Below are 72,089 nucleotides of genomic sequence, written 5' to 3'. Positions count from 1 at the left end.
GGAGTCTGACATCTCAGGCTCTTCCTCCTGCACACTGGGGATGGGGGCTCTCGATGGTCCTGTGGGGGAATCAAGGAAAAAGTTAGAGATGTGATGCCAAGGTTACATGCACATTGCATTTTGCAGATGATCATTAGTCCAAATGATGTAGCTTCAGAATCATTATCAGCGACTCATGCAATGCCAATGAGAGAGATGGAAAACTATTCTGTCACCAGCTTGCGGGGATGCACCTGTCTGTCCTTCCCCAACTTCCGCATCTCTGTCAGCCCCGACAATCTCCAGGACGGCTTCCTCCCAGGGGGTGAGCTGGGCTAATGAGGGTGGCCCTCCTCCTGTCCTGGCTCGCTCTCTCCTGTTGTGAGCTCTCTTTTCCTGCAATGAGGGAGACAAGTGGAGGTCGAGTGAGAATGAAGGAGTGAGTGCAGAGATTGCATAGCATAGATACTTAGAAGGAGGCAAAGATGGAGTGAGGTTGCAAGACCAAGGGCCCTCCCTGTGTGTTGTCAGTTGTGTTCAAAGCATCAGAGTGAGAGGGAGTGTGAGGGCTGCATGGTCGAATAGTTAGGTGAATGTGAGCGTAGAGAGAGAGGGAATGGCTAAGGGTGCATGGATGTGAGTGTCAAGTGGGATGTGGAGGAAGAGATTGCTAAAGCTGAGTACTGGTGAGGAAAGGCAATGGGAATCAGATTGAGGGTGATGGAAACTTCATAATTACTTTTCCAGTGCAAAGAAGGTCATGGAATCTTTTCCTGCACTGCATCCAGGTGCGCCGTGTGAGCCCCAAGGAGTTGACTTCCCCAGCCACCTGTAGCCACACAGCCTTGGTCTGACTGGGATGCCTCTTCCTCCCTGAAGAAGGGAACAGGACCTCCCTGTGGGCCCTAGCACCATCCAGCAATGCCTGGAGTGAAGCCTCATCAAATTTTGGGGCAGCTGTTGCCCTCCCGCTGGCCATTGCTCCTGCAGGCTCCCGTGCCATCTTAATGGTGAAGTTTGGAAGCCTGCAGAAGATGGAAGGTTTGCTGTGGACCTTAAAAGCAGCAGCAATGATGAGGTCATATTCTGCGACTTTCTGACTGGAAATGCTCAAATGCCAAGGGTTCCCACACGTTGGAAATCAATTGGCCAATTGAGTTAAAATTGCATCAATCTCACAGACCCATTTAGATTCGTGTGGGAATCACTAAATTGGGGAACCCGATAATTCCCCGCACCTGAGTTAAAATCGACCCCCAAGTCTCTCATTTCTAGCTGTAGATAAGGAAGAAGTTTATTGATATCAGCAGAAAGGCAAAGGTAGGTGAGCTCCTCACTTTTGTACACATTTCTTATAGGGCCCATCAGGCATGGCACAAATCAAATTTGGAACTCATGCATCCTTTGGGAGGTACAATTTACAGTATTGTACACAACCATTGGCCTTTGGCATGTACCTTCTTACCATACTCTATGCAGGTAGATAAAGTCATAGAAAGGCCAACAGCATTTTGGATTTAGACCCACAGGAAAACCTGCCCTTCAAGTGGACCAGATGCCTGTCAATGCCACGATCATGTGGGCAGCCTGCCAATCAAATTCAAATGAGGCCCGACCATTAAAATGTTCCGGGCCTGGCACTGATGACGTTGGATGGACAGCATGCTTGCCCTGCCCACTGCCCGTCTAAAAACTATTGGCTGATAATATCACCCCTTAAGCGTTTTCAATAGTCACTCCAGAAATTGAAGGTGTTCAGGTTAATTTTTCAGTTCGTTTCAATCTGACTGTGGTTTGTACTTTCCTTTATACAGATTGTTTTTAGTCAGTTACTATGGTAACTTGAAACTAAGGCCTAGAAATTCAGTATAGCCACTTTTGGGGCGGAAAAGTCGGGCGGCCGCTAAAGTTTGCGCCCGGCGCAAAGTCGAGGCCACTTCGCCGATATTCAGTAGCTTCGCCCTAAGAGTTTGCTCAAGCGCTAAAACTGGCATTCCACAACTATCTTTAGGCGCAAAGCCGGCGGTGCTGAGCTAAACCGCCGAGGCCGGGCGCAGCGCAGATGCGGTCATTTCTTGATTGACAGCAGACACCCTGGCGCCGGCCAGCTCTTAAAGGGGAAGGGTCGAGTTCGTCTGCTGCCACGCCCTGGACACTGCAGCCCTCCAGCTAGGCCTAAACACTGCTGCTGAACAGAAATAGCGCCGGGAAAGATGCAGAAGGCCCGTGAACGAGTGCAGCGCTTCTCTGGCCATGATTTGAAGCTGCTGGTTGGGGCTTTGGAGAGGAGACGCAAACACCTGTTCCCGGACAGTGGGAAGAAGCCTGCGACCAGCGTCTACAGGAAAGCCTGGAGGGAGGTCGCCATCAGGGTGACAGCCAACAGCGAGGTCCCCAGGAACTCTATCCAATGCAGAAAAAAGTTCAATGACCTCACGAGGATTGTCAGGGTGAGTAGCCTTTCCAGTGTCCTCCTCATCCTTGCATGTGCACCTCACGTTATGGGCAAAGGGACCTGAAAGCCCTAATGGCCAGCCCTCATCCAGCAGCTATGGGACTGGCATGAACATCAATTGCACATTCTGCACTTGACACACTGGCCAAGCTATTCGACCATGGGAGGCAGTGCACACCAGATCAGGGCTCCACACTGGCCAAGCTATTCGACCATGGGAGGCAGTGCACACCAGATGAGGGCTACACACTGTACTTAGAGGCCGTCCTTTCTCTTGCAGGCCAAGCTGGCCCACAATCAGAAGAGCCGGACTGAGACCGGGGGAGGCGGTCCCCAGATCCAGCAGCTCACTGACCTGGAAGAGCGCGTGGGTCGCCTCATGGGAGCCCGGGAGATTGGCCCCGTTGCCAGTGGAGATGCCGACCCTGTTCTGGGCACCAATGGTAAGGACATCACCTTTTGGACCTCTCTCGTCCCACTTGCGCATCAGATCTACATCCTTTGCCACTGTCCGACCAATGCGCTGAATGCCACCACTCATGCCTCCCTCACTGATGCCCTCTCCTCAATCTAAAGCTACTCTTGTCCCTTCCTGCTTTCAGATGGTGAGGAGGAGGTCCCTGAAGCTACCACTGACAGCCCCTCGGAAGAGGAGGAGGAGGAGGAGGAGGAAGAGGAAGAGGAAGGCGGCCCATCAGGGGAACCCTCACCCGCGCCAGGGGATGCCAATGTAGGGGATACGTCTTCCCTGGAGGAGAGCGTGGGGGAAGTGTCGGAGGGGAGTGTCGCTCCTGGGACCAGTGGCGTGCAGCAACGCAGGGGGTGTGCGGTTGCTCAGCGGCCTTCTTCCCAGAGGGGTGTAGTAGCTGGGCCCAGTGGCATCCAGCAACGCGGGAAGGGTCAGCCAGCTCGGCGGCCTTCTCCCCAGAGGGAGAGTCCGGCCTCCAGTCCGCCGACGGTTGTGGTGATTATTCCTTGTTTAGTAAAAGTATTGTGATTGGTTGTTTGTTAACTGCCTTGGGATATATGTTGTAATCTCATTGGTAGTTGATGTCACATGATGTGTGGTGGCCACCTTAAATTCAGTTCTTTTCCAGCTTTGGTTGGGACTGGATGTGGAAAGATGTGCTGCAGATTTTAAAGTTAATAAAGCCTAGTTTTGGAAGGCAAATCTATTCTTTATTTCAATTTATTAACTTTATGTTAGAATGGAGCGATATCTTCAACCAGAACGATTCAAGGCTGACCCCAATTCTGCTGGAGTGGATGATAAATGGAAACATTGGTATTGTACATTTAAAAACTTTTTGGGCGTGTTGGATCAAGAGTCTCTAAATAAGCTGAATATGCTGATCAACTACATTGCTCCGGATGTATATAAATATATTTTGGACTGTAAAACTTATGAAGTGGCTATTTCTACATTGGAAAAGATTTTTGTTAAACCAAAGAATGAGGTATTTGCACGTCACCTTCTATCTGCCCGTAGGCAGCAGGTGGGAGAATCTTTGGATACTTATTTACAAGCATTTCGGTGCCTTAGTGTTAACTGTAATTATAAGGCCGTGACGGCTGAAGAATATAAGGAAGAATCGGTACAGGATGCTTTTATTAATGGATTACAGTCTAGATGAATTTGTCAGCGGTTGTTAGAAAATAAGACATTGGATCTTAAAAGTGCTTTTGAGCAAGCTTCTACATTGGATGTGGCTCAGAGAAGTTCGGATTCTTATGCTCTTTTTAATCGGTCTGTGACTATGGTTTCGGCAGTTTCGGATGAAAAGGAATTATGTGGACTTAATGGGAGTGGTTTACTAGATTCTGAAACAGTTTCTACTTCGGCGGCTGTTGCCTCTAGGATTCAGAAGTGTTATTTTTGTGGGAATATCCGGCACCCTCGTCTGAAGTGTCCTGCTCGGGAGGCTGTGTGTAGTAAATGCGGCAAGAGAGGTCATTATGCACGCGTGTGCAAATCATCAGGTTCAATTACCTCCTCCTCTCCTGGTGTGGGAGGGCCCTCCTCTACCACCTCCTCCTCTGTGACTATTCAGCCTTTAGATAGGGCATTTATTGCATCAATTTCTGCTGCATTTGCTCATGGCCTAAACAAAGCTATAGTTACGGCTCAAGTTAATGGGTTGGAAGTGAAGGCCCTTATAGATACGGGCAGTACTGAGAGTTTTATAAGTCTTCAGTTTGCGAAGGAGAAGCATTTGAAAATTTCGCCTGTTACATATCAGGTGTGTATGGCTCAGACGACCCTTATTTCACAAATAGCTGGTTGCTGCTTTGTGAAAATGATTCTTCTAGGTGATACGTATACTGATATATGCCTATCTGTTTTGCCTAATCTCTTTGCGGATATTTTGATTGGACATGATATGCTTCAGTTACACGAGTCTCTTAGTCTTTCATTTGGAGGGACTAAGCCACCTTTATCTATTTGTGGATTAACCTCTTTATCCATTTCTCCATTATCACTTTTTTCCAATTTGATGCCGGATTGTAAGACAATTGCTACCAAGTCAAGAAGATATAGTAGTCAGGATAGGGAATTTATTAATTCTGAAGTTCAACGTCTCTTATTGGAAGGAATCATTGAACCTAGTTGTTCGCCTTGGCGAGCACAGGTAGTTGTCACAACTAACGAGAGACACAAGAAACGAATGGTGATAGACTATTCCCAAACTATTAATAGGTATACTCAATTAGATGCGTACCCTTTGCCTAAGATTGATGAGCTTATCAATAAAGTATCTCAGTATAAGGTTTTTAGCACTATTGACTTAAAGAGTGCTTATCATCAGATTCCTATTGTTAAGAAGGATCAACCATATACGGCCTTTGAGGCTGGTGGAAAGCTGTATCAGTTTTGCCGAATACCATTTGGTGTTACTAATGGTGTTGCTTGTTTTCAACGGGCAATGGATGCTTTTATAAGTGATAACTCCCTCTCTGACACCTTTTCATACTTAGATGACATCACAGTGTGTGGCAAATCAAGGGTGGAGCATGATTCTAATTTAAAAAGATTCCTTCAAGCTGCGGAAAAAGTTGGTTTAACTTTTAATAAAGAGAAATGTATCTTTTCGACTACTGAGGTAAATCTATTGGGGTATATTATCTCGGGAAACAAGATTAAACCAGATCCAGAACGTCTGCGACCATTGATTGATTTACCTTGTCCTACTAATTCTAAGGCTTTGCAACGAGTTGTTAGACTGTTTTCTTATTATTCTAATTGGATTGCAAATTTTTCACGGAAGATCCAGCCTCTTATTCGGGTTACGACATATCCTCTATCATGGGAGGCCAGGACATGTTTTGAGAATTTTAAAAAGGATATTTTAGGAGCAGTTGTGCATTCTATTGATGAGCAGGTTCCTTTTGTGATCGAGACGGATGCTTCTGATTTTGCAATTGGGGCTACTCTGAGCCAAAATGGAAGACCTGTGGCCTTTTTCTCACGTACTTTGAACAATAGTGAAAAAAGACATTCTTCAATAGAGAAAGAGGCATACGCAATAGTAGAAGCATTGCGTAAGTGGAGACATTATTTATCGGGGCGACATTTCACGTTGGTAACTGATCAAAAATCTGTGTCCTTTATGTTTGATGTTAAACATTTTGGAAAGATCAAAAATGATAAAATAATGAGATGGAGGATTGAGTTGGCATGTTACCATTTTGACATAGTTTATCGTCCGGGGAAGAATAATGTTGCTGCTGATGCACTGTTGAGGGCTTATTGTTCTGTGATTCACGGAGATACGCTTATTAATCTTCACAATGCCTTATGTCATCCTGGGGTTACGAGGATGATACACTTCGTACGCAGTAAGAATTTGCCCTTTTCACTTGAAGACATCAAGCGGATGACTGCATCATGTTCTATCTGCGCTCGGTGTAAACCGAATTTCTTTAAGCCTCAACGAGCTCATCTTATAAAGGCTACTTCTCCTTTTGAACGTTTGAGCGTCGATTTTAAGGGGCCTCTTCCTTCAACTACTCAAAACCGATATATTTCTACTGTTGTGGATGAGTTTTCAAGGTTCCCTTTTGCTTTTCCTTGTGCAGATGTATCAGCTGCTACAGTTATCAAATGCCTGACTCAACTTTTTGTCATCTTTGGGATGCCTGCGTATATCCATTCGGATCAGGGAAGTTCTTTTATATCTTCCCAGTTGAAGGAATACCTTCAGAGTCGGGGAATTTCTATTAGTAGAACTATCCCGTATAATCCCCAGGGTAATGGACAGTGCGAACAATACAATGGGGTGATCTGGAAGGCAGTTATGTTGGCTTTGACATCCCGGAACCTTAAGAATACACAGTGGGAAATGGTACTGCCTGATGCCCTGCATTCCATTAGATCATTGCTTTCAACGGCTACTAATGTGACCCCCCATGAAAGGCTCTTTAACTATCCGCGGAGATCTACTGCGGGATATTCGGTACCTTCATGGCTTACTATGCAGGGACCTGTGCTGCTTCGACGCCATGTTAGATTGTCAAAATATGATCCTTTCGTGGAGGAGGTGGAGCTGTTGGAGGCAAATTCCCAATATGCTCATATTCGATTCCAAGATGAGAAAGAAAGTACTGTTTCAATTAAAGACTTGGCTCCTTGTGGTGGCCAGCCCTCTTCTGAGGATATTAATAATAGTCATGATTTAGATAATGTGGATGCTGTTACAGATACTACGAATGTCTCCAATCCGATTGCAGATAATTATACTTCTATTAGTCAGCCCTTGATGGATGTTTATGACCGTCCCAGTTTACCTTCTGATGGGATTTCTAATCCAGAAACCGTTGAAAATCGGGATATGGATAGCCTTCCTGCTGAAGATACTTCTGTGCCTTCTGGTGTGGGAGGGCAAGGAATTTCACCAAGGTTAAGAAGGTCGACACGAACAAGATATCCGGTCGACCGATTGAAAATGGACTTTTAAATTGGTAGTAATGTTTTAAAATTGTTGTAATATTATATTATATTGTTTTAGTTGAGAGATACTTAATACTTATGTGCAATGTTATTATTTGTTGTTGTTCGCTTAGTATTGTGTCATGTAAACAGTTTTACTCTTGTTGTGCATAGTTTTAGTTGTAAATAATTAATTATAAATTGTAAAGGTTATTTAGGTTGGAGTATATTTTAAAAGGAGGGGTGAATGTGGTGATTATTCCTTGTTTAGTAAAAGTATTGTGATTGGTTGTTTGTTAACTGCCTTGGTATATATGTTGTCATCTCATTGGTAGTTGATGTCACATGATGTGTGGTGGCCACCTTAAATTCAGTTCTTTTCCAGCTTTGGTTGGGACTGGATGTGGAAAGATGTGCTGCAGATTTTAAAGTTAATAAAGCCTAGTTTTGGAAGGCAAATCTATTCGTTATTTCAACGGTCAACTCCGAGGAGCTGCGCCTCCTCGATCAAATGTCTGTGGACTCGGAGCGCCGGCACACCGAGCTCATGGGGGTTGTGGCATGGATGCCTGAGGCCATCGAGTCCCTGGCTGATAGTGTGGCCGAGTTCGGGGCCTCACAGGCCAGGAGTTTGGAGCTATTCGGGGCAGCACAGGACGCGAGTCATGCCGAATTCGTGGCAGCACAGGCAGCGAGTGGGCAGCTGATCAGTGGTGCCGTGCAGTCACTGGCTGATCTGATGCGGTCACAGACCAGGGCAGCACGGGCACTCACTGCTGCCACACTCGCTGCATCAGCCAGGCATCGCCAGGACACCCACCGCGCTGTAGCAGCACAGCGGTCTGTCGTTCGGCACATGGCAGCGCATGCTGCAGCGCGGGCCCGGGCGAGTGCCAGTGTGTCACTTGACCAGCGGCGGCCTGCCATACGCCAGCTTGCCCCCATTCCTCCAGCCGCCACTGTCACTCCCCCAGTGGAGCTGCCACGAGATGCTGGTCCGACTGATGCTGGCCAGCCACAGCTGCAGCATTCACCAGCCGGCCCCTCGAGGCCCAGACCTCGTCTAGGCCGACCCCCAAGGGCATCTGCCATGACGACATGTGCCCCTCAGGAGCCTTCCCCCAGCCTTGCAGCAGCCACTGGCCACGGTTTGAGGAGGAGCAGCAGGGCGGCCAGGGGCCGCCAAAGGCTGGACAATGTATCGCCCTCGTGGGCCACAAAGTAGAGGGTGTGGACAAATGTTTGTTTATATTGGGATGGTTGTTTTGTTTCTGGGGATGGTTGTCTTGTTTCTGGGGATGGTTGTCTTGTTTCTGGGGATGGTTGTTTTGTTTCTGGGGATGGTTGTCTTGTTTCTGGGGATGGTTGTTTTGTTTCTGGGGATGGTTGTTCTGTTAAGGCCGAGGATGAAGGCCATTTTTGTTCAAATGTTTTGTTATTCCTCCCCAGGTTGTGGGAGTGAGTCATGTGTGTGACTGTTTTTTGGGGGGTCTTGTCTGTTTTTGGGTTTCATGTGGGAAGGGCCCTGAGTTTGTTCAATAAAGCATTTTATTTATTCATATTGTCCATGTTTGATCTTTGAAGTGTTTGTTGCCTTAAGCGGCTGAGGGCTTGCGGAGCGGCTGCATTCATGTTCTTTCATTGGCACAAGCCATGCCCTGACAGGGGACCTAGAAGTGACGTTCAATAAGCCGCCGATGGGCGGCCCTTGGACCTTGTGCCTCCCTCCTGGCCTGGTACTCCTCCTCCTCCTCCTCCTCCTCCTCCTCCTCCTCCTCATGCTCCTCCTGCTCCTCCTCCTGAGGTGGTGCTCCAGCGTGAGGTGGCAGTGCCTGAGTCCTGCGGATAGCCAGGTTGTGCAGCATGCAACAAACGACCACGAACTGGGAGACTCGCTCCGGCGAATACTGCAGAGATCCGCCGGAATGATCCAGGTAGCGGAACCGTTGCTTGAGGACGCCAATTGTTTGTTCTATGATGTTCCAAGTCGCTTGATGGCTCTCGTTGTTGTTAAGTATGTGTATTGTATTGAACAATTAACACAAAGACTTAAACGTATAACTCAAACAGGCCTTTACTGGTTGGAGGTAGGGACTGCACATAGGTCTTTACTTCATGCCCACAGGCGGGAACTGAGGGGGATCAGTACCCACAGTACTATTTATACCCCTATGGCCAGGAGTGGTACTGCGTATCACTACGCCCAACAAGTAGTGCAGTCCTGTCCATAGGTTCAAAGTAGCACACATATTACATACACAACATTCCTCCCTTCCTAGCTTTACAGTCATCTCCCCATTTAACATAACGTAATAACATATATACATATATAACTTCAGGTTTACATAACAGAATAACATAGATACATAGATAACTTCATGTCAAAAACAGATCACAGATTCAGTCTCTGCGGAAAACAGTTCACAGATTCAATCTCTGTGGTGTAGTCGGTTCACGTTGCTAGAGTGACTCATTCAATAGTCCTTCCATGGATTTAACAGTTTGAACTTCCGAACTGAATTGGCTCCGTTCGGAGGGACCACGTGTGTGATCTGGTAGAGGTGATAATGGTTCAGATGGGTCATCTTCTGTTTTTACTTTTCCTTTTCTGCTTCTTGGAGACTCTCTGGGCTCCATTGTCAGCTGCCACAGCTGCCAGCTGCATGCGCAGTTCCTCCTTCTCTTCCTCCTGTTTCCGTCGTAGAGCCAGCTTCTCCCGATGTTCCGTAGACTTTTGGTGCTCCTCCATGATTTCTGCACTTTGGGAGTCGAAGTTACAAGCTGGGCAGGACAGGACATCGTAATATTCGGTGTCGTCCTGAGCTAGACCAGTGAGAGGGTCGTCTATTTCCTCCATACCTAGCTGGACGTTAGCCAGCTCTTGTTCCAAATCCAGACATCTTTCCTGAAGAGACTTCTTCATGTGTACCTCTGCATCCAGCTTTTTCTGGGCTTTCAGCAAGTCGTTTACTAGTGACCTCATTTGTGATTTTAATACTTCAACTTCCTTTGGAGATTGATTGATCGGACTATGCAATCCCTCTACCGGAGCAGCTGTTTCAGCGGTCTGTTGTTCTACGTTGACGTGAGTCAGCGTACTTTTGGCATCCAAGGGCTGCTCTGTTGCAGTCATCTCAGTCTGTGTTGCCACCTCAGCTCTTCCAATAACCTTTGAGAGCTCCGAACCCCTTTCGTTTGAATATTGAAGTTCATGTTCAAGTTTTTCCCATTTCAGAGTCCTGTCCTTCAGCATATGCAGGAGTTGGCTGACCGTTAACTCCTCTGACATCAGACGTTTTGTGTGCTCCTGCTCCATTTTCTCCATCAGCTGCTTCTGTTGTCTTTCCAGATTCTCCAACTCTATATCAAAGAACTCTTTCGTTGCATTCAACTCTTGCTCAAAACGGCGAAGCATTTGTTCTAATTGCTGTTGTAGTTTGAAATGGAGTTGAGTTCGAGCCCGGTGTCCCTCAGAAATGGGCACATCAGTAGACTTGCCACACTCAGAATCCACAGTTAAACTATGTTGTTGTTGCTCAGTGGAATTCTGTGCTGAAACTTTGTCTTTTGCACCTGAGTTGGGCTTACCATCATCCGTTCCAGAGTCTGGGCCGACTATCTTCACCGAGTTCTCACTCGTTATTGTTTGTAGGAAATGCCAGTCCATATTCATTTTCCTAATCCACTCCCGTCCTAGTAGTGGAGGACCTCCTTCAGATATCACATATAAGTCCATTATTTGACTGTCTTCGCCCTTGTGGGCCACTGCAACCTCTATTTTCCCGATGGGGTACACTCTTTGCCCCGTGTATGTTTTCAATATAATCCCCGTATCCTGTAGGGGAATATGTTGGAATAACTTTCCGTAATCTTTCTTATTTATGACCGTCAATGCCGATCCAGTGTCCAATTCCAGTTTTACTTGGACTCCTTCTATCTGAAGAGTGACCCAAATTGTCTGGAGGTCTGCACCCTTACCAGCGTTGAGTACTCTTAAGCTAGCCAGTTCATTACAGCTTAAGCTAGCCAGTTCATTACTGCTAGCGTCTGAATCGGACTCCTGTTCGGTCACCTTGTGTGCCTTTGCGTATTTTCCTTGCGGTGACTTCTTGTTGCTGGTCTTCTTCCCTGACCTGCATACTCTAGCTATATGTCCAAGCCTACCACAAGTTCTACATTCTTGGTTTTTAAACCAACACTGGTTCTGATCATGCGTTGTCTTTCCACAACGATAACATTTGCCAGAACTCACACCCAATTTGTGTGCACTGAGCTCCGGTGACCGTAGCTGCATTACTGCCGTGCCTCTCGCTGCGGCTTCGTGTGCTGCTGCCATAGTGACCGCCTTCTCAAGCATCAGCTCATTCTCCTCGAGCAGTCGCTTTTGTGTATCCTGTTTAAATAAACCACACACAAATTTGTCTCGTAGTGCATCTGTCAATCCCGTTCCAAACTGGCAATATTTCGCTAATTTACGCAATTCCAGCAAATATTCAGCATTGCTTTCATGCTGTAGCTGCCTTCTGTCGTAAAATTTAAATCGTTCCGCTAGCATCAGCGGCGTGGGGTTTAGATGATCTTTCAGGACAGTAACAATCTCATCGAACGTCTTATCCGCCGGTTCATCTGGTGATAACAGGTGTTTCAATTGCCCGTACGTCTTCGCACCCATTAAATTTAATAATGTTAGAGCTTTATCTTGGTCACGAATTTTATTGGCCTTACAATAATTTTTTACTCTTTCAACATATATGGCCCAATCTTCGAGGTCACTATCAAAGGTGCTAATATTCCCGTGTTTAGGCATTGTAGATTTGCAATTTCTCAGATTTTATTTTCTTTACTTGTTATCAAAGATGGCGGCTTCCCGCTCTTGCCGTCGTCCTCCGCCCACAAAATGGCGGTTTTCCCGCGCTTGGCGGTCTTCACCCGTCCCCCGACGCCGTCTCCCTTCAGCCCTCGAGTGCGGCCCTTATCTTCGCCGCGATCGATAGCCCGCGCTGTGCACCGCGACTCTCGCACCTTGAGCTTCTGCAGCCGCCGCGCCTTTCAGTCCGAGTGCGGCTCTTATCTTTGGTCCCGATCGCTGGCCCGGCTGCGCCCCTCACTTCAAAGCGGCCCGGCCCTTATCTGCCGATCGCTATCGCCCTACCTCTCTCTCTTCCCCAGTCCTGTCTTTACTCCGGTTCACAAGCTGATGGAGGCTTCAGGGTCCTAATGCCTGTCTCTTCCAGTCGCTGGAAGCTGTCAGGATTTCTGCTGCCCTTCAGTTTTGAGTGGGGTGTTGAGGATTGAAACCTCTCTTCAACGTCCTGTCTTTGGACGAAGCCGCCTGGAATAACTGCCGCAGGGTAAGAGCCTGACTCGTCGCCAGTGTTAAGTATGTGTATTGTATTGAACAATTAACACAAAGACTTAAACGTATAACTCAAACAGGCCTTTACTGGTTGGAGGTAGGGACTGCACATAGGTCTTTACTTCATGCCCACAGGCGGGAACTGAGGGGGATCAGTACCCACAGTACTATTTATACCCCTATGGCCAGGAGTGGTACTGCGTATCACTACGCCCAACAAGTAGTGCAGTCCTGTCCATAGGTTCAAAGTAGCACACATATTACATACACAACAGTTGTATGCCTCTTCAGCAGGGGTCCTGGGAGCGCGGAGCTGGGTCATGAGCCAGGTACACAAAGGATAGCCTTTGTCCCCGATAAGCCATCCTCTTGGGTGAGGCTGTGCCTGGAAGATATCAGCCACAGTAGTCTGTCGCAGGATAAAGGCATCGTGGCTGCTGCCTGGAAAGCGGGCATTGACAGCTAGGATGCGCTGCCTGTGGTCACACACCAGCTGTACGTTGAGGGAATGGTAGCCCTTCCGGTTGCGGTAATCCTCGGGATGGTCCAGAGGTGCCCGCAAAGCCACATGCGTGCAGTCAATGGCGCCCTGCACCATGGGGAAGTCCGCGATTCTTGCAAATCCCACTGCACGCTGCTGCTGCCTCTCCAGGGTCATGGAGAAGGAGATGAATTGGCGTCTCCTTCTGAAAAGGGCATTGGTGACCTGGTGGATGCAGCAATGGATGGCGAACTGGGATATGTTAGCAATGTCCCCAGCAGCTGATTGGAAGGAGCCGGTGGCATAGAAGTTCAGAGCCACCGTCACCTTCACTTCCACCGACAGAGACGTCCTGCAACTCAGCTGTGGACGCAGATCTCTGTGAAGCAGATGGCAGATCTCTGCAACCACCTCCCTTCTGAATCGCAGCCTCCTAACACATTGCGCGCCAGTCATGTTGAGATACGAGACCTGCTGGCGGTATTGCCTGAGTGGGTAAGGCCCACGTTGCCGACGCCTGTTGCCCCCTCTGCGTCCAGCCAGGGCTGCCCCTCTAACCCAGCGTCTGCGAACCCTTCCGACATAATCCTGAAACTCAGCATTGACACCCCATGCAGCCCCCATAATATGCTGGCAAACAATGAGATATCAGTGAAGGCGAATTGCCAAGCTCTGGCCTGAAGCCAAAAATACCTGTCCTAGTGTTGACCCAAAGCAGTAAGCTCCCTTCCTTGGTTTTTTTCAAAAAATCCGTTGCACAGGAGTGATTGCTGCAAAATGGCAGCCCTTTATAGTGCAGGGTAAGTGCCCTTTAATTTGCGCTCCCCGCGGCCCCCTTCTGCTGTGTACCGTTCCACTCCACAGTCGTTAGGGCCGCCCGGTGCACAATGGGCCGGCGCGACTGAAGTTCCGGTTTGGGGCGCACAAAGGGCGTTGCACGAGGAAATGACGTCATAATCTGCGCGCGCAGCAGGGCGCGCGCAAAGACTTTGCGCCGGCGCTAAATGTCTACTGAAGTTGGGGCGAGGCGCAGATCGCGCTGCGCCCGGGCGCTAAGCGCCTAGCGCTCGAGATCTACTCCTCCTAAGGCGCTAACGGCTGGCGCACGCTACTGAATTTCTAGGCATAAGTATCATAAATATCAGCTCATTTATAAAAATTGCAAAGCATATAATAACCCTTTGCACTCATGGGCTTTTTAATATAAATTTCAACTACTTCAATACTAAACCTCATAGGTGTTTTCTTCTAGGCTATTACACTGGCCTCAGACCTTTTAATATTTCCACACATTTGGAGTATGCTACTTTAAAAACTGGGCATTCTGTTTCTTCCTCTTATTGAACATAAAATATAGATCTGTGCTATAAATAACTCTTCCAGAGGAATGGAATGGTCACAGCAAGGCTAATTTGCTGCATGCGGGGCTTGTGTGCTAATGTATAGAGTTTAAATTGGCCAGAAATTTGGGTCCCCACGGGTGAGTACGCGCTGGGTACTCATGCGTAGGCCCAAGGAAAGTGCCAGTTTCACGCATGCACTGGGCATGCGCGGGAAACCGGAACTTCAGTTCCCTTAAAGGAAGGGGTTCACAGGTCGAATGCATGCGCCGGAGAGGCAGTGCGTATGCCTGGAACTTCCGTTTTTTTTGCAGCTTTCTCCGGGAGGGTAAGTCTCCAGGAGCTCCGCTTGTAAAAAGCAGTTGCAAGGCCTGCTTTTAACAAGGTAAGTGGTGAATTAAGTTAAATTAAAACATTTTTTCCACAGATTTATTATTTTTAAATACTTTAAAGGTAAGTTTATTTTTAGCCCCGTTAGAAACTGTAATTAATTTTTTCAAAAATTTAAATTATTGTTTGAAATAGTTATTTTATGTAATTTATAGTTATTTTAAAAATGTGATGATTTTTTAAAATTTATTTGAAGTTTTAGTGATGTTTTGGGGCTGAATTGTATGCATAGATTTGACAGCTCTTCCTGTCAAATCTATGAATACAGATTCCCTGCTACCATTGGCTCTCCATGGCCCACATGATCCCAAGGGATGCTTCGAACTAACAACAGAAAATACTGGAAATACTCAGCAGGCCAGGCAGCATCCGTGGAGAGAGAAGCAGAGTTAACGTTTCAGGTCTGGGACCCTTCATCAGAACTGGAAAAAGATGGAGATGTAATAGATATTAAGCAGGTGCAGAGACAGGGGGGTGCGGTTAGGAGGGGAGGAAGCAATTGAAAGAACACCCTGTACTTTTGTAAGAGGCAGGAAAGATAAAATGTTGCAAATGGGAATGGCAAAAATCATACTGCATGAAAAATGGGGGGCAGGGATAATTATCTGAAAATGTTGAACTCAATGTTGAGTCCGGCAGGCTGCAAAGTGCCCAATCGAAAGATGAGGTGCTGTTCCTCGAGCTTACGTTGAGCTTCATTGGAACAAAGTAATAGGCCGAGGACAGAGAGATCAGAGTGGGAGTGAAGCGGTGAATTAAAGTGACAGGCGACCGGAAGCTCAGGGTCACCCTTACGGACTGAACGGAGGTGTTCCGCAAAGCGGTCGCCCAGTCTGCGTTTAGTCTCCCCAATGTAGAGGAGACCGCATCGTGAGCAGCAAATACAGTATATTAAATTGCAAGAAGTACAAGTAAATCGCTGTTTCACCTGGAAGGGGTGTTTGGGGCCCTGGACAGTGGGAAGGGAGGAGGTAAAAGGGCATGTGTTGCATCTCCTACGCGTGCACGGGAAGGTGCCAGGTGAAGGAGAAGGGCTGTTGGGGGTGATTGAGGAGTGGACCAGGGTGTCGCGGAGGGAGCGATCCCTTCGGAATGCTGAAAGGGGAGGTGAGGGGAAGATGTGTTTGGAGTTGGGATCAAGTTGGAGGTGGCGGAAATGGTGGAGGATGATCCGTTGAATGTGGAGGCTGGTGGGGTGAAAGGTCAGGACAAGGGGAACCCTATTGTGGTTCTGGGAGGGAGGGGAAGGGGTGAGAGCAGAAGCACGGGAAATAGAGTGGACACGGTCAAGGGCCGTGTCAACCACGGTAGAGGGGAATCCTCGGTTGAGGAAAAAGGAAGACATGTCGGAAGCACTAGTATGGAAGGTGGCTTCCATACTAGTGAGAACAGACGTGGCAGAGACGGAGAAACTGGGAGAATGGAATAGAGTCCTTACAGGAAGCGGGGTGGGAGGAAGTGTAGTCCAGGTAGCTGTGGGAGTCGGTGGGGTATTGTGGATGTTTGTTGAAAGCCGATCGCCAGAAATGGAGATGGAGAAGTCAAGGAAGGGAAGGGACGAGTCGGAGATGGACCATGTGAAGGTGAGGGAAGGGTGGAAATTGGAAGTAAAGTGAATGAACTTATCTAGTTCAGGGCGAGAGCAGGAAACGGCACCAATACAGTCATCGATGTACTGGAAAAAGAGGTGAGGGAGGGGACCTGAGTAGGACTGGAACAAAGAATGTTCCACATATCCCATGAACAGGCAGGCATAGCTAGGGTCCATGCGGTCCCATAGCAACACCTTTAATTTGGAGGAAGTGAGTGGCGTCAAAGGAGAAGTTGTTCAATGTGAGAACAAGTTTAGCCAGGCGGAGGAGGGTGGTGGTGGATGGGGACTGGTTGGGCCTCTGTTCAAGGAAGAAACAGAGCGCCTGAAGGCCGTCCTGGTGGGGGATGGAGGTGTCGAGGGATTGGACGTCCATAGTGAAAAGGAGACGGTTGGGGCCAGCAAACTGGAAACTGTTAAAGTGACGGAGGGCATCGGAAGAGTTGCGAATGTAGGTGGGAAGAGACTGGACAAAGGGAGAAAAAACAGAGTCGAGATAGGAAGAGATAAGTTCCGTGGGGCAAGAACAGGCTGAAACGATGGGTCTACCAGGGCAGTCCTGTTTGTGGATCTTGGGAAGGAGGTAGAAGCAGGCTGTGCAGAGTTGGGGGACTATGAGGTTGGCGGCCATGGAGGGAAGATCCCCAGAGGAGATGAGGTCAGTGACACACTTGGAAACAATGGCTTGATGTTTGCTAGTGGGGTCATGGTCCAGGCGGAGGTAGGAGGAGGTGTTGGAGAGTTGGCGTAAGGACTCTATTCCATTCTCCCAGTTTCTCCGTCTCCGCCGCGTCTGTTCTGACTATGCCACCTTCCATACTAGTGCTTCCGACATGTCTTCCTTTTTCCTCAACCGAGGATTCCCCTCTACCGTTGTTGACACAGCCCGTGACCGTGTCCGTTCTATTTCCCGCACTTCTGCTCTCACCCCTTCCCCTCCCTCCCAGAACCACGATAGGGTTCCCCTGGTCCTCACCTTTCACCCCACCAGTCTCCACATTCAACGGATCATCATCCGCCATTTCCGCCACCTCCAACATGATCCCACCACCAAACACATCTTCCCCTCACCTCCCCTTTCAGCATTCCGAAGGGGCCGCTCCCTCCACAACACCCTGGTCCACTCCTCAATCAACCCCAACAGCCCTTCTCCTTCACCTGGCACCTTCCCGTGCAAGCGTAGGAGATGCAACACATGCCCTTTTACCTCCTCCCTTCCCACTGTCCAGGGCCCCAAACACCACTTCCAGGTGAAACAGCGATTTACTTGTACTTCTTGCAATTTAATATACTGTATTCGCTGCTCACGATGCGGTCTCCCCTACATTGGGGAGACCATACGCAGTTTGGGTGACCACTTTGCGGAACACCTCCATTCAGTCCGTAAGGGTGACCCTGAGCTTCCGGTCGCCTGTCACATTAATTCACCGCTTCACTCCCACTCTGATCTCTCTGTCCTCGGCCTATTACTTTGTTCCAATGAAGCTCAACGTAAGCTCGAGGAACAGCACCTCATTTTTCGATTGGGCACTTTGCAGCCTGCCGGACTCAACATTGAGTTCAACAATTTCAGATAATTATCCCTGCCCCCCATTTTTCATGCAGTATGATTTTTGCCATTCCCATTTGCAACATTTTATCTTTCCTGCCTCTTACAAAAGTACAGGGTGTTCTTTAAATTCCTTCCTCCCCTCCTAACCGCCCCCCCCCCCGTCTCTGCACCTGCTTAATATCTATTACATCTCCAGCTTTTTCCAGTTCTGATGAAGGGTCCCAGACCTGAAACGTTAACTCTGTTTCTCTCTTCACAGATGCTGCCTGGCCTGCTGAGTATTTCCAGCATTTTCTGTTGTTAATTCAGATTTCCAGCATCCGCAGTATTTTGCTATTATAGACGCTTCTAACTAACTGCGCCCCTGGGATACGCAAGTACTGTGCGCCGGCAGTTGGAGGATGCCCAGGATCGGAATCCCATGCGGGCCCACAGCTCAACGGCCGGCGCGGTAGGTAAGTGCAGGTTGGGGGCTTGCACCCGCGGGAAGCCCCTGACCCGAATTTCTGGGCCAATATGTTTTTAGCTCCCTTCATCCTCACTGTATTGAAATCAAGACACTTTAGGGCTAATTTTCCAAGTATTCCCCAACGGTGGGAAACGTAGCTCACCAGCAGCACATATTGGAAAGTCAGAGCCAAGGTTCGCCGCCAGCGTGTACTTAGAAAGTTCCTTCATTGTACTGTCGCCTAGTCAAACTCATCCTTTCCTATATAACATCAGAAAACGCTGGAAAAACTCAGCAGGCCAGGCAGCATCTGTGGAGAGAGAAACAGAGTTAACGTTTCAGGTCGATGACCTTTCCTCAGAACTCTGATGAAAGGTCTTCGACCTGAAACATTAACTCTGTTTCTCTCTCCAAGGATGCTGCCTGGCCTGCTGAGTTTTTCCAGTGTTTTCTGTTGTTATTTTGGATTTCCAGCATCCGCAGTATTTTGCTATCGTCATCCTTTCCTATAATCTCTTGGAAACTATGGAACTTCTTACCTACTCAGTCCTCCCTTCCTTCTGGACTCTGCAGGCTTTTCAAACTTGCCACCGAAGCACTGCTTCTTGACTTACTTCATCCTCTCTCCTACTCAACCTTGGTGGTGTCCTGCGCAATAGGCCTCAGCCCCTCATGTAAGTGGAAGGGAGGAAGGACAGACAATCGACTTGCATTTATATAGCACCTTATCATATCTCTTAGAAACACGCCTTCAGCTTTCTAGGGGGTGATTTTATCAATGGGGACGTGATGGAGGTGGAAAAGCTGCTTGTCAGGTTTTAGTTACGCCTCCATCAACGTCTGGCCAACCCACGCTATTTTCCTCTGATTGGCCTTGTTAAGCCCACCCAGCGGGCTTAGCCAGCCAATTAAGGGAAAGCTGGTGACAGAGAACACCAGCATATGACGTTTCATCCATCAAAGATTTTTGACAGATAATTTGTCATCACTTTGTGAAGCTGTCAAACACTGACAATCTCTGTTCTTTGGTTAGTCCTTTACTCAAGACTCACTTAGAAAGCTTTCCTGAGCAGAAAGCAGAAGGCTGCTGCATTTAAGAATGCTGCGGCCATTCTGCTTTCTCTGCCGGTGAGATGAGGCAGCTCCGCAGCCTAAAGGGATGAAGCCTGGTGGAAGAAGTAAAGGTAAGTAATCCTATTAAAACACTTTAGAGTCACCTCACACACTTACCTCTCCACACTTGCACTCATCACTCACTTACACACTGGATATTTCGGCCCCTCCGACCCCTGCAGACCCATGGCTCGCCTCGCTGACCCTGGCGAGGCTCGGAGCCATCGGGAAGCCCACACTTGGGGCTCAAAATAGGGATTACCCAAAAAACTGCCTGTTAACTACCTGTTAACAGGCAGTTAATTGGCACTAATCCCCTTCCTGCCTCAAGGAGATGGGACCCGGCGCGGGTCGGGTACCCGCCTCCTGGGAAGATGGCACGGAGGCGGGTTGGGGGCAGGATGGGTACCCACTCCCAGATTCTGCCATTTTTCTGGCAGTCCCGCCTCCATATCCGCCTCCACAGTGCTGGGAAAATCATCCCCTCGGATCCATGATCTGGAATTTCCTCACTAAATTCTTCTGCCTCCTCACCTTCGCCTTCTCCCCAAATTAAAAAGAAGTGTTTGCCGACAATAAATTTAGGTTCCTTTTCTTTACTACAGATCGCATCCTTAAACCTTTCTTCCCTGCCCCCTCTATCCTCACCTCTAACAAGGGTGAGCAGCTCATGGATTTATTCATCACAAAGATACAGACTATCTTTTCAGCTGCTTTTGCTGCTATCACCCCTTCCCTTTGCCCAATAAGCCAAACTTTCTCTCTCATTTCTACTCCCCACCCTCTCCAAGCTCAGCCATGAGACCCACCTCCTGCTCTCTTGATCTCATTCCCACTAAACTCCTGATCACCTAAATTCTGGTTGCACATGTTAACTGATGTTGCCAATGGTTCCCTCTCCTCAGGCACTGTTCCCCTCCCTTCCAAAACTGCTGTCATCAACACCCCTCAAAATACACACCATGAGCCCATCTGCCTTGTTAACTACCACCCCAAATCCAATCCTCCTGTTCTCACCTCATAGATTTATGGCCAACTCTCCTGAAACTCCCTGTTTGAAATCCTCCAATCTGACTTCCGCATCTCCCACAGCACCAAAACAGCTTTAATCAGTCATTAATAACATGCTTTGTGCCCGTGATTGATTATCCCTGCTTGACCTCTCTGCAGCCTGTGACATGGCCAATTACACCAACCACCTCCAATGTCTCTCCTCTGTGTCCAGCTCCATGGAAAGCCCTTGCTTGGTTCTATTGTTACTATCCAATCATCTTCTCTTCTCTTCTTAGGCAGTCCCTCGGAACCAAGGATGACTTGCTTCCACATTAAAAATGAGTTTGCAGGTGACTGATGAGTCCAATGTGGGACCTACAGTCTCTGTCACAGGTGGGGCAGATGGTGGTTGAAGGGGCGGGTGGGTGGGGTGCTTGGGTTGACGTGCGCTCCTTGCGCTGCCTGCGCTTGGCTTCCGCTTGCTCCCGGCGAAGAGACTCGAGGTGTTCAGTGCCTTCCCGGATGCTTCTCCTCCACTTTGTGCAGTCTTGGGCCAGGGATTCCCAGGTGTCAGTGGGGATGTTACACCTTTTCAAGGAGGCTTTGAGGGTGTCCTTGAAGCGTTTCCTCTGCCCACTGTCCAATCATAGGTAGATCAATTCATGCAATATCTTCTCCTCCCACCCCGCACGTCACCTCCAGAGTCCCCCAAGGACCCTGAGCTTAGCTTGCAACCCCATATGTGTTCTATTATAAAGACCACATACTTCCAGCTCTGCAACATGGTTAACCTCTACCCCTACCACAACCCATCTGCTACTGAATCCCTCATTCATACCACTGAAACCTCCAAACTTGATTATTCCGATGGTCCCATAACCAGCCTCAGATCCTCTATACTCTCTAACCTTCAGTTCATCCAAGATTCTGCTGTATGTGCAATGTCCTACACCGAGTCCGAATCTCCCATCACCCCTACATTGACTGACCTACATTGGGTTCCAGGCCCCTAAGGACTCAAATTTAAAATTCTCATCCTTGTGTTGAAATCCCTCCATGGCCTCCCTCTCCCTATCTCTGCATCTCCTCCAGTACTGCTATTCTCCCCATCACATATACTCTATTTGCAGTGCTCCTTCCCATGATTTCTGTCCATGCCTTCAGCCACCAAGTCTTCATGTGGTAGAATTCCCTCCCTAAAGCCCTCAGCCTCTCCATCTCCCTTTCCTCCAACTATTTGCCCTCTTTGACCAAACTTTGGGTCGCCCCTTCTAATCTCTGCTTCTTTGAAGGTTCAAGATTGGATAGGTGCATGAAGGAAATGGGGTTGAAAGAACATGAGAACAGGGTGGTTAACTATTTGATCGCGGGAGGGTAAACACCAGCATGGGTTGATTGGGCCGAAGGACTTGTTTCCATATTGTAATTTCTATGTAACTAGAGGGCTGGATTTTCCAAGCCACGAGGATGCGGGTATGGAGGCGGGACAGCCGGTAAATTAGCAAAAAGTGGGGCGGAAGGCAAACCTTCCCCCATCCCGCCTCCGTGCCCTTTTGCCAGGAGGTGGGAAGATGTACTACTTCGGGTCCCATCTCCTGGAGGTGGGAAAGGCATTTAATTCTTTTAACTGCCTGTTAACAGGTAGTTAACAGGCAGAAAAAAAGATTAGTGCTGTTTTACCTTCACAGGTGAAGGCTTCCCGACCTCGGAGAACCCCGGTGGGTTGGAGGAGACGTGAAGAAGGTCAGTGGCGGTCGGAGGCACCTAGAAGTAAGATGTAGAGGTAAGTGATGGGTGCAAGTGTGGAGTGATAAGTATGAAAGGTGAGTGATAAGTTTAAGAAAAGGTTCACTTACCTTGTTTTCTTCCTACAGCCTTCAGCCACACTGGATCGGGAGAGCCAACATCCTCCTTGTCGATTTCACAGACTGGCTATTGGAACCTCGAACCAACAGCCATGTGAAATCAACAAAGTTGAAAGGTTTGATGAGCCCTGAACACAAGGTCTCATCAAACTAAAGAGAATGTCAGTGTTTGACAGCTCCACAGCTTGGTAGACAGGGCAAATATATAAGGGCAAGGCTGGATGGCATCTATTTTAATGCAAGGAGTCTTGCAAATAAGGTGGATGAACTGAAGGTGTTGATAAACACATGGGAGTATGATATTGTTGCTATCACGGAGACGTGGTTGAGGGAAGGGCAAGACTGGCAGCTCAATATTCCAGGGTACAGAATCTTCAGGCGAGACAGAGGGGGAGGTATAAGAGGAGGGGGTGTCGCAATATTAATTAAGGAGTCAATTACTGCAGTAAGGAGGGATGATATATTAGCAGGGTCCTCTAATGAGGCCATATGGGTGGAGCTTAAAAACAAAAAGGGGGCAAGCACTTTGCTGGGAGTGTACTATAGGCCTCCAAACAGTCAGGGGGAGATAGAGGAACAGATATGTAGGCAAATCTCAGAGAAATGTGCAAATAATAGGGTAATAATAATGGGGGATTTCAACTTCCCCAATATTAACTGGGATAGTCAGAGTGTGAAAGGCTCAGAGGGTGTAGAATTCTTAAAGTGCATCCAGGAGAGCTTTTTGAGCCAGCATGTAGAAAGTCCTACAAGAGAGGGGGCGGTACTGGACCTAATTCTAGGGAATGTGGCCGGCCAAGTGGAAAAAGTGCTAGTAGGTGAGCACTTTGGTGATAGTGACCATAATATGGTAAGATTTAAGGTGGCCATGGAAAAGGACAGGGATGGGCCGGAAATAAAGGTTCTAAATTGGGGGAAGGCCGATTTTAATAGGATAAGGCAGGATCTGGCCAAAATGGACTGGGATCAGCTACTTGTAGGAAAATCCGCATCGGAGCAATGGGAGGCTTTCAGAAGGGAGATTGAGATCATACAATGGCAACATGTTCCCGTAAAGGTCAAGGGTGGTTCCAAAAACCACAGGGAACCTTGGATGTCAGGGGATATACGAGAATGGATTAGGAAAAAAAGGAGGGCTTTTGGTAGATACAAAAGGCTAAAGACGGAGGAAGCCCTAGAGGAGTACAAAAAGTGCAGGGGGATACTTAAAAAAGAAATTAGGAGATCAAGGAGGGGCCATGAAATAACACTGGCGAGCAAAATAAAGGAAAATCCGAAGATGTTTTGTAAGTATATTAAGGGTAAGAGGATAACTAGGGAAAAAATAGGGCCCATTAGGGACAAAAGTGGCAATCTGTGTGTGGAGCCGGAAGATGTAGGAGGGGTTCTAAATGAATTTTTTGCATCTGTTTTCACTATGGAGAAGGACGATGTAGACATAGAAATAGGGCGGGGGGACTGTGATATGCTCGAACATATTAACATCGAGAGGGAGGAGGTATTGGCGGTTTTAGCTGGCCTAAAAATGGATAAATCCCCAGGCCCGGATGAAATGTATCCCAGGCTGCTGTGTGAGGCGAAGGAGGAGATTGCGGGGGCTCTAACACATATATTCAGGACCTCTCTGGCCACAGGGGATGTGCCAGAGGACTGGAGAACCGCTAATGTAGTACCATTATTCAAGAAGGGTAGTAGGGAAAAACCGGGGAACTACAGGCCAGTGAGCCTAACATCAGTGGTAGGAAAATTATTGGAAAAAATCCTGAGGGACAAAATTTGTCTCCACTTGGAGAGGCAAGGATTAATCAGGGATAGTCAACATGGCTTTGTCAAGGGAAGATCATGTCTGACTAATTTGATTGAATTTTTTGAGGGGGTGACTAGGTGTGTGGATGAGGGTAACGCAGTGGATGTGGTATACATGGATTTCAGTAAGGCCTTCGATAAAGTCCCGCACAGGAGACTGGTCAAGAAGGTAAGAGCCCATGGAATACAGGGTGCCTTGGCACATTGGATACAAAACTGGCTTAGTGGCAGAAGGCAGAGGGTGATGGTCGAAGGTTGTTTTTGTGACTGGAAGCCTGTGGCCAGTGGGGTACCACAGGGATCGGTGCTGGGTCCCTTGCTGTTTGTGGTCTACATTAATGACTTGGATATGAATGTAAAGGGTATGATCAGTAAGTTCGCGGATGATACAAAAATTGGTAGGGTGGTAAATAGCGAGGAGGGTAGCCTCAGTCTGCAGGACGATATAGATGGGTTGGTCAGATGGGCGGAACAGTGGCAAATGGAATTTAACCCGGAAAAGTGCGAGGTGATGCACTTTGGGGGGACTAACAAGGCAAAGGAATACACAATGAATGGAAAGACCCTAGGCAAGACGGAGGGTCAGAGGGATCTGGGTGTGCAAGTACACAGATCCCTGAAGGCGGCGGAACAGGTGGATAAGGTGGTAAAAAAGGCATATGGGATACTTGCCTTCATTAGCCGAGGCATTGAATATAAGAGCAAGGAGGTTATGATGGAGCTGTATAAAACACTGGTTAGGCCACAGCTGGAATACTGTGTGCAGTTCTGGTCGCCACACTACAGGAAGGATGTGATCGCGTTAGAGAGGGTGCAGAGGAGGTTCACCAGGATGTTACCAGGGCTGGAGCGCTTCAGCTATGAAGAGAGACTGGGCAGATTGGGTTTGTTTTCCTTGGAGCTGAGGAGGCTGAGGGGGGACATGATTGAGGTGTACAAAATTATGAGGGGCATAGATAGGATGGATGCTGAGGAGCTTTTTCCCTTAGTAGAGGGGTCAATAACTAGGGGGCATAGATTCAAGGTAAAGGGCGGGAGGTTTAGAGGGGATTTGAGAAAGAACTTTTTCACCCAGAGGGTGGTTGGAGTCTGGAACTCACTGCCTGAAAGGGTTGTGGAGGCAGAAACCCTCACAACATTTAAGAAGCATTTGGATGTGCACTTGAAATGCCATAGCATACAAGGCTACGGGCCAAATGCTGGAATATGGGATTAGATTAGACAGGGCTTGATGGCCGGCGCGGACACGATGGGCCGAAGGGCCTCTATCCGTGCTGTATTACTCTATGACTCTATGACTCTATTTCTTCTTTCAAGAAGTCTTGACAGATAGCACGTCTGATGTTGACGTACTCTGTCACTGACTTCCTCCCTAATTGGCCGGCTGAGCCCACAGGGCGGGCTTAACAAGGTCAATCAGGGGAAAATCCCTCTGGTTGGTCAGGCGAGGATGGAGGCGGGACATTGACATGACAAGCAGCAGTCCCGCCTCCAACTCGCCTCCATTCACAAAATCCAGCCCTATGTATTTCTATGTATTTGGCTTTTTTTTCAATATTAAAGGTACTATATAAATGCAAGCTATTGATGATGATTTGAAAGCTTCAACAATGGATGCAGTGAGGAACTTCCACTTGAGATCAGCGGATAAAGTGAGGGCATGAATGGCAATAGATGGAGATGAGTGAAGACTTGCATTCGCATAAAGGGAAACTTTGGTCCACGGAAATGTAAGTAGGCTTTTTCTTCCCTGTAATCAAAGCAGATACGCTGAGCTCTGCAACTGTCAACAAAGAACAATGCCATTTTCCTTTAAACAGAAATGAAAAGAGCAGTTCAGAATAATGAGCACAGGGACTCAACAATCCTCACAGGCATGGAAGTAACAAAATCCTCTCACTTGTAGCCAACTTGTGGTACAACAAGATAAGGGTCCTTAAGCAACTGTTCATTATACGAAACAGCAAGTAATGCTAATCAGATAAAGGACTTAAAAATAAAATTGTGCAGCCACATACTGAATGCTCAATCATTTCTTTTTTGCCATAGAAATCTGAAATGTACAAACAAATATGTGCTGGAGCTAAATCCCATTTTCAGCCTGAACAGAATGTCAGCATTCATTTGCACATTATAATGGGTTAATCTACCCAAGCAACAGTTTATTCATGAAGCCAGCCCTGCTTAACCATAGAGTTAATTGAACATATTAATGCGTTAATCGGATTAATAGTGTTCTGTCAGCTGAAACACGTTGCTACACAGGGACATCTGATTGACAAGGTGAGATATTATTACTTTCTGTCACTCCCACGGGAGCAGGCCTCCAGTGAGATAATTCATTAAGGATCAATAATGTCAAACGTAGTTCTGTGGCTTATTTTCATAACTCCACAATTTGATTAAGCTGATTTTAAACAGCAAAAATATAACAGCTATCAGGAAATTTTCATCTCATCAGTTTAGAATGGAATCAAATTAAGGCCAATCGCTGAGGTAAGAGTCAGTATCAAGCTGAAAGAAGAGACTTGCACAAATGAAAGGAAAATTGGAAATCCAGTGGACTGGTAGAGCTATAAAAAGGAACCGAGTTACAAATAAAGCAGTAAGAGCATAAAAAAAGGAATCTGAAAAAAACTTGCAAGGAATATCAAAGCTAAGCAAATGTTTTTATAATATATTAAGAGAAAGAGAGTGGTAAAGGAATGTGGGCCCACTAAAGACCAATGTAAGATAGATTATAATGGACAATAAGGAAATGGCAGACAACAACAACAACTTGCATTTATATAGTGCTTTTAATGTAATAAAACGTCCCAAGGTGGTTTGCAAACAAAATTTGACACCGAGTCACATAAGGAGATATTAGGGCAGATGACCAAAAGCTTGGTCAAAGACCGTCTTATAGGAGGGAAGAGAGGTAGAGAGGCAGAGAGTTTTAGGAAGTGAATTCCAGAGCTTAAGGCCTCAGCAGCTGAAGACACGGCAACCAACGGTGGAATGATTAAAATCTTGTTACATGAGTTCTTTGTATCTGTTTTCAGAGTGAAGAAAGAGGTTAAATACCAGTGGTGCAGGGGAACTTAAAAATAAGGGGAACATAATATCAGCAAAAAATGTTAATGAAGAAAATAATGGGACTTAAGATAAACAAAACTCCAGGACCTGATGGCTTCCACCATCAGTAACATAGGATTAGGTCTACTGCTCATTTTAAGATAAACACCTGCACTGAGTCTTGACAAAAGTGTTTTCACCCAAAACGTTGACTCTATTTTCTCTCCACAGATGTTGCCTGGCCTGCTGAGTTTTTCCAGCATTTTCTGTTGTTATTTCAGATTTCCAGCATCTGCAGTATTTTGTTATCGTACCTGCACAGATTGATTGGGCCGAAAGACTTGCTTCCGTGTTGTAATTTCTATGTAATTCTATACTGAAGAGTATGAACAACATATGTTGACATTTATCCAAATAGGTATCAGGACAGTGCTATAGAAAGAATGTAGCTAAGGCTCGGTACATAACAGACATTAGCAAATTTAACTACGCCATGTATATTAATGCTGTAATGTACCTCCTTTGATGATTGCAGAAATAGTTAGCAGTAATCAATTTTAACCCTGTGCGTGTTGTGATCAGCAAGAAAGAAATAATCCAATAAATAGTTTGTCACTTGCGGTGTTTTGATGAAGTGTCCTATTCAGTTCAGTCACTCACTTAAAAAAGGTGGATTAACCTATTTAATTTGTCACTAGACATGGAAAGAAATACATCCATCGCAAGAATGAGAGCGAATTTAGAAACCGAAACATTAATCTATCAGATGCTAATAACTGAAACAGGCAGTTCTGCAGTACTCCAAGACAATGTTGATAATTGACCAGCCAGCCTGGCTCACTTATTGAGGGCTGGGATCTTTTTCATTCAACTCCAGAAAGTCCTTTACGCCAATTCCTTAATGGTTATGATGGTCCTAGTTGAAAAGCACTAGGACATTTACCAATGTTCTGTGCTGGTAGGCTGAATTAGTTTCGCTGATTAAATTCTCTGTATGGACATGGGGGACACTAAGCCTTGTCTCTGTGTCTAAGCTCTAAGAACTTGCATTTATATAATGCCTTTCATGACATCTTAAAGCGCTTCACAGCCAATGAAGTACTTTTGAAGTGTAGTCACTGTTGCAATGTAGGGAAACACCGCAGTCAACTCGCCCACAAATAGCAAAAAGGAATTTCCTGGGACATTTTGGTGTAACTATGGTGTAAGATTTGTAGAAATCAGGGTGGTCCAAAATGTATATGGTTATGCAGATGAAACTGTGATGTGAGTAATGCTGTGTTTACAGGATGGTATTAGAACTGGAAACAAAAAGTTTCTTCAGACTAGTATTAGAATAACTGGATAGATGCTTAGAATCTGCTTATGTTTTGGTTCCCTGCGGATGTTATAACATTTTTCACTGTGATGGTCACATATGACCTTGTTTCCAGGCTAGCTGTCTGCTGTTTATATGCTAGGAAGGTTGTTTTATGTATCTTTAATAATTTGACCAACCAAGGCCCAATGTTATATTTCTTCCATTACTGCTAATAACCATATTATAATGCTAAGTTAGGATTTTGAATTGTTTACAAAACTGCTTTAAAATGCATAAGTTAACCAGTTTATGAGAATAAGATAGAAGATATCTTTGGGAATTTAATGATTCATTCCATGATACAATAGCCTGATAATGAAATAGTTAGTTATGCACAGCTAAAGCTGCATGAACAGCATGAATATAAATAACTGATAACAAGCAGTTACGAACATCTGATGGCTGAGAATGGCATGTCTGACTCCAAATTAGGGAGGATAGGGACAAGAGAGATAAGAGAAATTCCGATAGGTAAGCCTTCAAAAAGTATAAACAATAAGACCTGTGTAATGATTGTGAAGACACCTCCTGTAGGGGAGGGCTTTCATCCAAGAATCAAGACAAAGAACTTGATACCCCATTAGGTAATGAGGTTTTAGGGAAACCTCTATAGGTTAAATGGTCTTGTCAATAATTTGGCCTCAGGCCCAACCCTAAAAAGAGAATTAAAATAACACCCTGAGGGATTGCCCACACAAACGGTGGAGGGGAGAGCCAAGCAGAATTTAGGCTGGTTGAATGCTCTTTTGAGAGTGATCCCATGCTCACCAACTCGGAGGTTCCAGACGAGAGAGAAAGAGAGGCCGGAAGCCAGAGAACTGTTCGCGCACACCAGCCGTCTGTCCGATCGGGACTGGTACCAGCTGCTTGTCACGGTCGTATGTTTTGTTGCTGTATAACTAGCATGTTATATTCCGTCTTAAACTCTGATTAAACACAATATAGCCACCATATTGGTTTGCAGTCAGTCCTGATTATTTGAAAGACTAGAGATAAGCAATAATTGGCCTAATCTCTACAGATTGGAGTTGTGCCATTTTGTTCCTGAGAAAATTCCCATGGATCTGATTTATACTTTAAAAAAAAAAATATTGCCACATGTGAATTTCCATGATCATTTACACTGCTCCCGAGTTACTCCACCGAAACTTACTTGGATCATTCATATAGCTCTGCCCCCTTGTGCAAAACATCAGAGAACACAAGTTTCCCACATTTATGTCAGTTCTGAATGGATGTAAATTTATGCTCCAGAACTTTAGTTCCAGCAGGATCCAAAGTACTTCTTGTGTTTTATGGTGACTTTTTAAGCATTTTTTTATTTGTCCATACTGAGACCTGCACTGTACTTTGAATGCATTTTTATGGCCTCACAATCTGTTAAATTAGAAAGAGAAAAAGCTTCTACAATTAATTTTCTTAAATATGCTGTACTCAATGCTGTACTTAATTTTAATATAATCAATAAGATAAAGGTCGATTTAGAGAAGGAAGATGGAAGATGATGTTCTGCGCTTTCCTTGGACTCCATTGTTTACATTGAGTTCCATCTACTTTACCTTGCAGTCTTTGCTATTGTGATTCACAGGAAATTTGTGCGTAAGTTACCATCGGCAAGATCAACATAAGAACCCGCATAAATGCGATCCAGGAAATTCTGGGCCAATGATCGGATGACGTGCATTTTTCCTGATGTTTGTTGAGGGATAAGTGTTGGACACAGAAGAACTCTCCTTCTCTTCATCAGATAGTGCCCTGGGACCTTTTACATCCATTTGAGAAGGCTGGTAGGGCTTGGGTTTAATAGCTCACCTGAAAGCCAGTACCTGTAACAGCAGGATAGCAAAATACTGCAGATGCTGGAAATCCGAAATAACAACAGAAAATGCTGGAAAAACTCAGCAGGTCAGGCAACATCCGTGGAGAGAAATTTGAGTTGACGTTTCGGGTCGAAACCCTTCGCATTCCCTCAGTACTGCACTGTTGTGTCGACCTAGATGATGTGCTCAATCACTGGGGTGGAGCTATAACGCACAACCTTCTGACTCAGAGACAAGCGTACTACCCCAGAGTTAAGACTGACACCTAGCTCTGGATAGTGAAAGGTGTCCCTATGAGAAGATAAGTGTGCTGCCCAAATCAGGCAAATCAAAACTATAACAGTGTGGATTTCTCAGTAACTTGGTTGGAGATTCTCAAACATGGTGCTACGTTTCATAGAAACATAGAAACAGAAGATAGGAGCAGGAGTAGGCCATTTGGCCCCTCGAGCCTGCTCCGCCATTCAATGAGATCATGGTTGATCATCCAAATTCAATACCCTGTCCCTGCTTTCTCCCCATATCCCTTGATCCCTTTAGTCTCAAAAAATATATCCAACTCCTTCCCGCCCTGTGCATATCCTGTGCTTGTCTGACCAAAAAAGAAATCGATTAGAAAATGTGGAGAAATCTATCACAAATCATGGATGATCTATCATAAAACAGGAAGAGGACCTATCACAAGCATGGAATTAATCTATTGCACAATACAGAGAACATCCATTACAAAAAATGGAATGGATGTATCAAGGTGAGGGAATATCTACTGTAGGGGGTGGCGTGTGCCCAGTCAGCTTTGCCCCTGACTGTCCCTGAGCGGTTCGAATCGCTCCCACACCCCTGGGTTCTAGACACCGGACTTAGGTACAGGCGGCGATACAGAAATAGAGTAGACAATTGGTTTGGTACAAGAAAACTGTAATTTTATTAAAAGGCACAACAATATTACAATACTGGAAAAATCACTAGAATAATTACAGGCATATAAAGTTACGCTTAGTTGGGAATGGGGAACACATGGCACAACAAGGGAACAATCACGTTAATAATCCCCCTACCCTTGTCCCACCCCCAATACCTAACTAGATTGAGCTAAGAGGGGCCAGGGATTTATGTTCACCAATGGGGTTTCCTTGACAGTTTGAAACCTGTCGATTAAGCCGGTTGTGATTTTTTGGGGTTCGCTCTTTGTGTCCTTTGTGTCCTTTGGGGCCTGCCGTCATCACGTGGTCCCAGGGCACGGCAGTGGAGTCATCCGAGTAAAGTACCCTTTTTCCTCAGTTTGCAGAGTAAAGTCTTTATTGGGTACTTTACCTTGCAGAATGGTTGTTCTTCTGGTGGTGGTCGTTGGATTTCGTTGCGGCTGGGCTCGGTTGGTGGCCTTCGGGGTTGGCTCAGTCGTGTAAGGCTGCGGTTGCAGCCTAATTGTCCTCAGTTGTTACCTTGATCTTGCTATTTGGCTCTATTCTTCAACGTACCCCGATGGCTGGCCCTCTTCTGCCGTGCTGAGCCTCGATCTTGCTGTTTGGCTCTATTCTTCAACGTACCCCGATGGCTGGCCCTCTTCTGCCATGTTGACCGTGTGCATGTCCTGAGCTACCGTTGGGCCTATAATTATACAGGTTCTCCATTCCCTTATCTGCGCGCCAAATCAGGTCAGTTCTTTGTTTAATTTTTGGCGGGCTCGTCTAAAGTGTTTACAGTCATTCACCTTAACGGCTTTTGGGGCGGTTGTCTCCTTGTTTTAACGGCCTCAATATCCTGGCTGTTTGTCATTTATGAACGTTTAATTGTCTTTTCCTGGCTTGGTGGCTCCTTTGAGCGGTTACCGATTATGTATGCAAAAAGTTAATGGCCTCAAGATTACGTCTATCCTGAGTTAACTGTTTCGAGATGAAAGATGCATATTCTGTGTTTACCTAGCTGTCTGGCTTTAGAAAAATGACAAAGTCTTCCACACAGATCCATGCATGTTAGGTTTCGTTTCAGGATTTGAATGGGCCTGCCTTTTGCAGGGCCTTGCTTTCTAAAATCCTGTGGGCCTCGGTCACGAGGTTTCAGAAGCCATTTTCTTTCGGGTACCCTTTTTTAATAACTTGTCCAAACAGGGTCCCTTTATCCATAACTTTTGGGGAATGTGGGAATTTTGAGAACCCTACACTACCACAAGAAAAGGAGCGGATTAATCCCTAAACTTGGAGTGGACTTTAAAAACATTGACTAACTATGTATAAGTACACTGCACCTTCACCATTACACCAGCAGAATGTATTTTCCGTAATCTCCTTCAGCCTTCTGAAACACACCCTTGTACATTTGTCAGCAAACCATTATCCCCGTTTCTAGATATTCTAGATGTCCCTGGTTGGGATAGGAATTGCTAGTCATAGTGATGGTCAGGATATGGTATAAGGATCTGCAGAAAACCTTAAATAATATCAGTAATTATTATCTCCACATCATTAACATTATATATTTTTTTTAAAAAGCTATGGTTTCTAATTTAGCAGTTTGCAGAAAGCCCAGTCATAAATCAGATAGTTTGAGCCAAAAGCAGCAGCCGTAAATTCACAATGCACATTTTCCCAGTGGTTGCAGCAGTAAATGTGGGGGTGGGGAATGAGCTGGAAGAATTTATTAATGATTGAAACTGTTGGTACAACTGTGATATCTTGAGCCGCAACATATATATACACAACAGTACAACATGGCTTCCGGTAAGAACTGTACTGCATATGGCTTTATTATTAAATTCATCAGTAGTCCACCAGGTGGCTCTATTACACTTCTTCCTCCTTATTGAAAAAGTTAATCATAGCAAATGATCATTGTACACGACTTGCATGATATACACAATTCTTGGTGTACATTTCTCAAATGGAACACATTTTATTTTCCAAATTCTACACTAGAATTCTGTAACACAAACAAAAGATATGAACTTATTTTCCACATTTACAGATTAAATTTAACCACTAGTTTTCTGTTTCAAAGAGGATGCCTTATTTCTTGCAGAACTTTCAGATCTTGTTGTAGGACTTTGACTCATTCTAGGCTGAGCCTGCGGATAATTTTTCTCCAAGGGCTGACTTGATCTACATTTGGACTCTCTACACTTTCAGACTGTTCATCTGCCTGACTCGGGCTCAGACTTAAATTCTGACTTTGTCTTAGACTTGTTTCTGGTACGTCTGATGTAGGATTTGCTACCGGTACTCTACTTGTAACAAGACTGTCTGACTCATCAGAATAAATTGAATCATCCCAGCTTTCAACTCCTTCCATAGCTATAAGTAAGATATGATCAATGTGAACAAACCTAACCTTTCCATGATCAAACATCTTGACCAAATATGTACAAGGGCCACATATCTTCACTGCTCTTCCTGGTAACCACTTTAACCATTTATGGTGATGGTTCTTCACTTTCACCTTCTGGTTCAACTTCACACTTCTCTCTCTAACTCTACCTTTATCATGACTCTCTTTCTGACTTGATTGTTTCTCTTCTACGGGCTGTGCCATGTTTGGCTATAACAACGAGAACCTGGTTCGTGGCTGTCATTTGAGAAACAACTCTGTGGTTTTCTACCAGTAGTGGTATGAGAATTATTCTGATAAGTAATCAGGAAATTTGCCAGTTTGTGCTCCAACCACAACTGATTTTTCTCTGGATTTGGATCCAACATTTGCTTGATGAGGGCATGTTTGACAATTTGTACTGTGCGCTCTGCTGCAACACTTGAAGAAGGGTGATACGGTGGAACTTTGGTATGTTTCACATCGTTTCTGCTCATGAACTGTGTGAACTCTTCTGAACAAAACTGCAGCCCATTATCAGACACAATTTCTTCTGGGAGGCCATCTGAAGAAAGCAATCTGGTTGCTGAGAGAACATTTGCAAAAATTAGGCTGCTGCAGTTGTAAGCTGTGAAGGCTGCCAACTGTCCTTCACAAATAAGTAACAGACCTTGAGAGTTCTGTAGAAACAAACTATTGAACTGCGGAGCCATTGCAAAAAAGGAACATCCTTAGACAATGAAGTAACCGACCTTGAGGCCCACAGACTAACTGACAAAACAGATCAGGAAGAGAGAGAGAGAGAAAACAACTGTTGGCCATTATTCACACAGTTTGGGACATGAATGCTGTGGACGGGTTGTCAAGTTTTGTGGTGTAAAAAGTGCTTCCAAAAGACACTCGGGGTTGCTGCAGTAAGTCGGGCAACTTGGCCAGTTGCCAGTTACAGAGGTACTAGTCACTGCCAAACCAATCACTCATGGGTGTTAGTAGGTATGTGTTTTACTTATAATCGCTTGAATTTAAAATAGATGAAGAATCATGCATGCTTACCTGTAATGAACAGTGCGAACTTGCTTGTAACCTCTTGTTGATTTTTAAGTAAAAGAATAGTTTTTCCCTGGAACCCTTGTGTTTTGTGTTGTCTGTTCCACAGGTCTGAACTTTGGAAACTGTTGGACGGATTAAAGGACCGGGGGAATTTAAACATCTTGGTTCCTGGTTCCTGCGACATCTACTTGGATGACGATACCTCACGAATCGCTGTTAGATAGCTTCGTGCTGCTGATGACGTGAATCTCCAGATACTTCTCATCCTGCTGCTTCTCTTCAACGGTATGTAGTGTCTGGCGATTTCTACTTCTAGCATTGCCAGTCGGTTTACTCTTGTGCCGGCACGCCTTTGCAAGATGCCCAATTTTCTTGCAGTAGAAACACTCTGCCTTCATGTATGGACAGCTTTGAGCGATGTGTTGTCCCTGGCACCGATAGCACGACTTCAATGCACTGTTACCTTGGCCAGTTGCTGAGGCCTTGGGGCCCAACTGCCTTTTACGTTTAGCCTGCAGCCGATTCACCTTGGTTGTCTTGACGACTGGAAATGGCGCAGAAAGCTCGGGAGTATTGGTCGGCCATATCAATCGACATAGCTGTCTGACAAGCCAAGTCAAAAGTCAAGTTAGTGGTTGTCAACAATTTACTTCTAATAAAGAAAGAAAATACTGCAGATGCTGGAAATCTGAAATAAAAGCAGAAAATGCTGGAGAAACTCAGCAGGTAGCACCTGTGAAGAGAGAAACAGAGTTAACGTTTCAGGGCGATGACCTGGACAGTTCTGATGAAAGGTCATCGACCTGAAATGCTAACTCAGTTTCTCTCTTCACAGATGCTGCCTGACCTGCTGAGTCTCTCCAGCATTTTCTGTTTTTACTTCTGATACGTTCATTTTTCAACCCACAAACAAAGCAGTCACGCAAAGCTAGGTCCTGAAAGTTTCTGAAATGACAGTGAATGGATAGCTTTTTTAAAGCTACAACGTACTCACTGATACCCTCATTATTTAATTGATCACGTGTTCCAAAACGATAACATTCAGCAATTTCCAGGGGCTCAGGACTGTGGTGCTGTTCTAACTTGGTTAGGATCTTCTTTAGTGGTGTGTCCTTCAGCTTGGTGGGAACAAGCAAATTTTTCAGGGTTTCATACACCTCGGGGCCTGTTTCAGTCACAAAAAATAGCCCGTTTCATTTCTAAAACCGCCCGGTTATAGTTTACATCATCGGGGACTTCAACGATACTATTCGCAGTGAAAAACATTTCTAGCTGCTCCACATACGCTCCGAAAGTCTCTTGGTCACGATGGAACTCACCCAAGCACCCTATTATTCCCATAGACGTGGCCATCTGGACTCTGGCAACGTCGATAGTTCAGTCACATGTGCTCAAAATTTGCATTGGATTTTTAAGTTTTCCTGAAAAATGAAGAACCCCTAACAGTCCCTCCGTCGATTGGCAAGATTATCCTCCAATAAAAATTTCAGCTAGGGAATCCACAATCGCATCCTCATCACCAATTCTGTGATATCTTGAGACACAGCATATATATAAAACAGCACAACATGGCTTCCGGTAAGAGCTGTACTGCACATGGCTTTATTATTATATACATCAGTAGTCCACCAGGTGGCTCTAATACAACAACGTTCTGAAATATAGGATTAAAGAGAAAGAATTAGTGCTTCACTAATGTGATTACAATGTGGGACAATGTTTTATGTTTTGATTAATGCTTTTCCTGCATGCTTGAGTGCATTCTATGATGATTTGAAATGCGCATAAAAGCAGATTTTTACAATTTGATGCTTGGTATGATTTTTTGGGGCATTTTTTATTCAACAGGTTTGAACTTGCAGATGATACAAAGCTAGAGGTGACGCAGCAGTTATTTCAGAAGAGATAAGCAAAATGAATCAAGTGAAATATGTAAGTGGAGAGACCAATGTCAGATGATGTTCAGTGTGGATAGGTGTAAAGTGTTGTACATTGGAAGAAAAAATAGATGTAGCTAATATAAAGTGGAAAGAGATCAAGAGGTCTCAATAGTGGCCATGATTTCCCCTACCTCGGCGGGTCCATGGCAGGCGATGTCGGTGGCGGGTCCTGATCCTGCTGCTGGCTCCAGCCCGCTGTGTAGAATAATTTTACCTTGATTGGGCTTGTAAGCCTGCCCAGCGCACTTGCCGGATAATTGAAGGAAGCGGGTCTGATGACATCATTTCATGATGCTTCATCAGCCGGTTTCCTTAAAGGGACTATGTGCAAAATTTATTTTGACAGTTGTGCTGTCAGTGTTCTACAGCATTGAGGTGCTACAAACACTGACAAACACTGCACAGAGGTGCACGGCTGCACCCAGGCTCTCCATGACACCTTCCATATGCTTATGGAGGGAGTCACAGCACAAAGGGAGGTTCTCTTCCCTTCCAATGGGGGGAAGAGACCTCCCCAGGAGACCAACGCAGCCTGGTTGCACATTGCACAGGAGGGAGCAAGCAGGGATGTCATCAGGAGGACCAGGCTGCAGTGGTGCAATCCTTTTAATGATCTCAGTAGATCACAAAATGTTACTGCAAAGCCACTCGCAACTTTATCCTGCTGTGCCACTCATCACATCCCCATCACTCTGCCTTCCTTACCCTACTCCTGCACATCCTTACTCACACCAACTTAACTTGTACCTCCACCCATCCCTCTCTATCTACATTATCACTTCCCCATCTCACAAACCACCCCTCACACTCACACTCATCCTAGCTCAAACATACCAACTAACAACACACAAGGATAGGCACTTGGGTGTTTTCGCCAATGTTCGTGTAAAGTTTCTGTTAATGTGCTGTCAAACATTGAAACCTTTATTTTCAACACTTTGCGTTCTTGGACAGATCTGTGTGCACCTTTGGAAATGACTTAATGAGTTGCAGTGAATGATGAGACATAACGGTACCCCCTGCAATGATGATGCGTGTGAAAGGAATGGCTTATGCATTGTAGGAATGCTTCATGGTGTTGGTGTGGGATGGTGCCAACCTGGCACATCATATGGCAGCCAGGGTGTACAGCATCAAGTGAAGTAAATCTGGTCATGGTGAGGCCATCCCTGGTGTCCCGGGCAGTAATGTGGTTGGTGCTGATGCTGTCTGTCCTGTGCCACATCAGTTGATTGTGTAGAAGGTTGGTGTTGTTGTTGGTGCTGCTAGTGTGCCTGATGCTGTTGGAGTTGCGGCTGATCGTGGTGGGATTCTGAGGACTAAAGTGAGATAGTTTCAAGGGCACTGATGCTAATGTAATAGATGTAAGAAGTCACACAACACCAGGTTATAGTCCAACAGCTTTATTTGAAATCACAAGCTTTCGGAGTGCTGCTCCTTCGTCAGGTGAAGTGGTCAGGTCAGGTGATGTAATAGATGGCAGGTGAACTTGAGATGACAGAAGCGATCTGTCAATGGCGAGAGAGGTTCTTCCAACGAGGTGACACTGGATAGAAAGTTTACTCCAAACACTTGCAACCTGCATAAAGCTCAATCTGTGTTCCAAATTCAGTAAGCAACAGCTTCTGAGCTTGGAAAGTGAACAGCTGTGAGATGGGAGCTTTTGTGTAGCACATTTGCAGCTGTCAAGTAATGAGATGATTCCCTGTTCATACAACTCCCGACCTCCTTACCTGATGTGATCCCTGAGCAGCGTGGCCATTGTAAAATGGTAAGTTGAGCTCAAAATACTTTTTAATGGGCTGTTAACAATGTCATAATGACTTTAATTGCCTCCCCCGCCGCAGTGTATCTGGTCTGTACAGCCCTGACAGACCCAACACCTGGGAAAGTCGCGTGGCGACAGATTGACAGCAGGGTCCGGATCTGCCGTCAAAACAAAATTTCCCAGCCAACCCACCAATGAACGCGCGCGCTGACCCCCCCCAAAATTTGCCACTGTGTTTAACATGTCCAGCCACTAAGCAGCAGAATTAACAAAGCAAATAGAATGCTGACTTATATAGCCAAATCAGTAGACCAACAAACCTGTACAGTGCACTAGCAGACCACATCTTGAGCACAGGAAGTAATTCTTCATACAAAGAATGATCAGCACATGGAATGACTTCCAAAGAGGGAAATTAAGGCAAAAACCATGAAATAATTTACGTAGCAATTGTATGCGTGGACTGTATGGATAGTGTATGGAATTCCTCATCTCCATCTATCTTTTGATCTTGCAACTGCCAAGCATAGCAGAGAGCTCCCTTAATTAGGATGTCTAATATTCCAGAATCTTTGACATAATGTATATTTGAATGGTTCCTTCACTAAGTAGAAAACTGTATACAATTTCTATTTTGTACTATCCCATCAGCTACCTTCTGCTTTTCTTTACGTAATGTTCAGTACTTGTCCTGATGCAGGATAATGTGCTGAAAATCAATCGCTTTCCAAGTGTTTGCACACAACATCAGTAGCAAGTATTCCTAGGTCAGTGATGGGTTTGAATTAAAACCAGTATATATTGTAGAACCACTTCTGAGTTTTACAATACGCTAGAGCTCCTTGTGCTCTGGAATCTGTCCTGTTTACATTGTGGGATGGATTTCAGAATACAAGCTGTAATGACATGCCAGTTTGAGTATGTAATTTAAAGATGATCCCTTGACGCATAATCAGTGTTTTACCAACAGTGCCATAGGGTAACAAGTTAGATCCTACTGGACAAGTCAGGTCGTCTGCAAGATGGAGTTTCTAAAGTAGCAGAAGCTGCTTAATGCCTTAAATCTGAAAGGATCTAGTTGTAATTCATTTCTGATTGACTTTGAATTTAGTGACACAAATGTATATTTTCAACATACACACACTAGATCACATTTTATTTTCATTCATTAGCAATGGCCCAATAAGTTTGTAAAGCACCACAAAGGAGGTGCTTCAGAGATTGTGACCTCTGCAAAGCAAAATACCCCACCTTCAAATCCGGTATCAGTATATGAGGTATTAACTGTTTTTCCTTGACCTTTTTTTAAAACAGGACCACTTTTAGTTAAACAGTAATATGTGTTTTTTCTCCTGTGTCAAACTGTTCATAGAATCATAGAAATTTACAGCACAGAAGGAGGCCATTTGGCCTCTTGTCTGTGCCGGCCGACAAAGAGCTATCCACCCTAATCCCACTTTCCAGCACTTGGTCCGTAGCCTTGTAGGTTATGGCATTTCAAGTGCATATCCAAGTACTTTTTAAATGTGATGAGGATCTTTGCCTCTACCACCCTTTCAGGCAGTGAGTTCCAGACCCCCCCCCCCCCACGCTCTGGGTGAAAAAGTTCTCCTCAAATCCCCTCTAAACCTCTGACCAATTACTTTAAATCTATGCCCCCTGGTTATTGACCCTTCTGCTAAGAGAAATAGGTCCTTCCTATCCACTCTCTCTAGGCCCCTCATAACTTTATACACCTCAATTAGATCTCCCCTCCGCCTCCTCTGTTCCAAAGAAAACAACCCCAGCCTATCCAATCTTTCCTCATAGCTAATATTCCCCAGCCCAGGCAACATCCTCGTAAATCTCCTCTGCACCCGCTCTAGTGCAATCACATCCTTCCTGTAATGTGGTGACCAGAGCTGCATGCAGTAATCTAGCTGTGGCCTAACTAGTGTTTTATACAATTCCAGCATAACCTCCCTGCTCTTATATTCTATGCCTCGGCTAATAAAGGCAAGTATCCCTTATGCTTTCTTAACCACCTTATCTACCTGTCCTGCTGCCTTCAGGGATCTGTGGACATGCACTCCAAGGTCCCTCTGATCTTCTTCACTTCTCAGTGTCTTACCATTTATAGTGTATTCCCTTGCCTTGTTAGCCCTCCCCAAATGCATTACCTCACACTTCTCCAGATTGAATTCCATTTGCCACTATTCTGTCCACCTGACCAGTCCATTGATACCTTCCTGCAGACTGCAGCTTTCTTCTTCATTATCAACTACACAGCCAATTTTTGTATCATCTGCAAACTTCTTAATCATACTTCCTGCATACAAGTCCAAATCATTGATATATACCACAAAAAGCAAAGGACTCAGTACTGAGCCCTGCGGAACCCCACTGGAAACAAACAGCCTTCCAGTCACAAAAACACCCTTTGACTATTACCCTTTGTTTCCTACCTCTGAGCCAATTTTGGATCCAACTTGCCACTTTGCCTTGAATCCCATGGGCTTTTACTTTTGTGACCATGCGAGACCTTATCAAATGCCTTGCTAATATCCATATAGACTACATCAAATGCACTACCCTCATCGACCCTCCTTGTTACCTCCTCAAAAAATTCAATCAAGCTTGTCAGACACAACTTTCCCTTAACAAATCCATGCTGACTGTCCCTAATTAATCCGTGTCTTTCTAAATGAAGATTTATCCTGTCCCTCAGAATTTTTCCCAATAATTTTCCCACCACCGAGGTTAGGCTGACTGGCCTGTAATTACTCGGTCTATCCCTTTCTCCCTTTTTAAACAGCGGTACTACGTTAGCAGTCCTCCAGTCCTCTGGCACCACACCTGTAGCCAGAGAGGATTGGAAAATGATGGTCAGAGCCTCTGCTATTTCCTCTCTTACTTCACTTAATAGTCTGGGATACATTTCATCCGGGCCTGGGGATTTATCCACTTTCAAAGATGCTAAACCCCTTAGTACTTCCTCTTTCACTATGTTTATTTAATCTAATATTTCACACTCCTCCTCCCTGATTACAATGTCTGCATCGTCCCTCTCTTTTGTGAAAACACGCAAATTATTCATTAAGAACCATACCCATGTCTTCCGCTTCCACATACAGGTTACCTTTATGGTCCCTAATAGGCACTACTCTTACTTTAGTTATCCTCTTGCTCTTTGTATTTATAAAACATATTTGGGTTTTCCTTGATTTTACTTGCCGATATTCTTTCATGTCCTCTCTTTGCTTTCCTAATTTCCTTTTTAATTTCACCTCTGCACTTTTGATACTCCTCTCGGCTTTCTGCAGTATTGAGCCCTCGGTATCTGTCATAAGCTTCCCTTTTTTTCTTCATCCTACCCTATATGCCCCTTGACATCCAGGGAGCTCTAGATTTGTTATTCCCCCCCTTCTTCTGTAAGGGAACACATTTGCTCTGAACCCTCACTATCTCCTTTTTGAATGCCTCCCACTGCCCTGACACTGATTTGCCTTCAAGTTTCTGTCTCCAGTCCACTTTGGCTAAATCACCTCTCAGCTTAGTAAAATTAGCTTTTCCCAAATTGAGAACTTTTATTCCTGGTCTATCCTTGTCTTTTTCCATAGCTACCCTAAATCTAACTGAATTATAATCACTACCACCAATATGCTCTCCCACTGATACCCTTTCCACCTGCCCAGCTTCATTCCCTAAAACTAGGTCCAGAACCGTCCCCTCTCTTGTTGGGCTTGCTACATACAGGCTAAAAAAGTTCTCTTGAATGCATTTTAAGAATTATGCTCCCTCTATGCCTTTCACACTAATTTTATCCCAGTTAATACTGTATTAGGGAAGTTCAAATCCCCTACTATTACTGCCCTATTTTTGCATGTCTCAGAAATTTGCCTACGTATTTGCTCTCCTATCTCCCTCTGACTGTTTGCGGGTCTATAGTACACTCCCAGCAGTGTGATTAGCCCTTTTTTGTTTTTCAGTTCAACCCATATGGCCTCATTTGATGATCCATTTAAGATATCCTCCCTCCTCACAGCTGTAATTGATTCTTTAATCAATATTGCGACCCCCCTCCTTTTTTTTATCCCCCTCTCTACCTCGTCTGAAAACCCTGTAACCAGGAATGTTGAGCTGCCCTTCTTTCAGCCATGTCTCAGTAATAGCTATAATATCATACTCCCATGTCCCTATTTGTGCCCACAGCTCATCTGCTTTATTCCCTAGACTCCTTGCGTTGAAGTATATACCATTTAGCACTGCCAAACTCCCATGTTGTCTTATTTTCTAGCCTTTGTTTCATCTGCCTACCAAACTTGCTTACTAATTTTCTGCCTTCCATTTCTGGCTTTGCTTCTCTCCTTTCTGAATCCACTCTCAGGTTCCCATCCCTCTGCCAAGCTAGTTTAAGCCCTCCCCAACAGCACTAGCAAACCCCGCCGTGAGAAACTTGGCTCTGGTCCTGTTGAGGTGCAACATGTCTGGCTTCCTCCCCCAGAAATGATCCCAATGACTCAGGAATCTAAAGCCCTCCCTCCTGCACCATCTCTCCAGCCACGCATTCATCTGCTCTATCCTCGTGTTTCTGTACTCACTAGCACGTGGCACCGGGAGTAATCCGGAGATTACTACCTTTGAGGTTTATACTGAAAGGTGGATTAAACATAGAAACATAGAAAAATAGGAGCAGGAGTAGGCCACTCGGCCCTTCGACGCTGCTCCGCCATTCAATATGATCATGGCTGAGCCTTTATCTCAATACCATATTCCCGCTCTCTCCCCATACTCCTTGATGCATTTTGTGTCTAGAAATCTATCTATCTCTTTCTTAAATATATTCAGTGACTTGGCATTCTCAGCCTTCTGTGGTAGAGAATTCCACAGGTTCACCACCCTCTGAGTGAAGAAATTTCTCCTCATCTCAGTCCTAAATGTCCTACCCCATATCCTGAGATTGTGACCCCTCGTTCTAGGCCCCCCAGCCAAGGGAAACATCCTCCCTGCAGCGAGTCTGTCTAGCCCTGTCAGAATTTTATACGTTTCAATGAGATCCCCTCTCATTCTTCTAAACTCTAGTGAATACAGACCTAGTTGACCCAATCTCTCCTCATAGGACAGTCCTGCCTTCCCAGGAATCAGTCTGGTGAACCTTCGCTGCACTCCCTCTATGGCAAGTATATCCTTTCTTAGGTAAGGAGACCAAAACTGCACACAGGCTCCAGGTGTGGTCTCACCAAGGCCGTGTACAACTGTAGTAAGACATCCTTGCTCCTGTACTCAAGTCCTCTTGCAGTGAAGGCCAACATACCATTTGCTTTCCTAACTGCTGCTGCACCTGCATGTTTGCTTTCAGTGACTGGTGTACAAGGACACCCAGGTCCCTTTGTACATCAGCATTTCTCAATCTAGCACCATTTAAATAATACTCTACCTTTCTGTTTTTCCTACCAAAGTGGATAACTTCACATTTATCCACGTTATACTGCATCTGCCATGTATTTGCCCACTCACTTAACTTGTTTAAATCGCCTTGAAGCCTCTTTGCATCCTCCTCACAACTCACAATCCCACCTAGTTTTGGTCATCAGCAAACTTGTAAATATTACATTTGGTTCCCACATTCAAATCATTGATATATATTGTGAATAGCTGGGGCCCAAGCACTGATCCCTGCGGTACCCCACTAGTCACCGCCTGCCACCCTGAAAAAGACCCATTTATTCCTACTCTCTGTTTCCTGTCTGCAATTGATGACTGTCATGGGTGCGATTCACGATTGCATACTTGCTCCAAAGTCACAAACATGACTTTAATGCTACTGAGGATATGTGAATCTTATAAATGCATAGTTAGTGTAAATTCTTATTGCATGGAATTACATAGAATCTACAGCACAGAAACAGGCCATTCAGCCCAACTGGTCTATGTTGATGTTTATACTCCACATTAGCCGACCCCCCACCGCAAAACATGCATTCCAAGAAGGTTTGGCCTGGTAGAAAGGGGACAATTATTTCCAATCAGGTGTCACCATTCTGAAGTGCTGTGTGGAAATTCTTTCATTATGTTTCACTGCTTCAAGCTTCCAGCTTTTGGCTGGGTTTCAGTAGCTTTTCCTGATTCAGGTGTTATTTTAATACTTTCCTACTATGCCATATCATTCTTATGTGATAAGGTGCTGTATTCTAATCATTAATCTCAGACGGTTTCTTCTCTTGATCACTGGTGAGCTTGCTGGAAAGTTGGGATTGGTGATGTTGGTTGAGGATAGGATTGGGTCAAATCACTTGCCATCACAGTGTCGATTCATTCGGGAGGAATGGCCACCTGGATGTGTTGCAGAGGGTAGTCAATCCCCAGGGAACCATAAAGGCAGAATGAGTCACTGCCTTTAGAAGAGGATGTTTGAAAACTATAAAAAAAATAATGATATCATAGGGATCATCAAAATCTAATCTATTAAAGTTTTTATACAGTAGCCGAACAGTAGAGGAACTGCCAGCTATCAAATTGTCTTTTTCTTTTTGTGTTTTAGTTGATATCAATTTAATAACTGAACATTGATCTGGTCCCTTTCATTTGAATGGAGGGGTATGTGGCCTTTACTAGTTAATTGTTCAATGACTTAGATTGATGGTGTAATTTAAACAGTGATGTTAAGCATTTAATCACAGATAAGTCACAGATATTTTTATTGTTTATCCAGATACAACAATATTATTACCACCTTCTAGTTTTGTCATCGTCCTAATCCTCCTTTGTCTCAGCCGCAGTAGACTGCAGTAATCATTTTGCGCTCCGTACCATCTCTCTTTTTAAAGCCTTTGGGGGAAAAATTCAGTTGGTTGCGCCTCCCGTTAGTGCCTTAAGAGGGCGCTAACAGGGCGCAAACCAACTAGTGCCCGGGCGCGGCACTGCCCACGCCTCCCGCAAAATTCAGCGGGAGATTAGTGGTGGCGCTAACCGGTAGCGCCCTGCGGCGCTGCGCCACTGGCGATGACGTCATTGGCGTGCGCAGCGCCCCGCTCATGCCCCAGCCACGATCTTCGGGAGCGCCCCCTGAATTACCGCCGGACGCTATGTCTGATGGGGTCAGGGGGGTGTACCTGCAGCCGGGGAGGCGCAATTTAAAGGCGAGGTGCGGGGCAGCCCTTTTTGTTGCTGGCCGCCTGCCAGCACCTGCCTGCGCTCCCATCCCAGACCTCCTGAAACGTCCCCCCCCCCCCCGCGGAGCGCTGGCTGTGCTCCAAGAGCCCGACACTTCTCTTGAGTGCTGGGCTCTTTTGCCTGCACTCCCAATCCCCAGGGGCCCAGCTGGGCCCCAGGTCGCCCTGCAAAAGGCCCCTCCCCTTTAAGAAGGGTAGGAAGGCCTGCAATACCGCAGCGCGACGTGCCACACCGTGTGGCGCTGCAGCACATAACGCCGCAATATTGACTCACAGCGCCCCAAGAGGGATGCAGGGCGCTTCCAGTAGTGCCCCGCTTCCCCCTTGGGGCGCAACCACTCAAGTTCCAGCACGGGGGTGCTAATTTTTCTGGGGTGCTAAGCACCCCGGCGAAGTTGCGCTATTCAATTTTTAGCCCTTTATATTATAGCTTCAGCTATGAAGAGAGACTGGACAGGCTGGGGTTGTTTTCCTTCGGGCAGAGAAGGCAGAGAGGGGACCTGATTGAGCTGTGCAAAATTATGAGGGGTTTAGATAGGGTAGATAGAAAGGAACTTTCCCCTTAGTAGAGGGGTCAATAACCAGGGGGCATAGTTTCAAGGTAAGGGGCAGGAGGTTTAGAGGGGATTTGAGGAGAAACTTTTTCATCCAGAGGGTGGTTGGAATCTGGAACTCACTGCCTGAAAGGATGGTAGAGGCAGGAACCCTCACAACATTCAAGAAGCATTTAGATGAGCAGTTGAAATGCCTTAGCATACAAGGCTACGGACCAAGTGCTGGAAAATGGGATTAGAATAGACAGGGCTTGATGGCCAGCGCGGACACGATGGGCCGAAGGGCCTCTTTCTGTGCTGTATAACTCTATAATAAAAGACCCCTGGCACAAAACTCTTAATTGGTCATTGCTTGGCCCTCAACCTATCACTCATATTCAGACAGTTATGTTAATAACTGTTAAAAGTAGAGATAACAGTGCACTTATTGTAAGAGATATATTATTTTGTACTTCTGTGTTTTTTGTGTGTGTGAATATCTGTACTCGTAAAATTGAGGGATTTTAATGCTGGGGATTGAAACATTTTCCTTTTTCATGTAATTAGTGTAAGCAAGGGTAAGGGTAGCTAGTTGAAGATTTCTGGCATCTGCAGTATTTTGTTTTTTTGTTACACTATATCTATTTAAGTGTTAACATTGTTAGATCCGTGATTCTGAGAGTATGATGTTTTTCAATAACCACACGGATGCTGTAACTTAACAATCAACAGGTATTTACTGGAGTAGGGTCATCTCAAGACTGGGGGTACAGAGGCATGCGCAAGGCTTATATACAGGTGTGGTCACTGCCGGTACTACAGTATACAGGAGCTGTAAAAGTAGTTCTCACTTAAAGGTACATACACTACAATTCCTCCCCTTTTAGATTAGTAGTACCCATAATATTCAAATAACAATTAACACTTTAACATGTACATTAAACAACAATAGTCCATTTATAGATTCAGTCTTTGGGGCGGCTTCCTGATCCTTTCGGGATAGCGCCTTTCCTGAGGTTCTTGTTCTTGGTGCGGAGGCGATTCTGGCCCCTATTCATCGATTAGTTCATCGGTTTCCACTGCTACTGGTTCTGAGGTAAATGCTACCGGTATGTCGGGTTCATCCCCAGGTACTCGAGACATGGGGTTGACTCGTTCCTGTGACGTTAAGATCTGATCGACGTGGCATCTCATAATGTTCTCCCCGACATCCACTATGTACATTAATGGCCCCTGCCTTGTGCATATCGTTCCGGGTTGCCATTTCTCTGCTCGGTAGTCACGGGCCAAGACTGGTTGTCCTACATTGAAGCTCCTTGTCGGCTTCTCATTGATGTGCTGGAATTGTTTATCCTCAACATTTCTTCGCACATTTGGTCTGAGCAAGTCCAGACGAGATCTCAACCTTCGGTTAAAGAACATCATGGCCGGGGTCTGGTTGGTAACTGCATGTGTCGCGTTTCACCCATTGCCATGGAGAGGAGGGCCACTCCCATGGGTGTAGAGGGGCATGTGGTGGTGCATTTTGGACCTTCTGGCATCCTGAGCAGCTCTTGGTTAGGTCTTCGATTTGTTGATCGATTCCCGGCCACCACACATAAGCCCTAGCAAGGCTTTTCATTTTCACTCCCCCCAGATGACCTTCATGTAGCTCATTTAGCACTCTCGCCCTTAACTTGGGTGGAATCACCACTCTGGAACCACACATCACTGTCCCCTGGCATACTGACAGCTGTTCTCTTCTGGATGAGAATGCTGGCAACAGTGAGTCGCCATGTGTTGGCCATCCCCTCACCGTCAAATCATATACCTGAGACAGCGTCGGATCATTGCGGGTCTCCTTCTCTATATCCGCGTTCGTTACTGGCAATCGTTCAATTATTGACAAATAAAATATCTTGATAGGGTCCACTGCTGGTGCTTCCTCCACAGTAGGCAGTGGCAGGCGCGATAGCCCATCAGCGTTTCCATGCTGTTTCGTGCCTTTATATTCTATTTCATATTGATTCGCCCCTAGAAACAGGGACCATCTTTGTAACCGTTGTGCAGTCATCACTGGAACGCCCTTCTTAGGATTAAAGATGGAGACAAGTGGTTGGTGGTCAGTCAGCAAGGTGAACTTCTGCCAATGCAGATAGTGGTTGAATTTTATTACTCCCCATACTAGGCTGAGGGCCTCCCTGTCAATCTGGGCGTAGTTGCGCTCGGCTGAGGTTAGTGACCGAGACGCAAAGGCTACTGGCCTCTCCAACCCGTCTGGGAATTTGTGCGGCAGCACCGCTCCAATACCATAGGGTGATGCATCACATGCCAAACGAATTGGTAGTGCTGGGTTGAAATGGGCCAACACCTCTTTAGATGTGATCAATTCTTTACACTTCTGGAAAGCTCGTCTATGTTCGTCATTCCACTTCCATGGTACCCCTGTTTGCAGTAGGGTGTTCAGTGGGTGTAATACCGTGGAGAAATTTGGTAAAAACTTATGGTAGTAATTTACCAGCCCGAGGAACGACCTCAGTTGTGACACATTTTCCGGTGCTGGAGCCTTGACTACTGCCTCAATCTTTTCAGGGGACTTATGTAACCCCTCTTCATCGATGACGTGGCCACAATACGAGATCTGTTTCTGGAAAAACTCGCACTTGTGGCGATTAGCTCGTAGCCCATACTCCTTTAATCTGGTGAGCACCTTCTCCAAGTTGGCGAGGTGATCACTGTCATTTTCGCTCATGACCAGGATGTCATCCAAATAACACTGGGTCCCTGGAATCCCTTGCAGGACTTGATCCATTGCCCTTTGCCAAATAGCCGGAGCTGATGCTACCCCGAACACCAGCCGGCTGTATTGATAGAAACCTTTATGAGTGTTAATCGTAAGGTATTGTTTCAAGGCTTCTTCTACCTCCATTTGCAAGTACGCCTGGGCTAGATCAATTTTGGTGAAGCGTTTACCTCCAGATAGCGAGGCGAAAATATCCTCAATTCGTGGAAGCGGATATTATACCGTGTGAAGGACTGGGTTCACTATCACCTTAAAATCCCCACAGATGTGGACCTTCTTTGGTTCCCCAGGCATATTACTCAACGACCTCTTCATTACAGGAACGATGGGTGTAGCCCACTCACTCCAGTCTACTTTGGACAGTACTCCTGAACGTTCCAACCCTTCCAGCTCTGCTTTGACAGCTGGTCTGATCGCATAAGGCACTGGTCTGGCCTTAAGAAACTTTGGGCTTGCATTTTCCTCTATTTTAATCGTTGCTGTTATGCCTCTTAGTGTTCCGAGTACCTCCTGGAACACTTCTTTTGCGTCAGTTAGCATTTTTGACAGTCGTTCAGGTGTGACGTCGTCATCCTTTTTGGCTTCAACCTTCAGTGCCTGTATGGAATGCCAATCTAATTGTATCTTCTGGATCCATTCACGTCCTAGCAGTGGTCGTCCTCCATCTGGCAATGCATATATATCCATTTTAGGTATTTCCTGGCCTTTATATATCACTTTCACCCTCATTTTTCCTTTGGGGTAGACTTTTTGCCCCGTGTACATCTTCAAGACAATCTCTGTAGCTTTCAAGGGTATATGTGAAAATAGCCGCTTGTAATCCCTTTGGTTTATGACTGTTAGGGCTGATCCTGTGTCCAATTCCATTTTCACTTGGACTCCGTCTATCTTGAGTGTGACCCAGATAATCTGGTGATCCTCCATTTTGGTTACCTTATGTAGTTTCAGACAACCCAGCTCCTTGCTTCCGGAGTCTGTGTCACTTTTCTGTTCATCTGAACTACTGTCCATCACCTTGTGTACCTTTTTGCACTTCTCCTGTGGAGATTTCTTACTGTTGGTTTTCTTCCCAGACCTGCAGACTCTTGCTATGTGTCCTGCTTTTCCACACTGCCTGCACACTTGGTCCTTGAACCAACAATCCTTCTGGTCATGTGTTGTTCTGTCGCAGCGATAGCACTTCCCTGTTCCATAGGACATTTCATTGGTGCCATATTCTTGCGGTCTCCGTTGTATCTCTGCAGCGCGCGGCTGCTTTGTGTGATACTGCCATACTGAAAGCCTTGTCCAGCGTAAGATCCTTTTCTGATAGAAGCCGTTTCTGGGTTCCTTCACTTTGCAGCCCACACACAAACTTGTCCCTTAACGTATCTGCTAGTCCCACTCCAAACTGGCAGCGTTCCGATAGCTTGTGCAGTTCCGTTAGGTACTCAGCATTGTTTTCGTCTTTGTGTTGGTTCCTTTTATGGAACTTAAATCGTTCTGCTATCAGCAGCGGTGTGGGGTTTAAGTGGTCCTGTAGGATTTCTACTATGCTTTCGAAATTCTTGTTCACAGGCTTCTCTGGGGTTATTAGGTTTCGCAGTAACCCATAAGTTTTTGCACCCATGGAATTTAACAAAACCAGTGCTTTCCTAGCATCTGGCACTTCATTCGCCCTGCAGTACACCTCAATACGTTTCACATATGTCGCCCAATCTTCGACTTCATTGTCGAACGTAGAGATACTGCCACTCTTCGGCATCCCTGGGTGTGATTTAACTGTCAAAAATGGCGTCTCCCACGCTTCCCCTTCTTCTCCGCTGGCACAAAATGGCGTCTCCCGCACTTTCCTTCCTTCCCGCGCTCGCCCTTCTTCTCCGCTGCGGCTTCTAAAAATGGCGTCTCCCGCGCTCTTCCTTCTTCTCCGCAGCTCAATGGCGTCTCCCGCGCTCTCCCTTCTTCTCCCCGCGGACACTGTTCAGCCCTTGAGCCCTGGCTGTGCTCTGCGCGTTCTTTTTTGTTTTTTTTTGTGCGCCTTTCCCGTTTCCGCCGCTCGGTCCTGAACCCGGCTGTTGCTTTATCCTCTCTCCATTTTGTTTTTCCTCGACGCCGCTCGGTTTTCAACCCCCGGCTGCGCCCTGTGCGTTTCACCCTCTGTCTTACCCCGTCGACGCTGCTCGGCTTTCTCTCCGCCGTCGGTCAGCTCCAGCCGCCGCTGTCCGGGAAGGGTCTGCGCTGTACCTGTCATCAGTCTGTTGCTGATCGTCATGGCTGGGGAACCAAGCCCGGCTCTCCACAGCCTCCCCTGCGATGTTCACTCTCTGCCGGATGACTGGGCGGTTGCTCGTGGTCGACGCCCGTGTTTCTGGCCTCGACTTTCTTCCACCGCCCTCCCGGAGCGAATCCTCGAAGGGAAATGCAGAGTTGCAGGTAGATTTGAATCAACACTCGTCGCCACTGTTAGATCCGTGATTCTGAGAGTATGATGTTTTTCAATAACCACACGAATGCTGTAACTTAACAATCAACAGGTATTTACTGGAGTAGGGTAATCTCAAGACTGGGGGTACAGAGGCATGCGCAAGACTTATATACAGGTGTGGTCACTGCCGGTACTACAGTATACAGGAGCTGTAAAAGTAGTTCTCTCTTAAAGGTACATATACTACAAACATTGTTAACATATTAACTACCTGACCATTAAGAAAACCACAGGCCAGACTTTGCTGAAAAGATAAAGGCCTAGAAATTCAGTATAGCCACTTTTGGGGCGGTAAAGTCGGGCGGGTGCTAAAGTTTGCGCCCGGCGCAAAGTCGATGGCACTTCGCCGATATTCAGTAGCTTCGCCCTAAGAGGTTGCTTGAGCGCTAAAACTGGCGTTGCACGCCTATCTTTTTGCGCTAAGCCGGCGGTGCAGAGGGATAGTGCCGAGGCCAGGCGCAGCGCAGGTGCGGTCATTTCTTGATTGACAGCAGACACCGTGGCGCCGGCCAGCTCTTAAAGGGGGAAGGGTCGACTTGCTCTGCTGTAACGGCCTGCACACTGCAGCCTTCCAGCTAGGCCTGAACACTGCTGGTGATCAGAAGGAGCCATGGCAACGGTACAGAAGGCCCGTGAGCGTGCCCTGCGCTTCTCAGCCCATGACTTGAAGGTGATGGTGAGGGCCTTGGAGAAGAGACAGCACATCTTGTTCCCGGACACTGGCAGGAAGCCTCCAACCAGCGTCTATAGGAAAGCCTGGAGGGAGGTCGCCCGCTGGGTGTCGGCCACCGGCGATGCCCCCAGGGACAATGTCCAATGCCGGAAGAAGTTTAATGACCTGACCAGGATTGTCAGGGTGAGCACCCTTTCCAGTCTCCTCCTCATCCTTGCATGTACACCTGACATGATGGGCAAAGGGACCTGAAAGCCCTAATGGCCAGCCCTCAGCCAGCAGCTATGGGACAGTCATGAACATCAATTGCACATTCTGCACTTTACACCATGGGAGGCAGTGCACACCACATCAGGGCTACACACTGGCCAAGCTATTCAACCATGGGAGGCAGCGCACACCACATCAGGGCTACACACTGGCCAAGCTATTCCACCATGGGAGGCAGCGCACACCACATCAGGGCTACACACTGGCCAAGCTATTCCACCATGGGAGGCAGCGCACACCACATCAGGGCTACACACTGGCCAAGCTATTCCACCATGGGAGGCAGTGCACACCACATCAGGGCTACACACCGTACTTACAGGCCGTCCTTTCTCTTGCAGGCAAAACTTGCCAACAACCGAAGGCACCAGGAGCAGACCGGGGGAGGCCGCCCCCAGATCCAGGAGCTCACTCCCCTGGAGGAGCGCGTGAGTCGCCTCATGGGACCCCGGGTGATTGGGCCCGTTGCCTGTGGAGATGCCGACCCTCTTCTGGGCCACAATGGTATGGACATCACCTTTTGGACCTCTCTCGTCGCACTTGCGCATCCGATCTACCTCCTTTGCCATTGTCCGACCAATGCGCTGAATGCCACCAGTCATGCCTCCCTCGCTGACGCCCTCTCCTCACTCTAAAGCTACTCTTGTGCCTTCCTGCTTTCAGCTGGTGATGAGGAGCTCCCTGAAGCTGCCAGTGACAGCCCCTCCGAGGAGGAGGAGGAGGAGGAACAGGAAGGCGGACCATCAGGGCAGCAGTCAGGTGCGGCTGCAGATGCCGAAGTAGTGGACACGTCTTCCCTGGAGGAGAGCCTGGAGGAAGTGTCGGCGGGGAGTGGAGCTGCTGGGACCAGTGGCGTCCAGCAACCCAGGAGGGCCCAACTGGTGGCCTCTGAGGGCCCGAACTCGGTCACACTCCGAGAGAGGGATTCGATAGCCTCAGGCAACCGTGCCACTGCCGCCATGAGCTCCGTGTGCCGGCGCTCCAAGTCCGCGGACAAGTCCTCGAGGCGTTCCATCTCCTCGGCGAAGACCATCTCCGGACTGGAGGCCGGACTCTCCCTCTGGGGAGAAGGCCGCCGAACTGGCCGACCCTTCCTGCGTTGCTGGATGCCGCTGGGCTCAGCAATTGGACTCCCCTCCGACGCATCCCCCCTCTGGGGAGAAGGCCGCCGAGCTATCACCCCCCTCCCGCATTTCTGCAGGCCGCAGGTCCCATGAGCTCCCCTCCCCTTCGACACTTCCTCCACGCTCCCCTCCAGGGAAGACGTGTCCCCTACATTGGCCTGGGTGGCCGCGGCTGAGGGTTCCCCTGATGGGCCGCCTTCCTCTTGCTCCTCCTCCTGCTCCTCTTCTGAGGGGCTGTCACTGGCAAGTTCAGGGACCTCCTCCTCACCATCTGAAAGCAGGAAGGCACAAGAGTAGCTTTAGAGTGAGGAGAGGGCGTCAGCAAGGGATGCATGAGTGGTGGCATTCAGCGCATTGGTCGGACAGTGGCAAAGGATGTAGATCTGATGCGCAAGTGGGACGAGAGAGGTCCAAAAGGTGATGTCCTTACCATTGCTGGCCAGAACAGGGTCGGCATCTCCACATGCAACGGGCCCAATCACCCGGCCACCCATGATGCACTCCACGTGATGTTGCAGCTCGGTGAGTGGCTGGATATGGGGTCGGCCTCCCCCGGTCGCAGTCCGGCTCTTCCTATTATTCGCCAGCTTGGCCTGCAAGAGAAAGGACGGCCTCTAAGTACAGTGTGTCGCCCTGATCTTGTGTGCACTGCCTCCCATGGTGGAATAGCCTGGCCAGTGTGTCGCCCTGATCTTGTGTGCACTGCCTCCCATGGTGGAATAGCCTGACCAGTGTGTCGCCCTGATCTTGTGTGCACTGCCTCCCATGGTGGAATAGTTTGGCCAGTGTGTTAAGTGCAGAATGTGCAATTGATGCTCATGCCTGTCCCATCGCTGCTGGATGAGGGCTGGCCATTAGGGCTTTCAGGTCCCTTTGCCCATAATGTGAGGTGCACATGCAAGGATGAGGAGGTCACTGGAAAGGGTACTCACCCTGACAATGCGAGTGAGGTCTTTAAACTTTTTGCGGCATTGGACACCGCTCCTGGGGACCTCGCTGTTGGCTGACAGCTTGCTGGCGACATGCCTCCAGGCTCTCCTGTAGACGCGGAACGGCGCCTTCTTGCCATTGTCCGGGTACAAAACATGGCGTCTCTTCTCCACAGCACCAACCAGCACACTCAGATCACGCTCTGAGAAGCGCTGCGCACGTTCACGGGCCTTCTGCATGGCTTCAGGCGCTATTTGGGTCCAGCAGCAGTGTTCAGGCCTAGCTGGAGGGCTCCACTATCCAGGGCGTGGCAGCAGACACAGTCGACCCTTCCCCCTTAAGAGCTGGCCGGCGCCAGGGTGTCTGCTGTCAATCACGAGATGGCCGCACCTGCGCTGCGCCCGGCCTCGGCGCTATCGATCAGCACCTCCGGCTTAGCGCCCAAAGAGAGGCGTCCAGCACCAGTTTTAGCGCTCGAGCGAACTCTTAGGGCGAAGCTAATGAATATCGGAGAAGCGGCCTCGATTTGGCGGCGGGTGCAAACTTTAGCGGCCGCCCCACTTTACCGCTCCAAAAGTGGCTACAATGAATTTCTAGGCCACATTGTTATTAATGTGCAAATTATCCAGCAATTTGTGATGGGGAAGAGATATCCCATGAATTACCAATCACCAGAGGTTGCGGTACAATTTCCGTCGTTAGCTTCACGAATACCGCATTTCGCTCTTAACCTCCCTGTGAATTTCATGATGTTGCTGCATTTGCACATTAATTGCCCATTAAACTCACCACAGGAAGTTAAGTCTAGTAACTAACAGCTTAAGCACCCTTTTAATGATGTGACAATTGTTAAAGGTTGCCAATCAACCTCTCTGGCCCAAAAAGTAAACAATTATAAGTGTGGAGTCTCATTCCTTCAGGTATTGAGTTGTTGTTGGAGATTTAAAAAATTTCACGTTTTAAAATTTCAAGTTTTTTTCTTACTTTTCCTTTCTATCTCTTTTTTTCTCTCTCTTAATCCATTCTTTCTTTCCCTCTCTTTATTTTTCTTTCTGCACCTGATTTGACATTGAATTCACCCACTCTAATTCACCCTCCTTCTCAGTCCCTCCTGTTTATTTCTCAATCTTTAAATCTCATTATTTAAGGAAATTCACTGTTGGCCCCATTGTTCACCAAGGTTCCAGGCGCCCTGTTGCCCTCACTGTGCCATTATCAGCCTGCACTTCCAGCAACTTAAAGAGCAAAACATTTTTGAGCTGAACGGTGCAGGAAAAAAATCTAACCAACTGGGCAAGCCACGAGATGCCCTGCTCCAGCAAATTCAGACCCATTATTTGATCAGCAAAAGGGTCTACTTTAACGTCAGAATAATGACAGGCATGTAATTGAGGAACAACCTAAGATCCAGTTTCTAAAATTAGTTATATATTCCAAAACAAATCAGTAATCACACTGTGATAGCTGGTTTAAATAAATGAAAAGAAGAAAAGTAAAGGAATGCGTAGTGTAGAGGACAAGTATATTGGCCTTTCATTAGGTGAATTTGGTTTCAATGAGCTTAGGCTAATGGTGGGGGATCACCAGCAGAAGTCCCCTACTCTGCTTCTAATATTGCAATGGGATCTTCTACATCTACCTGAGTAGGCAGTTGTGGCCTTTGTTTAACTTCTTATCTGAAAGACAACACCGATGGTACTGCACTGAATTATTAGCCTAGATCATGTGCTCAAGTTCTCTGGAGTAGGGCTTGAACTCATGACCTTCTAACTCAAGGCAAGAATCTTACCACTGAGCCAAGGCTGACAAAGTGCTATAATGTTTACATTTAAGACATTAGAATGGTCCTCTTTCCCACCCCTACCTCTCTATCCATCTGTCCTCCCTGAAGGTGGTGATTCATGTTGGGACACTGTTCTACAGCTGCCAGCAGTCTTCCAGTGCCTCATCCAAATGACCGTTTCTCACGTGTAAGCCTGGACAGTGAGTATCAGTAAGCAGGTTTGATTGCACAACCCGTAACAGCCGAGCTCAAACCAGTACTTGTTTGATGTCCACACAGGCACAATTTCAACAGGGGTCACTGGAATGTTATTCAGAGTTGAGCCCCAGCTGATTTGATTGTGTCTAGCCTGGAATTGAATACAGTGCTCCAACACTGCTCCAGCTGAAATGGGCTAAATCAACACAGCTCAGAAGTCAAACCTCCTGGTCTGTATGGCTCAGTACTATCACAAATAGCATATTTACCTACTGATCCAATTGAGGAGCAAAACTAATGTTCAATATCATTGATGATGATAATGTCAGTCACTTAGCTATGCACAGACACAGAACCAGCCCAAGATTAGCTTCTAAAGAGGACAAAGACATTAAGCCTAGACATTGGGAAGATGATTATTCTACTTCACTCTCATGCACACACTCTAGTCTTTGCACTGCCAATAGATGTGTACACGGTCGTGCAGTGCCTGTAGAAAGAAAACAAGATAAGGTAGACCCAAAGTAGGTGATCTTCACACAAGTAATTACCACATATCTAATACCAGTATTAACATTGAACAAATGCTAAATGAGATTTTCAGTTGTGAAAAATGTATCCAGGGCACCTCCCATCTAAACGTATGTGATAAAAATGATAACATCCGGGAAGTTATGTCATCACTTCCTGTGAACTATGAACTATGAACTGTGTACATACCTCACTTCCTGTCATATGTCACTTCCTGTTGGACTGGTATAAATACTGGTCTGTTCAGTATTGTAAGAGGCTTCTACCAGAGGCATGGTAAAGACCTCTCTTGTGTATATAGTGTGTTTATAAGTTACTTAAAGCTTACTTTAAAGTTACTTGATGGTAAGTCTCCTTTTTCTTACATCAATTTAAGTAACTTAGTATTTACACTGACAAATACTAGACCTTCAGACAAACTCGGAAGTTAAGGATCCAGGGAATCACCCATCATGGAGAAAATCCTTAGACCTATTCGTCTGGACTTGGACCCGAATACACCAGCAGCTGGCAGGGTATGGAAGCATTGGTATCGTACTTTTGAGAATTTTCTGGATGAATGTAAAGTGGATGCTCCTGCTAAATTGAAGATACTTGTCAATTATGTGACCCCAAAAGTGTTCGAATATGTTGATGACTGGGATAGTTACGAAGAGGTGATTCGGGCACTTAAGAAACTGTATGCAAAGACCCCAAATGAGGTCTATGCTAGACATCTACTGGCCACAGCCCGACAAGGGCCAGGGGAATCAATTGACGAATTCCTGCAAGAACTTCGCAGGCTCAGCGTAGATTGTAACTTTCAGGCAGCCTCAGCTGAGCTGTACCGCCAAGAAATGATTCGTGATGCTTTCATCTGCGGGATTGCCTCTCCATTTATACGCCAGCGTCTACTAGAAAGTAAAACACTTGAGCTACAAAAAGCTTTTGACCTAGCTTGTTCACTGGATTTGGCAAAGAGAAATGCAGACCTCTATCAGCTGCCCAGATCTCGATCTGCTGCTGTAGCTGCAACCAGACAATTCAAGCGATCTCAGGTGAACCCTATCATGGGGGAATCTAATTCTGATAATTCTGATGAAGAAGAGGAGGACGACCCCACTTTAGCAGCCTCTTGGCAATCTAGGAAGGAATGCTTCTTTTGTGGAGATGCTTTTCACCCTAGGAAAACCTGCCCTGCTCGCAATGCAATCTGCAGTTATTGCGGGAAAAAAGGACACTTTGCTAAAGTTTGCCTATCAAGGGCCTCTACGAGGGCCAATCCAGCTAAGGCCTACCGAACTGCCCCAATTAGGGCCTATCAAGATGCTCCAGCTAGGACCTATCAAGCTTCCTCTCGAGCTCTCTCCCGAAGAAGCACACCGAGAGTTTTAGCCACTCTCTGTGCAACGACACCAATTACAGCTGCTTGCCCACAGAACCTGTCTCAGGCAGCCACAAAAATTTCAATTAAAGGGCATACCTTAGATGCCTTAATTGACTCAGGAAGTACTGATAGTTTCATTAAGGAACAGATTGTTGCGAAATTGAAACTACATGTCTTCCCATCGGACCAGGCAATTGCGATGGCCCAGTCATCACTTAATACCAGAATCTCCGGCTTTTGTGTTGCTGATATGACACTTCATGGTCGTATGTATCCCTCCACCCGACTTTCGGTGCTCAAGGACTTATGTAGTGATCTCCTCTTAGGGCTGGACTTCCAAAAACAGCATAAGAAACTCACCATTGAGTTTGGTGGATCCAAACCCGGACTTACTATTTCTAATATACCATCTAAATTACCATTTTGTGCATTATCAGCAGCTTCACTTGATGAACCCTCATTATTTGCCAGTATTCCGCCTCAATGCCAACCGATAATAACGAAATCGCGGCGCTTTAATCAGGAAGACCAATCTTTTATTGCGGCTGAAATCTCTCGACTTCTAGCAGAGGATATCATTGAACCATGTTCGTCGCCCTGGCGGGCTCAAGTCGTCATTGTCAAGAACCCTCTAAAACCTCACAAACAGTGACTATGCATCGATTATTCGCAAACCATCAATCAATATACCGACTTGGACGCCTACCCATTGCCACGCATTGATGATATGGTTAATAAACTGGCCGAATACAAAGTGTTCTCAACTTACGATTTAAAAAGTGCCTATCATCAGTTACCCTTGAAGGTCTCAGATAAGCAGTACACAGCCTTTGAGGCTAATGGACGGCTGTACCAATTTCGTCGTCTCCCATTCGGGGTTACTAATGGAGTGGCTGTCTTTCAACGGGCAATGGATGGCCTGGTTAAGCAGGAAAACCTAAGGGACACTTTTCCCTATCTTGATAACATTACCATTGCAGGTCACGATCAACAGGAACACGACTCCAACCTCCAAAAATTTCGGGATGCCCTCCATCGCCGTAATTTGACCCTGAATGAATCCAAATCTGTTGAGTCGCAACCGACCATCAACATCCTTGGCTACTGCGTAGGCAATGGTATCATTAAGCCAGACCCAGAAAGACTTCGCCCGCTCCAAGAGCTCCCGTCACCTAAGAATCCGGCTTCTTTACGTCGGGCTCTCGGTCTGTTTGCATACTACGCTAAATGGATTCCTCATTTTTCGGACAAAATCCAACCCTTGCTGCATGCTAGATCATTTCCACTGGGAACAGCGGCTGTTGCAGCCTTTAACCTTCTCAAAAAACAGTTGGAGAAAGCGGCTCTTCACTCCATTGATGAGAATCTCCCTTTCGTGGTTGAATGTGATGCCTCGGAGGTGGCGATCTCAGCTACTCTGAATCAGGAAGGTCGTCCTGTAGCATTTATGTCCAGGACCTTACAAGGTGCCGAGCTACATTATCCTCCGGTTGAGAAAGAAGCCACAGCCATCATAGAGGCAGTACGGAAGTGGAACCATTTTCTAGCTCGCCAGCACTTTACATTGATCACGGACCAACGATCAGTCGCCTTCATGCTCGATAATCGAAAACGAACCAAAATTAAGAATAATAAAATACAACTTTGGAGGATGGAACTGGCCTCTTTTGGTTATACCATTCTCTATCGGCCTGGCAAGGAGAATGTGGCCCCGGACACCCTCCCACGGGCATTCTGCTCCACTATGTCATCCTCCACTCTCATGGATGTCCACAATGGTTTGTGTCATCCTGGCGTTACGCGCATGCTACATTTCGTACGATCACGGAATCTCCCTTTTTCCACTGGAGATGTAAAGAAAATATGCTCAGAATGCCGGCTTTGTGCGGAATTAAAACCTTAGTTCTTCCGCCCCTCAGATGGTATACTCATACATGCAACCCAACCGATGCAACGACTTAGCATCGATTTTAAGGGCCCAGTGCCCTCTTCAACTCGGAACACATATTTGCTCACCATGATCGACGAATATTCACGTTTTCCGTTTGCCTTCCCCTGCTCCAATATGCTGGCGTCCACAGTAATCTGCTGCCTTGAGCAGGTATTTTCTCTCTGTGGCATGCCGGCTTATATTCACTCAGATCGGGGTCCATCCTTTATGTCAAGGGAACTCAAGGACTACCTCTCAGAACGGGGAATTGCTACAAGCAAAACAACACCATACCATCCCATCGGAAATGGGCAGGTAGAGAGGTATAACGGTATCATCTGGAATTCCGTACGTCTCGCTTTAAGATCTCGGGGCCTACCAGACCAGCAATGGGAAACAGTGCTTCTGGATGCATTGCACTCTATACGGTCCCTGCTTTCTACAGCCACAAATACTACACCTCATGAGCGGTTCTTTGGATTCCAGCGTCGCTCATCTCATGGGACATCACTCCCGCCATGGCTAACTACTCCTGGACCTGTATTACTCCGAAGATACGTTCGGACGTCTAAAAATGACCCTCTTGTAGACGAGGTCGAACTAACCGATGCCAACCCCACCTATGCAAACATACGATATTCCGACGGCCGAGAATCTACCGTATCATTACGGGATCTGGCTCCCTGCCCACCAGGACCTAGTGGGACATCGGGTGATGGCATTTCACCAGGAAACTCTTGGGACCTATCGGGTACCCCTCTCCAGGATCCTGATCGGACACCAACTAGCTTGGTGCCGGTAGAACCCCGTGCTCAAGGTTGCGACCCTCCCAGTACCGCGCATGAAAGTACTGATCCGCCACAGACCAGCTCTGCACCTCCCTCTGAACAGAGGCAGTCCGACTTTGAACCTATTGGGGCTCGTACTCGAAGCCATGATCTCCCCGACCCTTCACAGGGCAATCCAGGCCACACAGACTCTGACCAATGGCCAACCGCATGTAAGCGGACCAGCGACCCTCTACGACGGGAATCCAAACGGGTGCGACTCTTCCTTGTTCGGCGGCTGCGGACCAAAAGGTAGACCACAGCCTCCTAATCCTGCAGGAGGGAAGAATGTGATAAAAATGATAACATCCGGGAAGTTATGTCATCACTTCCTGTGAACTATGAACTATGAACTATGAACTGTGTACATACCTCACTTCCTGTTGGACTGGTATAAATACTGGTCTGTTCAGTATTGTAAGAGGCTTCTACCAGAGGCATGGTAAAGACCTCTCTTGTGTATATAGTGTGTTTATAAGTTACTTAAAGCTTACTTTAAAGTTACTTGATGGTAAGTCTCCTTTTTCTTACATCAACGTACGCATGGTTAAAACCGTCAAGTTACATCCAACACATGGGCCTCAGAGGACGACCAACCTCCTTCTCTCTCTTATCCTGTTTTCTCTGTTTCTCATTCTTTGTTTTTCACTTCTTTTCTTTAGTCTTCCTTTTCCATAATTATTTTTTTCTCTTTACCGTCAATATTCGCTCGTTTGAATTTTCTGGACAGTGAGAGAAAGCAAGAGAACGCTATGGAGGAGGCCTGACACAATAACCACTTGAACATGGAAAGTGCTTTCTTCATACAATAGGGCCCGCAGTTTTGATGAACATAATGCAGCAGGCTTCTTCTTCGAAATAGTGCCATAAGATCTTTCACGTCCACCTGAGAGAGCAGACGGGGCCTGAGTTTAATGTGTCATCTGAAAGACGGCACCTCTGACAATGAAGCACTCCCTGAGTACTGCACTCAAGTGTCAGCCTAGATTTTTGTGCTCAAATCCCTGGAGTGGGATGATGAACCCACAACCTTCTGATTCAGAGGCAAGGGTGCTACCAACTGAGCCACAGCTGACACTGTTGTGGAGAAGTGCCACAAAAAGTAATAAGCAAGTAACCTTTTGATGCAAGTTATTGTATTCCTGCAAATATAACAGGGAGACTTCTTTTCTGCATTTTATAGAACTTACTTTGGCCCAGTAATTCCGTTCCAAACGCGTGAGTACGGTCGGGGTACTCACGCGTCTGGCCGGAGGAAATGCCGGTTTTCAGCATGCACAACGCATGCGGGGAAAACCGGCATTTCCTGTCCTCTGAACGAAGGGGTTCAGAGGCAGAACGCATGCGACTGCACAGGCAGCACGTGCGCAGTAAAATTCGCTGGTTTCATTCATGCTTTCAGTGAGGTTAAGTCCTTCCAACTTACACATGAAAAAAGCATGAGTAAAGTTGCTCCAGAGGCTGCGGAGGAAGATATATTTTATCGTGGAGCTTCTGAAAGGAATATTTTTGTTTGGGAAAGGGAGGAAAGTTATTTTAAGAAATGCTGAGGTAAGTTTTAAAGTTTAATTATTTTTTTTTAAACGGGTTTTCAGTACTGTAGGTAGAAGGAGCAATTGTGGCTGTGTGAATTGAATTTGCTGTGTTTATTAAATGTGAAAATGACTGTTCTAAAATGAATAATGTAACATTTCCAATATTTTTAAGAAAGAAACTTTTCATCAGTAATATATTCTTTTAAGTAATTATGTATGTATGCCGGTATATATTCCTTTATGTATATGTATGTATGTATATATTCCTTTACTTATGTGTATGAATGTATGTATTTAATTATGACTTTGAGAGAAAGTAACTTATTGGAAAATCATCTCGGGCTGTGAAATTGATCAGGCGGGTATGATGTATTACCAAGACAATAACGCGTTTCTCCTGCCATAGGCCAGGGTGATTTTCTAGCCAGTCACTTCATTAAAATTACTTTAACAACTCTTTCCATTTCTTCCTTGCAAGGACGTCTGTGTAAGCAGGAGGCCTGTGAGCGAGAAAAATGCCCGGGAACTGCTAGTAGCCAACACCTTCATGAACTAGTGGCGCCTTGTACCTCCCCCTCCCCCCGCAAGGCAAAGAAAGGAGCAGACACAATTTAAAGTGAAGCAGTGAACTTTTATTGCATCATAAAACAGTTTTCAGGGTCAGTTTTGATGTAGATAGTTTATAACTTTAAAATGTTAACTAGCTATTTCCTGCTTTTCAAACATTTGTAAACATGAATAGTTCAGAAAAAAATGTTAACATTTTAAAGTGACTTTTTCTGTTTTCTTAGTGCAATAAAGACATTCAAGGTGGAAACTAGCTATGTTCTAATTTTCAAATAGTTGTAAAAATAATTTGGCTCCAATAAAAGTTGCTAATTTTTTTCAAACTGACTACAGGCTGCACTGTTTAAAGGAAAAGGTTACATATCCTTTCAGTCACAAATAAACATTTCAATGAAAAGAGCAAACACAACATTTTACATGTCAATAAAATGAAAAATTTAACAATTGCATGATTTGCCCCCTCGCATCTGCGACTGAGGGTCCAAGGAGGTGCATTGCACAAGAGGTCATCGTCGTACGTATCCTCACACTGTTCCCTTTCGGGAACTGTATGAAGTGGTGGAAGGATTTCTGGCCACGTTAAAGCTCCTTCCGTGACCATAACCATCTCCATACCAGCCATTAGGGTGGTTAGTCCTATGGCGCGAGGGTTTTACGGGCTCCCACAACCCATCTGAGGGGGGGGCCACCCACACCCGCGGACGCAAGTATCCCGCTGGATGTCCACCCAGAATTTATAGTTGGAGCTCCGACTCCACTTGCCGGGACTGTCTGGAGCGGGGTTTGAAACCCTACTCCTTCTGGCCCAGCGGCGGGGATGCTTACCGCTACGCAAAAGGCCCACTCCACGCAAAAGGTGACACCCATACGTTTCCTGCGCCTTTTCCCTCCCCGTGACTGGAGCCCTATGCTGCCACTTGAAAGACCAAGCTATCATCTGTCCTTTTTGCAGCGCCTTGGACTTCTCATTACCAATGATGAGCAGGCGCTGCGCCTCCACCTCGTTGAGGAGATTGCTGAGGTCATCATCAGTTCAATTGTGAGTTCTTTTAATGCTGTGAATTGTGGTCATTCCAGCCATTTCACGTTGCTAATCGGAGTGGGCCTTTGGCGTAGCGGTAGCATCCCCGCCGCTGGGCCAGACGGGGTAGGGTTTCGAACCCCGCTCCAGACAGTCCCGGCAAGTGGAGTCGGAGCTCCGGCTCTAAATTCTGGGTTGACATCCAGTGGGATATTTGCGTCTGTGGGTGTGGGTGGCCCCCCCCCCCTCGTATAGGTTGTGGGAGCCCGTAAAACCCTCCTGCCATAGGACTAACCACCCTAATGGCTGGTACAAAGATGGTTATGGTCACAGAAGGAGCGTTAATCACAGCCATAAATCCTTCCACCACTTCATACAGTTCCCCAAAGGGAACAGTGTGAAGACACGTATGACGACGACGTTGCTAATTAAATAAATAGAATGAAAAAAATGCTTTCAGGGCTTTTAAAAGTCTTTAAATTGCTTTAATTCTGTTTAAAACTACTTCAGATTCTTCAAAATAATGTAAACATTTTTAAAAGTTTATAAAAGTTACCAAAAGCTTCATAAAAATAACAAAAACCTATTAAAAATGCTGCTTTGCATGTAAAAATGCTTTGCAGCTTGTGAGAAACATTGGGGGCGTGTCCTATTAAACTGAGACCTCAAGGGGCGTGTCTCACTTGCACTGCGCGCTCCAGGCTTCGCGCTGGCTGCAGTCCTGGGCGGCGTGACGTCAGACGCTGCCCGGGAGTCAACATTTTAAAACAGGAATTCCAGGCGTCCCTGAAGCTCAACGGCCGGCGCGTCGGGTAAGTGCACATCGGGGGCTTGCACGCGCGGCAAGCCCCCGATCCTAATTTCTGCCCCATTATATCTACTGATCCAATAATAGAATATTGGCAGAACTAGCTTGAGCACCGAGAAATCTTCCCATTCAAATTTTGTGAGCAAATGTTCCCATAGATGAGCAGTTTGATTCACGGTATGTCTTAGCTGTTATTCAACACTTATGAAGGGAAACGGGAAGAGAAACATTAACCAGAAAATAATTCAGCACCATGATTTTTTTCATTGAATGGGTTATCTGATTGTTAAGCTAGGATGCAGCTGATTTATAGATCCTGCTGGGTCCAGCACGTGTTAATAGGACATGGTAAAAGGTGTGATGAAATATATGCCTTCATCACCCCTGTGTTTTACCTGCTTTGTATTGTGTGTGTACCGCCCCCTTTTTCCTATTGTGTGTATTGGCTACGCCCCTGTCTTTTGCCATATAAAGGTCTCAAGAGCTGTATGAGTCATTCTAGCAGGCGAACCCGATGTGTAAAGACCTGCAAAGTTCTTCGTGAATAAAAGCCTTTAGTTGAATCCTTAAACTCCTTGTCTTTGAGTTATCGATGGCATATCAATTTTAATCACTGAAACAACAAGATGGATCGACTCCTGAAACCAGAGCGCTTGGATCTGGACCCCCATGCCTCAGACGCAGCCACACAGTTCGGACACTGGTTCCAATGCTTCGAATTTTTCATTGCAAACTCATCCACCGCCATAGCAGCCGCCACCGGAGACGTGAAACTGGGAGTCCTGCGAAACTGGGTGAGCCATCGGATCTCCCCTCTCATCCAAGACGCCACCAGCTACGGGGATGCCTGCACCATTCTGAAGGCCCACTACGTGCGGCCAATAAACGAGGTGTACGCCAGGCATCTTCTGACTACTCGCACGCAGCGGCATGGTGAGTCACTAGAGGACTTTATGCTAAGCCTAATAGTACTGGGCAGAGACTGTAACTGTAAGGCCGTGTTTGCCACCGTGTACACGGAGGAGCTGATCCAAGACTCCTTTATTGCGGGCCTCAGCTCAAATTACATTCGGCAGAAGCTGTTTGAAAAGGAGGGACTGGACTTAAAACAGGCTATGGGTATAGCCCGATCGCTGGATATGGCCCAGAGGAACTCTGAATCCTGTTCCCCAGGCCACGCGGCCCACTCCGCCTCATGCGCACCGTGGGGGCCGCCATCTTGGAAGCCATCTTCACCTCCCAGGTCTCAGGCCAGCCCAGCACCATCGGAGCCCCAGCCCCCACCCAGGAGCCCCACTACTGCCGCGATGCATTGGGGCCCGAAATGCTACTTCTGCGGCCAGGACAAACACTCCAGGCATTTGTGCCCAGCGAAGGGCACCACCTGTTTTAAATGCGGGAAGAAAGGACATTTCAGCAAAGTCTGCAGAGGGAACCCCGCCTCCAACTCCACCACCGCCGCGTGCGCGCCGTGGGAGCGGCCATCTTGGAAGACATCTTGTCCACCCTCATGGAGTCCACCATCTTGCCCTGACTACACAGACCTCCAGGACCCACTGGTGACCTCGATCACTGTGGATCAATCCAGGCCGCATCCGTTGTCTAAATCGATGATGGACATAGAGGTAAACGGGAACAAGGTTAAATGCTTGATTGACTGCGGGAGCACCGAAAGCTTTATTCATCCTAGCCTGGTAAAACGACTTTCACTAACGATAGTCCCCACACAGGGCAAAATCGCCATGGCTGATAAGACTCATACCTCAAAAATCACAGGTTTCTGCGCGGTTATGCTGTCGGTAAAAGGCACTGATTACAGAGATTTTAAACTATTGATAATGCCAGATCTCTGTGTGAGCGTGATCTTGGGTCTGGACTTCGAGTGCCACCACCAAAGTATCACGCTTACCTACGGTGGGTCCCAGCCGCCCCTCACAGTGTGCGGTCTGGCTAGCCTGAAGGTCAAGCCCCCCTCTCTGTTCGCCAACCTCGCACCCAACTGTCGACCCATAGCGACCAAGAGTAGGCAGTACAGCTGGGAGGATAGATGGTTCATTGCGTTGGAAGTAGAAAGACTCAAGCGGGAGGGTATCATCGAATGCAGTACCAGCCCGTGGCACGCCCAGGTAGTAGTAGTTAAGGGTAGCGAAAAGAAGCGGATGTTGATAGATTATAGCCAGACGGTTAATCTATACACCCAGCTAGACGCCTACCCTCTGCCCAGCATAGCGAATATGGTTAACCAAATCGCGCAATACCGGGTGTTTTCCACCATCGAACTAAAATCGGCATACCACCAGCTCCCCATTAGGCCGGAGGACCGTCCATACACCGCCTTTGAGGTGAACGGACGCCTCTACCACTTCCTCAGAGTCCCCTTTGGGGTAATGAATGGGGTCTCGGTCTTCCAGCGGGAGATGGACCGCATGGTCGATGAGAACCAGTTAACAGCCACCTACCCATACCTAGACAACGTCACCATCTGTGGCCACGACCAGCAAGACCACGACTCAAACCTCGCGAGATTTCTGAAAATCGCCCTCAGACTCAATCTCACCTACAACGAGGATAAGTGTGTCTTCAGCACCACGTGCCTCTGTATCCTGGGCTGCGTGGTTGAAAACGGGGAAATCGGTCCGGACCCCGACCGATTGCACCCCCTACGGGAGCTACCCTTACCAAACGCTCCCAAGGCCCTGAAAAGGTGCCTGGGGTTCTTCTCCTATTACGCCCAATGGGTCCCCAATTATTCCGACAAGGCCCGTCCCCTCCTGAAATCAACGTGCTTCCCGCTCACGGCCGAGGCCCACGCCGCCTTCAACAGCATTAAACATGACATTGAGAAGGCCGCGCTGCGGGCAGTGGACGAAAACATCCCTTTCCAGGTCGAAAGCGATGCGTCCGACTTCGCCTTAGCAGCCACCCTCAACCAGGATGGGCGGCCCGTAGCCTTTTTCTCAAGAACCCTCCAAGGGCCCGAGATCAGGCACTCCTCGTTAGAGAAGGAGGCCCAGGCCATAGTGGAGGCAGTGCGGCACTGGAGGCACTACCTAGCCGGCAAACGCTTCACCCTGCTTACCGACCAGCGGTCGGTAGCCTTCATTTTTAACACCAAACAGAGGGGGAAGCTCAAGAACGACAAAATTCTCAGGTGGCGGATCGAAGTCTCCACATTCGAGTACGATATAATATATAGGCCGGGGGCCCTCAACGAATCCCCCAACGCCCTATCACGAGGGATGTGTGCTACCATCCAGGGGGACAGGCTACAGGGCCTCCACAATGGCCTCTGCCACCCGGGGGTCACCCGGCTATTCCACTTTATAAAATCACGTAACCTGCCCTATTCTATTGAGGAGGTCCGGTCTATGACCAGGGACTGCCGCACCTGTGCGGAATGCAAGCCCCGTTTTTTCAGGCCCGACCGAGCCCACCTGATCAAAGCTACACGGCCATTCGAGCGCCTGAGCTTAGATTTCAATGGACCACTCCCCTCCACCGACCGCAATGTGTACTTTCTCAACATTGTGGACGAGTACTCCCGCTTCCCATTCACCTATCCCTGCCCAGACATGACCAGTGCCACGGTCATCAAGTGCCTCGGCAACCTGTTTTGCACGTTCGGCATGCCCAACCACATCTACACTGACAGGGGGGTGTCGTTCATGAGCGACGAACTGCGCCAATACCTGCTGTCGAAGGGGATAGCCACGAGTCGGACCACTAGTTATAACCCCCGGGGTAATGGGCAAGTGGAGAGGGAGAACGCGACAGTGTGGAAGGCGGTCACCTTAGCACTAAGGTCTAAAGGCCTCCCCACCTCCCGCTGGCAAGAGGTCCTCCCAGACGTGCTCCACTCGATAAGGTCGCTACTGTGTACTGCTACTAACGCCACTCCTCATGAGAAGATGTTTGTTTTTCCCCGCAAATCAACCTCAGGAGTGTCCCTACCCTCGTGGCTCTCCACCCCAGGGACCGTCCTATTACGAAAGCATGTGAGGGGCCACAAAACGGACCCACTTGTGGGGGCAGTACACCTACTCCACGCAAACCCACAGTATGCGTACGTCAAGCACGCCGACGGGCGTGAGGACACCGTGTCCATAAAGGACCTCGCCTCGGCAGGAAGCGACGACGACGACGACCCATCACCACCACCCCCAGAAGAACCACCACCACCCCCAGGCTTACCACCCCCAGAAGTACCTGCAACACATGGGTATGCCAAGGAGGGCACCACGGACTCCCGGTCGGAACCTGAGGTACTGTTGCGACGTTCAGGCAGGACTATCACACCCCCGGACAGACTAAATCTGTAGAAGGGGTGAATGTGATGAAATATATGCCTTCATCACCCCTGTGTTTTACCTGCTTTGTATTGTGTGTGTACCACACCCTTTTTCCTATTGTGTGTATTGGCTACGCCCCTGTCTTTTGCCATATAAAGGTCTCAAGAGCTGTATGAGTCATTCTAGCAGGCGAACCCGATGTGTAAAGACCTGCAAAGTTCTTAGTGATTAAAAGCCTTTAGTTGAATCCTTAAACTCCTTGTCTTTGAGTTATCGATGGCATATCAACAGGTTTGTCAACTGGCAATCCTTCTCTCACATTGAGGCTCAAACATTTCTCCCTGCGATAACATTTCTAGTCTTTCTCTACTTTATCAATGGTCATTTTCCTCTAAATCTTTCTGTAGTGTTCTCCACAAGGTCCAAATCTTTGTCCAACTCCCTGCATTCACGCTGTGCTGAAATCAAAACATCTCCTACTCATTCTTTTCTAGGACCTCAAAAAATGTGGAACTACTTTCTTACCTCCCTCAATTGACCCTTTGTGCTACAATCTACAGGCTTTCAAAATCCAGGTTTCACATCACCTAACCACTGCTCCCTGATTTACCTTGACCACTCCACTGTTATGGACTTTGGTGCTGCCTATGGGCTTTGGCTCTTCACTTGGGTTTCTCAATAGATATAAAATTATATGTAAGGGTCAATCTTGCTGTCCTTCGCTGCCAGCGTGGAGCCTCACTAGATGCGAGTGTGGGTTAGAAATAGGGCTATAATGCTAAAGTCCCAATTCTCAGACAGCATTTGCTGTTAACAAGGCTCTGTACCAGCAATGAATCCCCTTCAACAAACAGCTCTGAAAAAGACAACCAAGGAAAAAGTTTCCAATGTATTGTGAAGCTTGCCAAGTACAATTCCACAATGGAATCTTTAACTTGGTATATGAGTTTGAGATTGCGATCTTCCTTTTCAAGGCACTATCTTCATTCTGGCACTCACAGTAGTAACTGTAAATTATTTGTGAAAGATGTTCCAGTTTCCCGATTATTAAATAGGTGTAAGAAAAGATCATGCTGCTTACGTGGCTCTTCAAATCATCTCCCCTTTCCCCGGCCCCAATTTTAACCATTTCCTAACGATACTGGGTGTGGGAGGTGGAGGGGGCTGGGCGGAATTTTCAATAAACAAGCAGGAAGTTAGCAGACAAGATGTGCTACCTGCTTGAAGTCAACGTTTGAAATCCCAAACTATTTTCAGGTTTGGGCCTCAGTTGAATGCAGCCGATGAGCTGCAGGTGCCAAACAGGTGCTCTGCGGAAGCTACCAGTTGTGGGAGGGCAGGAATTGGGGGGGAGGTGCCAATCCGGAAGGGAGGACAAGCATAGGCCAGCAGCAGGCCACAGTACTTTGTGGAGCCAGGAGATGCGGCGCTGCTCTTTCTGACCCTGCATAATAAAGGAAGACGTGGTTTGGGGTCCTTTGCTCGAGCAGCCACCAGCAATTCCTTTAAGGATTACTGGCTAGACCACTCATCACCTGATACAAACGGGCAGAGCATGTCTTTTGTATGCTCCACCCATTTGTACTTCAAAACTGCAGTCAGAGTTCTACAATAGCTTAGAACCCCGATTGTCATATTTAATCAGCCTCACATCCGAAACAGATGCGCTCATTTACAGGCCTCCCATAAAATTGTATCAGGCAGGCCTTGGTCAACCAAGATTTTACCCTGATTTTCCTCCGCCAGCCGCCCACTTTTCAGGTAAGAAGTAGGTGGGCAGCAGTTGAAAATTACCTTTACTGTTAATGCTGAGATGTAGTTAAATAGTGCTAGATGCCCAATTGAACCTGTTGATGTGCCATCAATAACTCAAGGACAAGAAGTTAAAGGATTCAACTGAAGGCTTTTAATCGCTAAGAACATTGCACGTCATTCCACATCGGATTCGTCTGGCAGAATGACTCATACAGCTCTTGAGACCTTTATATGACAAAAGACAGGGGCAGAGCCAATACACACAATAGGGAAAAAGGGGGCGGTACACACAATACAATGCAGGTAAAACACAGGGGCTGATGAAGACATATATTTCATCACATTCACCCCTTCTACAGATTTAGTCTGTCCGGGGGTGTGATAGTCCTGCCTGAACGTCGCAACAGTGCCTCGGGTTCCGACCGGGAGTCCGTGGTGCGCTCCTGGGCATACCCATGTGCTGGGGGTGTTGCAGGTACTTCTGGGGGTGGTGAGGATACCTCTGGGGATGGTGGAGGTTCTTCTGGGGGGGGTGAGGATGGGTCGTCGTCGCTTCCTGCCGAGGCGAGGGCCTTTATGGACACGGTGTCCTCACGCCCGTCGGCGTGCTTGACGTACGCGTACTGTGGGTTTGCGTGGAGTAGGTGTACTGCCTCCATGAGGGGATCCGTTTTGTGGCCCCTCACATGCTTCCGTAATAGGACTGTCCCTGGGGTGCAGAGCCACGAAGGTAGGGACACTCCCAAGGTTGATTTGCGGGGAAAAACAAACATCTTCTCGTGAGGAGTGGCGTTAGTAGCAGTACACAGTAGTGACCTTATCGAGTGGAGTATGTCTGGGAGGACCTCTTGCCAGCGGGAGGTAGGGAGGCCTTTAGACCTTAGTGCTAAGGTGACCGCCTTCCACACCGTCACGTTCTCCCTCTCCACTTGCCCATTACCCCGGGGGTTATAACTAGTGG

At 46.8% G+C, this 72,089-nt stretch overlaps 1 long non-coding RNA gene across 1 annotated transcript; it reads left to right on the top strand.

Annotated features, from left to right (window-relative positions):
* The first annotated feature begins 33,802 nt into the window (after positions 1-33,802).
* On the top strand, positions 33,803-63,609 carry LOC147114624 (uncharacterized). Its single transcript, XR_015078911.1, has 3 exons — positions 33,803-35,168; positions 36,732-36,815; positions 63,167-63,609. It is a non-coding gene; the product is annotated as an uncharacterized LOC147114624 (long non-coding RNA).
* The last annotated feature ends 8,480 nt before the right edge of the window (positions 63,610-72,089 follow it).

This window comes from Somniosus microcephalus, chromosome 7, assembly GCF_052327205.1.
Source record: "Somniosus microcephalus isolate GS21.2 chromosome 7, FLI_Smic_1.0, whole genome shotgun sequence".
NCBI lineage: Eukaryota > Metazoa > Chordata > Chondrichthyes > Squaliformes > Somniosidae > Somniosus > Somniosus microcephalus.
Note: the sequence above shows the minus strand (reverse complement) of the source record. Positions and strands in the feature narration are given on the sequence as shown.